General features: G+C 41.6%; 4 protein-coding genes, 2 long non-coding RNA genes, 1 other non-coding gene and 2 pseudogenes across 14 annotated transcripts; 2 read left to right on the forward strand and 7 right to left on the reverse strand.

Moving 5' to 3' along the window:
• Positions 1 to 23,153: 23,153 nt before the first annotated feature.
• Positions 23,154 to 27,071, reverse strand: LOC133710853 (uncharacterized). Of its 7 annotated transcripts, none has more exons than XR_009846911.1 (9): positions 26,716 to 27,071; positions 26,088 to 26,187; positions 25,889 to 26,006; positions 25,196 to 25,763; positions 24,411 to 24,514; positions 24,147 to 24,221; positions 23,871 to 23,938; positions 23,610 to 23,696; positions 23,154 to 23,367 (listed from the first exon to the last, which is right to left on the reverse strand). It is a non-coding gene; the product is annotated as an uncharacterized LOC133710853 (long non-coding RNA). The 7 variants fall into 7 exon arrangements; XR_009846910.1 differs by having other exon boundaries at positions 25,196 to 25,803; XR_009846909.1 differs by having other exon boundaries at positions 26,078 to 26,187.
• A 3,011-nt stretch (positions 27,072 to 30,082) lies between these two features.
• LOC133710348 (protein DEHYDRATION-INDUCED 19 homolog 4-like) lies at positions 30,083 to 32,539 on the forward strand. Its single transcript, XM_062136397.1, has 5 exons — positions 30,083 to 30,372; positions 30,456 to 30,595; positions 31,292 to 31,369; positions 31,783 to 32,033; positions 32,247 to 32,539. Exons 1-5 carry the CDS (start codon positions 30,306 to 30,308, stop codon positions 32,350 to 32,352), a joined length of 642 nt encoding a protein of 213 aa, XP_061992381.1. The 5' UTR covers positions 30,083 to 30,305; the 3' UTR covers positions 32,353 to 32,539.
• A 230-nt stretch (positions 32,540 to 32,769) lies between these two features.
• TRNAT-AGU (transfer RNA threonine (anticodon AGU)) lies at positions 32,770 to 32,843 on the reverse strand. Its single transcript has one exon. It is a non-coding gene; the product is annotated as a tRNA-Thr (tRNA).
• A 657-nt stretch (positions 32,844 to 33,500) lies between these two features.
• Positions 33,501 to 36,929, reverse strand: LOC133711063 (uncharacterized). Of its 2 annotated transcripts, none has more exons than XM_062137240.1 (6): positions 36,500 to 36,929; positions 35,931 to 36,142; positions 34,728 to 34,995; positions 34,551 to 34,636; positions 34,359 to 34,450; positions 33,501 to 34,274 (listed from the first exon to the last, which is right to left on the reverse strand). In XM_062137240.1, exons 1-6 carry the CDS (start codon positions 36,791 to 36,793, stop codon positions 34,021 to 34,023), a joined length of 1,206 nt encoding a protein of 401 aa, XP_061993224.1. In that variant the 5' UTR covers positions 36,794 to 36,929; the 3' UTR covers positions 33,501 to 34,020. The 2 variants fall into 2 exon arrangements, with proteins under 2 accessions (XP_061993224.1, XP_061993223.1); XM_062137239.1 differs by having other exon boundaries at positions 34,728 to 35,013.
• An 849-nt stretch (positions 36,930 to 37,778) lies between these two features.
• On the reverse strand, positions 37,779 to 38,710 carry LOC133710871 (major allergen Pru av 1-like). Its single transcript, XM_062137003.1, has 2 exons — positions 38,361 to 38,710; positions 37,779 to 38,188 (listed from the first exon to the last, which is right to left on the reverse strand). The coding sequence occupies exons 1-2, from the start codon at positions 38,542 to 38,544 to the stop codon at positions 37,899 to 37,901; spliced, it is 474 nt and encodes a 157-aa protein (XP_061992987.1). The 5' UTR covers positions 38,545 to 38,710; the 3' UTR covers positions 37,779 to 37,898.
• A 3,789-nt stretch (positions 38,711 to 42,499) lies between these two features.
• LOC133708690 (uncharacterized) lies at positions 42,500 to 43,878 on the reverse strand. Its single transcript, XR_009845987.1, has 4 exons — positions 43,581 to 43,878; positions 43,081 to 43,171; positions 42,839 to 42,903; positions 42,500 to 42,711 (listed from the first exon to the last, which is right to left on the reverse strand). It is a non-coding gene; the product is annotated as an uncharacterized LOC133708690 (long non-coding RNA).
• A 460-nt stretch (positions 43,879 to 44,338) lies between these two features.
• LOC133710953 (major strawberry allergen Fra a 1-3-like) lies at positions 44,339 to 45,191 on the reverse strand. The gene is made up of 2 exons (XM_062137107.1): positions 44,930 to 45,191; positions 44,339 to 44,751 (listed from the first exon to the last, which is right to left on the reverse strand). The coding sequence occupies exons 1-2, from the start codon at positions 45,111 to 45,113 to the stop codon at positions 44,462 to 44,464; spliced, it is 474 nt and encodes a 157-aa protein (XP_061993091.1). The 5' UTR covers positions 45,114 to 45,191; the 3' UTR covers positions 44,339 to 44,461.
• Positions 45,192 to 55,278: 10,087 nt separating this feature from the next.
• LOC133708833 (major strawberry allergen Fra a 1.08-like) lies at positions 55,279 to 55,932 on the forward strand (annotated as a pseudogene).
• Positions 55,933 to 59,059: 3,127 nt separating this feature from the next.
• On the reverse strand, positions 59,060 to 62,593 carry LOC133712939 (major strawberry allergen Fra a 1.08-like; annotated as a pseudogene).
• Between the last annotated feature and the right edge of the window lie 8,575 nt (positions 62,594 to 71,168).

Consider the following 71,168-nt stretch of genomic DNA (forward strand, 5'->3'; position numbering starts at 1 on the left):
CACTTCTATGAGCTCTATAGCATGTAACCCTCTGCCCAATCTTGTCTATTATCTTTTTAATCCTAGGACCAACTAAATCCTTCCACCTCTCACAAGCAACCCTTCTATTTGCATTCCTAACCATCATGTCTATCCTAATCTTCTCCAACATAGTGATAATAGGCTTATCCCTAGCAAGTAGTATGGCTGAATTAAAGGACTCACACAAGTTGTTTAGTAGGATGTCATACTTGAACTCATCTCTGAAATAGTCCCTACTCCACTGTGCAGGGTTCTTGTCTTCAAACCACCTCCATGCTTGCTCACTCAACACTCTCAACTCCTCCATGTGTCTGTTATACCATACCACAGTACTTGATCTGGCAACATTCCAAACCAGCTGTTTAAGCCTCTCTCTTGGATGCTTTGCCTTGAAGTTATTGTAGAGGTGCCTAACACAGTGCTTGTGCTCTGCATTTGGAAATAAACCTGAAACATGCATAAAGAAATAGTTAGCATTCCATATCTCAAGTGCATTAATAAACAGCAAATTGTTATATCAACACTTAGATGCACAAGTACTAACCTGCAATGGCATTTCCCAGCCTCTTTTGCTTATCAGTCATAAATGTGTAACTGTTGTCCCTTTTTATTCTGAGATCCCACTTCAGATATTCAAGGAACCATGTCCAAGTCTCTTGGTTCTCAACCTCAGCTATGGCAAATGCAATTAAAAACATCCCATTGTTAGCATCTATGCCAATGGCAGTTAAAAGTTGTCCAGGGTGATGCCCCTTTAGGTGAGCTCCATCCAAGCCTATAAGAGGCATGCAACCCTTCATCCAACCCTTCTTGCATGCTGCAAAGCATATGTACATCATGTGAAACCTCCTTACAGGACTGTCCATTTGAGTCTTGATTTCCATAGTGGATCCAGGGTTGCTTCTCAACAGCTCTTTCTTATATGCAGCAAGCTGGTTGTACTGCTCAATATAGTGGCCCTTATTCATCCTTTTGGCAGCTCTTTTTGCTCTGGTTATTGTTTGAACACCCACGTCCAACTTGAACTTCTTCTCAATGTGGTTGTGGATGCCTTTCCTAGACCAATTCTCATCCACCAATAGATCTTCAGCTACCTCTTGAGCTATTCTCCTATAAGTAAAAAAATGACTTGTTTCCACTGGACTGCAGTTATGCTTGTTGTTCAGAGTCTTGACAATCAAGGTCTCACCCTCACATTTAGTTGTGTTAGCATACAACCTAAATGGGCAGTCCCATTGACAATTCACCTTTATCTTCTTCTTTGATTTTTTTTCAAACCATATCCCAAGTTCATTTCTGATAGCACACTCCCTTACAGCTTCCTTCAATTGCTCTAAATTTGGGAATGCTAGACCTAATCTAAACTTAGGATTTTTCAGATCAACAGATCTGATCTTCACTCCCTTAAGTCCTCTCTTTGGAACTGGATTTCCATCTTCATCTTCATCAGTCTCATTTCCACTAAAGCTATCAACTCATCTGAATCATGTGCTTCATCTGAGCAGTAGCCACTGAAACCCATCTCATCAAATTCTGGCACAACCCTTGGTTCAAAACCATTTTCTTGAAACTCCACATCATCAAACTCATCAGCATTAAGATCATAATCTGGGTCAATGTAAAAGTCTGACCCTTCATCACTATCTTCATCTTCATCTACAACTTCATAATGCTTCTGTCATTTGTTCCTTGTGTTGTACCTAGGCTTCCCACTCCTTTTCTTTCCCTTACCTTCCTCAGCAGGTCTCTTCCCTTTCTCATGTGCAGACTATTCTGATTTTTTCCCAGTTCTCTTTTCCTTCCTCTCAGCAGCCTTCTATTTCTTTTTAGCTAGTCTGGCCTCTAACTCAGCAACTAATTGCTGCTTAACAACAAATGTATCTGCTGCCCTCTTTTCAGCAGCCTGCCTTTCTCTAACCTCAGCCTCCTTTCTTGCTCTCAACTCAGCAGCCTCCCTTTCTCTTTCCTCTGCTATCTCAGCAGTCCTCAACTCAACCTCTTCCCCACTCAAACCTACAGAAGCCTGGCTCTCCCTCAACTCAGCAGCTTCTCTTTCAACCTTCTCCAAGTCCTCTTGCAATTTATTCTCGGCTTCCTCCTTTTCTCTCCTCTTTATTGCCTTAAGTTTGCTTCTCAAAGCAGCCCTGGCAGAGGCAGAAAAAAGCCTTCTAACACAATGTTTCACCCTTTTAGGGTTTTACTTCTTAGGTAAGTTACCACAATGCCTCGCCCTTCACCATTATTACCACAATGCCCTACCTCAGGTTGGCCTCCACTAGCTTGTGAACCCATGTTCATATCCTTCACTATATCAGACAAACCAGCAAAAGTTCCCTCACTTGGTATCCTTATTGTTTCTCCCACCATCCACATTAACACCCTCACCCACCCTGTTGCTGCTGCCTTCACCCACATTAACTTCAACATCCTCATCATCTTCCAAGTCAATGACATTTGGGCCTGGTATGGCATTTAAGGGTTCTTCCTTTAACAGTTCTGCATTAAATGGTTCTTCCTCCCCCCTATCTGGTTCACTATAAAGCTGATTGGCCACCAGGTTTGCTTCAAAGAAAGCCTCTCATTCTGTCTTGAAGTCTGGTTGTTTAGTGGATTATCCCAATCTGGGTCTGGTGGCAAATCAAACTCCAATCCAGCCTCCCTTTGCCTCCTTCTCCCACCACCAGTTATGTAAACACTAATCTGCCTCTTCTTCAATGGAATCACATTAACCATCTCCACAACATCTCCATCATTCCTGATTTGAATCCATCCTTCATTAGGGGATGTCCTGGGTAGCTTGAAGTGGTAGGAAATGGGCAACTCCCTGTACCCCAGTGCATGGGCTATGTTATTCATCTCTACCCATGATATCTTCTCAGGATCTAGCCCATCCAAGTATATCTTACCCCCAACTTGTCACACCCCGATTTTTAAACACAAATAAAAATCGATATATAACCCCATAATTATATATGCGTGATGGTTCAGCCATCAATACAGAATACCTGAAAATTTTTTCCCTTTTAAACCAAGTACAACTGATGCCCTGAACCCACTATGTCAATACAAACTCACTCCGCAGGGTCAACTATTACACAAGTTTACGAATTAAATAGCCACAACAAAATAATAAGTAAATGCTCATCAGAGCTACTACAACGGAAGTCTTTCCAACGGTAAAGTCACAAAATTGGTTTCCTACCGTATAGCTGTAAGCACACGATCTCAGCTTCAGCCACGATTGTCCTGACCTGCAGGATTAACCCCTACACAATTGAATAGTGCACCGGATTGCCACATAACAAACCCGGTAAGCTTATGAAACCTCGTATGAGTAAACTCAAAACCACAAAGCAGAAACACATTCTTAAGTCACCTCAACCTAAACAACGATAAGCACATAACTCACAACTACAACCATCTGTTTCATAATCTTCCATAACATGCTTACGTAGGTCAACTCGTGACTAAAACCACATGCTCAGATTCTCAACCTAGCATCCAATTACACAAATTCTAGTCAAACAAAACCTCCTCAAGTAATGTTTGAAACTTTTTTTAACGCACTACGGCGAATTACAAAATCACACTCATTTCCTCCCCACTGGAAGCCGTTGTCATCAACATGACATCAAAGGTGAAAACAATGAATCACTTTCCTATCCTCACACAGAGCACAATCGTCACCACTATGGCCCTTAAGATAAATCAAACCATCCATCAATAAAATCAGGAAGAAAACAAGACAATCACAATTCAAAATAGGCAAAATAGTTCATGGTAACCCCTGCGTATAGTATAGTTTAGGAGGTCACATTAAGACAAGCAATTCAAGCCATAGTAATCATCATAACCCCACACTCTGACATCCATAGGTAGCTCCGACCATCACAGCAGTCATCTCGATCGTTGTTAACTTAATAACAATTCAACTCCTCTACAGAGCAGTCATCACACTGATCATCACACCGATTTCGCCAGTCATCACACAGATAACCATCGTCCTACTGATCATCACACAGATTTCACCAGTCATCACACAGATAGCGATCATCACACAGATTTCGCCGGTCATCACACAGATAGCGATCATCACACAGATTTCGTCGGTCATCACACAGATAGAGATCACACAGATAGCGATCATCCAACTGATCATCACACAGATTTTTCCGGTCATCACACAGATAGCGATCATCACACAGATTTCATCGATTCATTACACAGATATTCCTACACAAGCTTTACATGGCAATCATCACAAAGACTCATCACACTGATGTCATCGATTCATCACACAGATATTCCTACACAAGCTTTACATGACAATCATCACAAAGATTCATCACACTGATGTCATCGATTCATCACACAGATATTCCTACACAAGCTTTACATGACAATCATCACAAAGATTCATCACACTGATGTCATCGATTCATCACACAGAAATTCCTACACAAGCTTTACCATATCTTAAATCTCAATTAAGACGGTCATAATAGACCCATGGTCTCTCAATACATGATATTCTACAATCACAACTCAATACACAATTTCACCATTCTCGAGCAATAATGAACTCATTTCACATATTGTTCACATCACAACGAAGCCACCAATACATATATATTTTACGTAAATATATATATTCGTAGTCATCCACTCAAGAATGCCACTAATACCAACTATAGTCATGGTTAAAATAATAACTCCAAGACAATATGGTAACTATGCTCATAACGAATATCGTGCGATTTACTCACCTCTGAATCCCGCTGCGTCTTCACACGCTAACCCAGACAAGCACAATCGCCGCAATCTGCTCAACACAAGCCTGTCAAGTACCTAAACACATACGGTCTCGATTCAGTGCACAAATCACAAAGTGATTAAAGTCCGAACCCCCGATTTGAACTAAAACCACAAAAGTGACGCCAATTGAGGCGAAACCACATCCGAGACCACCCAAAGTCTCGGGAATACTTTTACGATCGATATGTCAAAACCACAAGTCGATCGGATAATCAGATCCTCATGGATCGTTAACCGAAATTATCGAAATCACAAAAACCCTAGCATGCTCATACGATCTCCAAAAATTACAAACAATATATCAAAATGCTCGTATCGACGAGTAGATCGAAATCAGGAACATACACTATCCCTGAGGTGGCCGGAAACCGCCGGAAAACACCACCACAGTGGCGGCGCCACCGCCGGCCCAAAGTCGGAATTTGACAAAACTTCCAACACCAAAGTTCTTCATCTCAACTCCAATTACAACTTTCATAACTAGCACCAAGTCTCGATCAAAGCCATTTGGCCGGAATTTACCTCGAAAGCTTTGAATTCCGATGAACCCTAGAATCCCAATCTTCAAAATTCGACCTCCACACTTTGAATCGTTGCAAGCCACCTTGGAGAGAAGCATGTACGTCCTCTGGGCTCCAAAAGCCCTTAAGAAACACCGGCTATAGTGGCCGGAATAAGAAGTTCCGATCTGAGCTCGACGTAGCACCGTCGCCCACTTTACGGCCTTGCAGCGCCCACCACAGCCCGACCCACACTCGATGGCTTCCATAGCCCTCTAGAGGAGAGCAAGGCAAGCAAAAACCCCTCAAGAATCTCGTCAATTGGTGGCCGGAAGGTGAAGAAATCGGCCGGCGAAGGGAGAGGGCGAAACCGGGGTCGGGAGAGAGGAGAGAGAAAAGTTTCCGAAAATGGAAACTCTGATATTTTTTTTTGAATTTTTCCTATTTAACCAAAATGGAAACTTTTTCCAATGGCCATTACTTCTTCATACGAACTCCGATTTCCTAGTGTCTCTGAACTCGTATCGACGCGCTCTACGACTTTCGTGAAGGAAGTTTTCAGAGAAACCCAACCAATAAAAAGTCAACCCTTGCGCCCCCCTAAAATGACACTTCCTGAATATTTCTTCGCCCGAAACACTTCCGCTCCATCCACGAGCCATGAAACCGTCAAATAACCAAAAATTAGATTCCGGAAAATCCTCGGAAAATAATAACGAATTTCCGGGGTACTACACAACTTGTTAAACCTAGGAACCTTATACCTCCTCGTCCCATCCAGCTGCTTGTCAAAATAACCTCCATGGAAAATCTCCATTGTAAACAAATGATCGGGAACTGAAATTTAAGGAAAACTAGAGCCAGCTTCTCGTAAACCCTATACCCATCTTTCAATCACCACTAACCTAAACATAAAACTCCATAAAAACTGCACATTGAATATTGAAACCCAACATAAAATCGATTATTTTTCTCATTTCTGGATTGGGGATTTTAAAATTGGAAAACCCTAATTTAAAGTCAACCATGTTCAACTACAATCCAATAGAGAAAACATTAGAAAACCCATAACACACAATCGATTGCCTTTATTCTCTATTGTTTATTATTCAAGCACCACGAAACCAATTTTTAAATCTTCGTCGATGAAACCCAGATTTTTTTAACTGTTGTACGAGGTGCGAATTCACGAGATACGACAAAAGAGATAGAACGATAGCATTTGAGGTAGAGTTATTCAAACACTTGCTGTGTGGTGGTGGTCTAGATTCCCTAAAAATCCCCCACATCTTCGTCTCCTCCATGATCCTCTACTGTCGGAGATTTGCGAATCTCGTCCGTGTCCTGCGGTGATCAAACTGTAAAAGCTGATAGATTCCCTTCCTTCGTCAGTTTCTCACAAAAAAAGTCCAATCTTTATTTGGAAGGGTTTGGGTATGTCTTTGATCAGGTTAGGAGATAATGGATACACAATGGAGGGAAATCAAGTTTTAATTTCGAGGATGGCTCCATTTGGATAAAATGTCCCTTTTGCTCTTTTTTGGGGGCACATGCTTGACACGTCAGCATTTAGACGGAGCCGTCACAGAATTTGGACGGAGGGACCACATTTATACGAAATTGGGACTTCAGGTATCACATTGGTACACTTGAGAGTCTAGGTATCACGTTGGCCTTGACACCTAAGTTAAGGCACTAACAGTGAATTTTTCTTAATAACAAAGTCAGTACTCTTCTCTGTCCCACCAACCATCATTCTTAAAATGTGTCTTACAACATGACAAGTGATAAAGAAAATAAAAATATAAAAAGACAAAAGTACAAGTTCTTTTCTACATTTTTATTAACATTTCCTTGACCGTCCACAATTGTACTCACCCCAGCAAACATTTTACTAAACCCTACTTACCATCTTTTGTCCTTATTGAAAAAACAATAATGAAAAGTGGTGTTATTATTGAAAATCCAGATATTGTCTAAATGAATGTATGAAACTCCAGAGGAATAAAGGGTCGGTAATTTGATTTCGCTGCAATTGTAGTCACTTAAGTTTGATTTTTACGAACAACAAAATGGCTAGTCCTCTCAGCACTAATGGATTTTGGTTGGTAAAATGGTCATTGAGAGGAGCTATAAAAATTAGTCATTAGCTAGTTAAGTTTCCACAGACTTTGCCAACCTTGACTTACACATCGTAGGATAAAAAGAAATATGAGTTAACCAACTATGAAATTGCATTTATAATGACTAATGACTGATTCAATCAGAAACGCTATCAAGAGTTAATCTTGTGTCAAAATTTAAAAAATTTAGTTGAAGAGATGGTGGAACTGTGGAAGGTAAAAAAAATATACATACTATAGTTAAAAATGAATGATGGCAAGAAGGTCAATAACCTAATGGGTGGAGGGAGGGAGAGAGAGAGAGAGAGAGAGAGAGAGAGAGAGAGAGAGAGGATGTTTAGAGTCAGTCGACACCTTCATTCTCCCCATCAACCAACCCCTCTCTTCCTCCATTCTCTTCCACCTACAAAGCTCATTAACTGTCCATTTTTTGTGGTGAATTTGCACCATTCGTGGTGAATAAACACACCTTCATGCTAGCTTATGTTGAGATTGTTCAAATTTAGAGGTTTTCCTACTTAGTTATGCCTTTCACCACCCATTACCTGATATCAGCTTAGCTCTCTCTACCTATGACACCTGTGAAGGTTCTCTCGGCTGCCTCCGTTAAAGGATGTTAGAAAAATAAGGGATTGTTAGTCCTGGATCATCCTTAGTCTTAGGTTAATATATAACCAAAGTATAATGTGTTTGAGCCCAAAAGTAATTTTGGCAAGATCCTTTAGTGGATTTAGCACAGCGGGCCGATACCTGCGGCCCAAAAATAATCCTACTCGGGTTTGGGTTACAGCTTCACCCATTCCGTGATCCATAAGGAAAACGAAACCTTATTGGAGTCGGGTAGCGGGGATTGAATAGGAAACTTCAATCAATATTCCTTCTATGACAAGGAGCAGTCGAAACCCTAGGTATATATACCAGGTTTCAAGGACGAATAGAGGCGGCTCTCAAATCAATCAATCCTAGCGATTACAAAGCCTCCCTGGAGCAAACCTTCAACCTCGTTGAAACCCGGTGACCGCGCGCCAGTCCCAGTCTCTCCAAGAGCCGACTGTCAGCATCACCAGATCAACCCGGCGACCGTACTTCCAGTCCCAGTCTCCTCAGGAGCCGACTGCGAGCGCAACCGCCACCGTTACTACCAGCGAAGCAATGGTAACGCCTTCGCAACCCAGCGAAGCTAAAGTCACGCTTTAGCGCAACCCGTGCTTTCTCCAAACTTCCCAGTGATTGCTCTGCTTAGTCTACAATACTAAGTATCGATTCTGTGACGCAAAGAGATCACACCCAAAGTCCTTATCCGTAAGGCAGAAAGTCCTTTCTCGGAAGGCTAGAGAAGAACCTTGTGGCGAGGTTGGTGCTCTCCTCGTCCACAAACGCTTGAAGAAGAAGTCAGGTCAAGGGACTCCCCCGACGACTGCACCCCACGGTGCTGGCACGCCCGCGCAATCACAGCAGCAAAAGAGACAGTTTGCAGGCCAACTGGTTTCCGTGTCAAACATAATGTATGAATAAAGTTCTGAAGAGGATTGTAGTACTGTTTGCAGTAATGTTTCAATTCTAATATCTGAGTGAAGTAGTGTTTGAATCCTAATATATGAGTGCAATAATGTTTAAATTCTAATGTACGACTGAAATCAAAGTTTACTGATAAACTGATGAAACAAGCAATAAAGCAGAATAGAATTCACTGACTTGATTCTTTAGAGAGGCTTGCAAAAGCAATGTCCTAAGACAGAATTTCGTCTGCATACATGTGCTGTGGTTTGATCGAAGACGTCTGCCTTGCAGGATACATCTCTTTGTTTCAAGGCGTTGCACAAAGGCCTTGTTAATGTCTAAAAGTTCGGCGGTAGCTGAACCTTTGTTAACGCTGATCCGGAGGGCGGATCGATACTTGTGACGTTCTCAAAGCCTCCGCTACCTGTCAAGTAAAATACAAAGGGCGTCAGAGGGAGACCGCGTTGGGTGGTCTTCAACTCTCCGATGCCTAAGTTAGTCAATGTATTTATGTTGACAAAGTAACAGTAGGTAAGTATTGAATGCGTAATTAATGAGGAGAGAGGAGAGAACCTTTTATAGGTGAGGAAGAGGTTGATCTTCTCTTTGTTTTCGATGTGGGACTGATGTGCTTCAGTCCCCAGCTCTGGGAGCTTCTGATGCTACCTTGGCGCGGCGCGTTGGCGGTGATCTGGGGGTGATCCGCCGCCGAGGTTGTAGCCCGCCTGGCGGTGTGTTTGCATGTCATTCCTTTGGTTGGAATTAGTACCTTTGGCGGTCGAATGAGCGTGGCCCATTATAGCTAATTATGCTTGCAAATGTACATGTATGTACAAGTCCCCCAATTCCCCAGTCAAGGAGGGCAATCTTGGTTGGGGAGTTGTTCGGCGGTTCGAAGCGTTTTCTTCCGCTAGGCTTGCAAGAGCATAATTAGCGTCAGTGCGTTGTCAACCATGGATTTTACTGAGCAAACGCTTTATACCCTTTCGGGTGGGCCTCTGCTACGCCCCCCAGGTTGTCCCCCACTCCCCGGCTAAGATAGACCTCCGGATGGTCCGTAAATTGTTTGTTGAGGGGGAGCTGCGCGGAGCAGAGGGTGTTGGGTAGCGAGCCCAATCTTTAGCACCCAAGTGACGGGGGTCAACGTGCCTGATCAGGGACGTCGTAGACTGTTGACACAAGTCCCCGTGTCCCGTAGGGACCGTCTGACGGTAACGCCGCGTGGCGGTCGTTGTCAGAGTGAGGCGTGGCCTCGGGATCCGCCGCTGGCGGAAGTCCCCCCGCTGATTGGAGCAGGAAGCAGCGTCCAGTAGACGTGCCTGGCGGTATTTTATTGAGCGATACTGCGCTGAACAAAGTACGCGGCCTGCAAGATGATAAGGGGCTCCGCTAGAGGTGTGTAGCGGAAGATGCCCCGCTTGCAAGATGTCAAGGGAGAAGTTCCGCTGGCGGGGTTTCGCTCAGCGGAGACTTCGTCACTTGGAAAATGACAAGGGAGAAGTTCCGCTGGCGGGGTTTCGCGCAGCGGAGACTTCGTCACTTAGAAAATGACAAGGGAGAAGTTCCGCTGGCGGGGTGTCGCTCAGCGGAGACTTCGTCACTTGGAAGATGACAAGGGAGAAGTTCTGCTGGCGGGGTTTCGCTCAGCGGAGACTTCGTCACTTGGAAAATGACAAGGGAGAAGTTCCGCTGGCGGGGTTTCGCTCAGCGGAGACTTCGTCACTTGAAAAATGACAAGGGAGAAGTTCCGCTGGCGGGGTTTCGCTCAGCGGAGACTTCGCCACTTGGAAGATGACAAGGGAGAAGTTCCGTTGGCGGGGTTTCGCTCAGCGGAGACCTCGTCACTTGGAAGATGATAAGGGAGAAGTTCCGCTGGCGGGGTTTCGCTCAGCGGAGACTTCGTCACTTGGAAGATGATAAGGGAGAAGTTCCGCTGGCGGGGTTTCGCTCAGCGGAGACTTCGGACGGTTGGGGAATCCATCGCAAGTGGTTACTTCCACCAGACGCTTCGTCTGGTGGTGGTTAACACGTGTCCAACCCGTAGAGGGTTAGCGTGCGGAGGTTTGTCTCCTAAGCCTAGCCGTCTTCTCGCCATTAATGATGGTAATCATGGATTCCGTAACCGAGGCGATGCCTCGGTTAATCCGGAGAGTAAGTGGAAGATCGCGACACGTGTACGGCCGGTGCGTGATGTCGTTTTTAGCGGACGGCTGAGAACGCGCTGATGTTGACATAAAAGGGGGGGAAACTCAGCGAGATTTGACACTTTGGCAAAAGCTTCAAACGCAGTCGTCGTCTTCCTGCCTTGCTCGTGTGATACCGAAGGGAGAGGCTGCCAGAGTTTGGAGGTATCGTTTCCGGAAAAACGAAGATTTTCCCCCCTGAAGGCTCTCGCTCACCACTACTCCGGAGCTTTCGTCACTAAGGTTGGTTTCTTAATTTCTGTCCCTGTTTTATTGAATCTGCTATTTTCTGGGTTTTGGTGTTTGTGGATTTTGGGAGTTTTTCTGTGCTTTTCCGTGTTCTGAGGTGTGGGGTGAGATTTGGGGGGGGGGGGGGGGGGTGGTTTATTGTGGTTGGCAGAGAGTTGGTGTCTAGGGATGTGCTAGATGGTCGAATCTGGGTGGAGTGTGCTTGTTCTTGTTTTGGCATTTTCTGGGTAAATTGCCCTTGATGTTCTTGGCTGTGACTGATGTAAGAATAGGCTAGATCTGTGTTTGTGCTAACTGGTGTGAGTTTTAGGGTTTGGGATGGCTAACGTCATAGAGATTTCGAGCAGTGAGGATTCCTGGTCTGACGTGTCATTCAGCGCGGCGGATAGGGCTTTTATTGACTCGTTGCGTCCGTCTGCCCATGCAGGAACCTCACTGCCAGAACCGCTAGAGGTTGAGCCGCTACAGACCATATTCTGGGAAGTAGCCATGGGTCGTGGTCCACGTCCAGAGAGCTCTAGGGCGGGCGAGGCCGCTGCTGCAAAAGCTAGGTGCGACGAGCGTTTGGCGAGCAATAGCGCCGCCAGCGGCTCCGCTGAGGTAGAAGAAACGGCGGGGGAGCACGTTGAGTCAGCGTGGTTCTTCCCGGATGGCACTGCTGTTGATGAGGCAGGAGGGCGGATGAATGCCGCCGCCGTTACCCGAATGAAGAAGGCCTTTCGGCTGCCGGGATCGGTGAAGCTGCGCCCGCCGACGGTAGATGAGAAGGCGTCGATTCTCCCAGAGGGCGCGGCGGCTGTACATGAGGCGATATTCCGCCAAGGAGTGACACTCCCGCTGGTGCCGAATCTCCAAATCCTGGTGTGCGAGTTTGGCCTTGCTTTTGGTCAGATTTGCCCCAACATGTGGCGGTTGATGTTAGCGATGAACTCGCTGTGGCGGTTGTCCGGGTGCGAGGGGCCTACTGTGGCGGAGGTGCTGCACTTCTTCGAGCTAACCTACGTGAGGCGCCAGGGTTGTAGAGGGCAATTGAATCTGAGCCGCCGCCCGGGAGCGCCCAAGTTGATTGAGAATCTAAGGGATTCCATGTCCTATTGGCGGGGAAGCTTCTGCGTCGCCACAGAAGGGTGGGAGTACCAGGCTGTGGGGAACGAGGGAGGGCCGGCGTTTAGGATTAAGTCGGAGTTCCAACCTATTCGAGGTCGGTAACGAAGTTCCGCTGACTGCATCTGGCGGGTGCCCGTATTGTATGTATTTTGACTAATTGGTTTGTGCTTGTGCAGCGGGATTGCGGTACAACTTAACGCGCGAGGAGGAGTGTCGCGTGGCGCGGATTAGAGGTTGTTGGCGGAACCGCAACTTGCTGGACTTCCGACTTCTGACTGGCTGGGAGTTGCTAGTTGCTCAGAAATTAACTCGGGCCGTTGGTAAGAAATTGCCGTCAGGTTGCCCTAGTTTTTTTTTTTTTTTTTTTTTTGTGCAAAGTAGCCAACTGACTGATTGAGTTTTTTTTTTTTTTAGAAACGCCGCCAGGTAACAAATCGAGCCGGGACGCTTTCGAAAAAGCCATGGACCGCGCGGAGATTGATAATTTCCTGGAGACGATGTACGCCGAGGGGATGGTGGCCCAGCAGACCGTAGTGGACCCCGAGACACTGGCGCTAAGCCAGTCAGAGGTTCCCGTCTTGTTGCAGATGCCGCTTCACTCGTACCTTGGCGATGATGGGCTGCCCGCCGTTCAAGGGGCCGCCACAGCGGCTGCGACGAAGGAGAGGGTACCCGCCAACCGGCGTGGTGCTCAGAAAGAAAAGCCGGTGCAGCCGGCAGGGAATGTGACCGCCCCAAGGGAGGACCCGCCGCCGAGGGTGACGAGGGCTGCTGGCGGAAATACCAGGGTGCTTGAGAGGAAGCGCCGGCAGATAAACTCCCCCAACGAGGAAGAGGATGAAGATGTGGAGACGATTGGGGCTCGGCATCAGAAGAAGGCCCACCAAGCTCCGCTGAAAGCTGCGGTAGTGGAGGGAGAGGTGCCCACCGCCAGCGACCTGGACTCATTTGCCGCCTACGCGGAGTTTATGACAGGTGGCGAGCGGGAATTCCTCTTCCACCTGTGCGAAAGGATAGGGTTTGGCGGCCTAGCGGGGATCTCACGCCCGACAGCGATTGACCAATCGCCCTACAGCTCGGCGTTTGGTCAGGTATCAGCCGGGCTGTACGACATGTTTGAGGCGGCGAAGAAGCAGCCTCTGGTCGAAGGGGAGCTGAGGGAGGAGATTCAAAGTCTCCAGAAGGAGCTGGGGGAGTCGAGGGAGAAGCTGGCGGAGACAGAGAGGCGGCTTGTCAAGGCTGAAAGTGACTTCGCCGACGTCCGCGGTAAGCTCAACGTGGCGATCGAGCGGGACTTGGAGAGAAATGACCGCGTGATTAAGCTGGAGGAGAATAACTCCCTGCTGGAGGAGCGGATAGCTGCCAAGGATAAGAAACTTATTATCGTGCAGCGGGAGTCGGTCGCCAGGGCGACGGAGCTGAAGCGGCTGGAAGGCCAGGTTGCCCGTCTGACGGCTAAAGGGGATGCTGCCGCGGCGCCGCTGTGGAATCGTTCAAGCGGTCGGAGGAATATGCGAAGGCAATGACCGAGTCTGCGAAGGCCGGGGCTTTAGCAAACATAGAAATGCTGAAGCGGAAGGGCGCCATCGACTTCGCCAAAGTGTCAAAGCCTGATGCGCCGCCGGCCAAGAGTGCCCCGCCGGACAAAGAGGTCGTGCCTGGCCCAGCGGGAGGTGCCCGCTCAGGCAGTGGGGAAAGCAGTGCACATCCGATGGAAGGGTCCCAGCAGACCCCCACTCCCACACCGTCGGAGGTGTCGCGTGCCGGATTTCTGGCGGCGCACACCCGGGCGGATGGCACAATAGAGACCCCTAGCCCGACAGCTCGAGGGTCCGATCAAACGAGTCGAGCGATCGTGCCGCCGCCTGCTGCAACAGAAGGTGCCGAGGGCCACCCCTGAAGCCAGCCGGGACCGCCAGAGATTCCCCCCTGAACTTTGTTTTTTTTTTTTATATATATAGCCGTTGAGGTACAATAGCTTGTAACAGAAATTTTGAAATGGAATGAAGTTTCGACGTTTGTTATGATGTGTTTGTACCGCTAGTACCTTGACTTGTACATTTTTTTGTGTCAATGAAACATTAAAGGAATTAAGATTGGTCCAAGTGCACCACGTAGCGGACGAGGTCCGCTGACGATTGCTGGCGTTGCCAGTTGCCCTCAGTGCTAGACTTGGTAACAATGGTTTGAATAATTCCTCGTTTCATTGATAGCTGACTGATCAGCGTGTACAAAAGTGGGGTAGTACCCGTTGGGTAGCTTCCCTTAGCTAAATATTGAGCAAGAATTTAGCTAAGTCAAGATGCTCTTGGGTAGCGGTATGACTATTTGTAGTAATACCGAAGGTGTTCGGTATTCCAAGGGTGGGTCGTCGTGACGCCATCCTTGTCCATTAAGTAGAAGGTGCCTGGGCTAACGACTTCCACAATTTTGTATGGACCTTCCCAAGTTGGGCGGAGTTTTGTTGGCGGTGGAATCACTTCCTTCATTACCCAGTCCCCCAGTTGGAGGTTCCGGGCCTTGACTCTGGCGTTGTAGAAACGCGATACCCGTTGTTTGTTTTGCAAGTTGTGCAAATGGGCTTTGTATCTTTTTTCTTCTAGGAGGTCTCTGTCCAGGTTGATGCCGTCGCTGTTAGTCTCCGGGCAGTAGCCTTCGACCCTAGCGGTGGGCTGAGTTACTTCAACAGGTAGGACAGCCTTTGTTCCGAACATCATACAAAAGGGTGTCTCGCCGGTGGCGGAAGTTGAAGTAGTCCGGATGGCCCATAGAACCTCTGGTAACTTCTCCGCCCACAAACCCTTGGCGTCGTCGAGTTTCTTTTTGAGCAGCTTCTTGATTATCTTGTTGGCCGCTTCGACCTGGCCGTTGGTTTGGGGATGAGCGACTGACGCAAAATTCATCTTGGTGCCAAGGTTGGCGGTGAAAGATATGAGTTCCTTATTGTTGAACTGTGTGCCGTTGTCTGTAATGATTGTATGTGGGACACCATAGCGGCAATAGATGTTCTTCCAGAGGAAGCGAATTACCTTGGCGGTAGTTATTGCCGTGAGTGGTTCCGCCTCTATCCACTTGCTGTTGTAGTCGATGGCGACGATGATGTACTTGAACTGACCCTTGGCGGTTTGGAACTTTCCCATCAAATCGAGGCCCCACGTGGAGTGAATCCATGGGCCGACGATAATTGACAGCGGCTCTGCCGGTGCATGTGGGAGATCTGCAAATTGTTGGCATTTGTGGCAAGATCGCGAAATCCGCCTGGCGTCATCGCCAAGTGTGGGCCAAAAGTAGCCCTGCCGCATTGTGCGGTTGGCCAAGGATCTGGCGCCTGAGTGGTTTCCGCATTCTCCGCCATGGATTTCCGCTAGGACGGCCTTTCCTTCCTCTTGGGTTAGGCAGCGGAGGTTGGGATGAGTGAATCCTTGGCGGTAAAGTTTACCATTCTGGATATTGTAGCGGGTTGCTCTCCGCTTGAGCTGCCGCGCCTGAACCTTGTCCTCCGGCACTGTGCCGTTGCGCTTGTATGCAATGATCTCATCCATCCAGCTGGGGTTGATCTCAATGCTGAAGATCTCCGCCAGGGTCTTTGTGATACTTGGTTTGTCAAGGCATTCCACCCTTGTGTCCGCTGGACTTTGATGTGGTTGGGCGGTTGCCAGTCTCGCCAGTGAATCAGCCTTGGCGTTCTTTTCCCTGGGGATTTGTGTGATGGTGTGAAATTTGAACTTTTTGAGCAACGTTTTGACGTACCCCAAATATGCCGATAACTGCTGGTCCTTGGCCTGGAAGCTGTCGTTGACCTGGTTAACGACTAACTGAGAGTCGCTGAATATGTTGACGCTGTCAGCCCCTGAGTCAATGGCGAGGAGCAAGCCGGCAATGAGGGCCTCGTACTCCGCCATATTGTTTGAAGCTTTGAAGTTGAATTTCAACGCATACTCCGCGTTCAGTCCCCCAGGTCCTGTTAAGATGACTCCGGCGCCGCTGGCCTTGGCGCTGGCGGAGCCGTCCACATGCAGGTTCCAGTCTGAGTGTAGCGGAGCTGCCTCCTCCGCGGTAACCATTTCTGTTCCAGGCTCCGCCCCGGTGCCGGGTTCTGGCTGACGCTCGGTGAGCTCGGCGATAAAGTCCGCCACCGCCTGACCTTTCATGGCGGTCCTTGGCTTGTATTCTATGTCAAACTCGCTGAGCTCAATGGCCCACTTGCTGAGGCGCCCTGAGTGTTCAGGGTTCTGCATAACCTGCCTCAGCGGTTGATTGGTTAACACGTGGATCGTGTGAGCCTGAAAGTATTGGCGGAGGCGTCTGGCGGCAACTATGAGTGCGAGGGCGAGCTGCTCCAAGGGAGGATACCGTGTCTCTGCCCCGTTCATGCCCCTACCGGCGTAGAACACTGGGAGCTCGTCCTGAGCCTCCCGCCTGACAATGGCGCAGCTTATTGCCGATGTTGAGACCGCTAGGTATATGAATAGCGTCTCCCCTTGCACAGGGACAGAAAGGAGAGGGACTGCCGCCAAGTATTCCTTCAGGCCTTGGAACGCCGCCTGACATTCTGGGTTCCAGTTGATGACCTTCTTGTGAGTTGTTTTGAGGAGCTTGAAGAATGGGGCACACTTGTCGGTGAGTCTGGAGATGAATCGAGAAAGGGCGGTTAACTTGCCCTGGAGGCACTGGACGTCTACCTTATATTTGGGGTCCGCCAGACTGAGGATGGCCTGCACCTTGTCTGGGTTAGCCTCGATGCCTCGTTCGCTGACGATGTAACCCAGAAATTTGCTGGCGGTGACCGCAAAGAAACATTTTTCTGGGTTGAGGCGCATACCGTAGGCTAGGAGAATAGTTATTATGATTCTGAGGTTTGCCACATGTCCGCTGGCCTTTATGCTCTTAACTAGCATGTCGTCCACGCAGACCTCGATAATTTTTCCCAGATGTTCGGCGAACATGGCGTTCATCAACCGCTGATAAGTTGCGCCGACATTCTTCAGACCGAAAGGCATGACATTGTAGCAGTAGAGGCCTTTGTCGGTGGTGAAGGTGGTGCATTCTTGATCGCCGGGATGCATCTTGATCTGGTTATATCCGGAGAAAGCGTCCATCATGCTGAGGAGCTCATGTCCGGCGGTTGCATCGACCAGCTGATCAATACGGGGTAGCGGGAAACTATCTTTTGGGCATGCTTTGTTGAGATTTTTGAAGTCGACACACATTCGCCACTTGCCGCTGGGCTTCTTGACCATAACCAGATTGGAGATCCACTGGGGATAGATGACCTGGCGGATGAATCCAATGCCCTGGAGCTTGGCGACCTCCTCTCCTATTGCCCGGTACTTTTCCTCATCAAAGGCTCTCCGCTTCTGCTTGATAGGGTAAAAGGATGGTTTGATGGTCAGCTTATGAGTGATAATTTCAGGGGAGATACCTGGCATGTCTGCATAGGACCATGCAAATACTGCGGCATTATCACGCAGGAACTGGGTGAGCTCTGCCGCCACCTCTGGGTCTAGGTGGGCGCCTATGCGGACTGTCCGCTCAGGGTGCTCGTCCGAGATGCAGACAACTCTCAACGACGTGTCCGAGTTGACCGGCTCTTTCCTTACATATTTTTCCTCCTCGTCTCGAGGATCCTCGAAAATATCCGAGGGCGGTGCGTGGTTGCCCACGGTCAGGATCTCATGGCGGCGCGCCGAGCGCGCAATGGTCGTTGAGTAGCACTCCCGGGCCAACTGTTGACTTCCTCTCACACAGCCCGTGCCGTTGGGTGTGGGGAACTTCATGAGAAGCATGTATCCGGCGATGATGCACTTGAGCTTGTTGAGTGCCGGCCGCCCAATGATGGCGTTATACGAACTGAAGCAATCGACAATGATGAATTCCGTATGCACCTCCGCCATACATGGACTAGTGCCAATAACCAGTCTCATGTAAACAGACCCCAGCGGTTGTGTGACGTCGCCGGAGAAGCTAAGCAGTGGTTCATGATCCTGGAGTAATTTCCTGTTCCGTTTGAGGTTGTTGTAGCAGCCGTTGAAAATGACATTGACAGCGGAGCCGCTGTCCACCAAGATTCTCCCCACTGAGAATTTGCCAAGAATGGCGTCGACCAAGAATGGGTCGTCATGGGGTAAATTGACTCCGCGCTCCTCCTCCTCCGAAAAGGTAATAGGTTCCCAACCTGATTTTGGGAGCTTGGCGGATCTTTCGTAGCGGATGTTGCAGACTTCCTTTGGGTGATTAGCGCGTGCATAGCGCTTCCTTGCCCTGTGAGACATGCTGGTGATTGGAGCACCGCCATCGATGGTGTTGATGCGGCCCAAGGTCTCAACGTTGGCAATTACCGGTGGTGGTTGACGCACCTTGAACTGCTCCAACTTGCCGTCACGGTACAAGGTCTCGATGGCCGTTTTGAGAGCATTGCAGCTATTGGTATTGTGGCCGCTGTCCTCGTGGTATTTGCACCACTTACCGGTGTTCCTGGGTTTGCCTGTTTTTGGGTACTTTGGAGGGGGTGGCGGTGGGATCTGATCCTTGCACTGATTGTAGATGTCTTCATATGAGGCAGTCAGGACCGTGAAAACTGCATACCGCTGCGAGGACTCCGCCTGCTTGTTGCGGTTATCCCCATGGGTTGGGCGGTTGCCCTTATGGTAATGCTGGTCCTTCTGCCGCTTGCTCTGGTGGTGGCCCTGTTGCCACTCCCTTTTCTTGTCAGTTGATGGTGCTGAGGGGGTCTTGCTAGCGGTTTCCTGATGACTGGAAGATGGCTGTGTTGATTTTGGTGTTAGTGGTGGCGGTGGGGTTTCTCCGTATGTGATGAATTCCGCCTGGGCGTGAATGACCGCCTCACTCATGACGTGGTCATACGTCGCATTGGGATGATTGTAGTTGAGGTGATAGAGGAACGGTCCCTTGAGCAGTCCCTTCCTGAAGGCCGCTGACGCCATCGTTTTGTCTAGGTCACGGCACTGAGATGCTGCCGCCCGCCACCTTGTGACAAAGGCCTTCAGTGATTCGTTCTCCCCCTGCTTGACGCTGAACAGTTGACTTGTGTTGTGGTGTCCGGCGGACAATAGGATGAACCGGGAGAGGAAGGCATGTGATAGTGCATGGAATGAGTTGACAGACCCCGGCGGACACTCAAAGAACCAGTTCATTGCCTCACCGTCTAACGTCTCACTGAACAAGTGACACAAGGTGGCGTCATCGAATCCTTTGTTGTTGGTGACTTTCTTGAAGGTGTCCATGTGGACAAAGGGATCGGACAATCCGCCGTAATGCGCCATCTTTGGGGTTTTTGCAGATGCTGGTCTGATAGCTTGCAGAATCTCAGCGGTGAATGGCCCAGGTCTGGAAGCGAAGAGTGGATTCTGGGTTGGCGCTGGGGCGCCCGACTCCGCCCGGATCAGCCTTTGCTCCAGTTGGTGCATCCTTTCCAATATCTGGGCGGTTGCATCGCTGGCGGTGTCAGCCCGGGTACTCCGCTGGACCTGCCTGCGCCTTGGCGCAGGCGGATGGCCCTCAGTCCTTGCCCTAGCCTCCGAACGGTTGGTATGCGGCACTGATTCCGCTTCCTGCTCAATCATTAGTTGGGGGATGGGCGGTGGTCCCATTCCCGACAACTCAGGTGGGTTCAGCGGTACCTGCATCTGTATGACTAGCCCTGGTGCCAATGTGCCAGTGTCGGGTCGACTACGTCTGGTGCTGCGTGACTGCTCGCTCAGTGCTGGGCGGGCGGTAGGCTCCAGGGTCCTCTTTAGCTCTTCAAAACGTGCCAAGAGCGTAGCCACCTGTCCCTGGGCCTCGGCCTTCTCCTTACGCTCTCTGTTTGCCCTATGAAGATCCGCCAGTGCTATCTCGTACATAGCGACGAGATCCTGGCCCGGCGGGCGGCTGCTGCTTGGGTTTGCCTCGCCGCCGGGGTTGACCGGTGTTGTAAATAGTGCGCGGTTAACGCCTATCGTTGGATCGGAAGGTTGGGGGATGGTGGACTGGTCCGCCCGCTCCTCAGCGTTCCCTCCGCTACCGTTAGTCATGGTGGATGTAGTGGGATGACCTTTTGTTCAAGGATTCCCATAGACGGCGCCAATGTTAATGTCTAAAAGTTCGGCGGTAGCTGAACCTTTGTTAACGCTGATCCGGAGGGCGGATCGATACTTGTGCGTTCTCAAAGCCTCCGCTACCTGTCAAGTAAAATACAAAGGGCGTCAGAGGGAGACCGCGTTGGGCGGTCTTCAACTCTCCGATGCCTAAGTTAGTCAATGTATTTATGTTGACAAAGTAACAGTAGGTAAGTATTGAATGCGTAATTAATGAGGAGAGAGGAGAGAACCTTTTATAGGTGAGGAAGAGGTTGATCTTCTCTTTGTTTTCGATGTGGGACTGATGTGCTTCAGTCCCCAGCTCTGGGAGCTTCTGATGCTACCTTGGCGCGGCGCGTTGGCGGTGATCTGGGGGTGATCCGCCGCCGAGGTTGTAGCCCGCCTGGCGGTGTGTTTGCATGTCATTCCTTTGGTTGGAATTAGTACCTTTGGCGGTCGAATGAGCGTGGCCCATTATAGCTAATTATGCTTGCAAATGTACATGTATGTACAGGCCTTGAAACCTGGTGAACCTCACTTGTGTTTCTCTCGAGTTTTTAGAAGAAAGAGATGTCAGAGAACTTATGTACCTATCAATGAACTTTTTCATCCTTTTATAGAGTTCAGACAAGGAAGTTGGACATATGTGACTGTCATTTTGAATTTAAACGGAACAAACAATTGCAACTGTATGGATAAGAGTTATCTTAAACCATCTACGTACCTTTATCCGAATTTACAAAAAGAAAAAAAAATCATTTATTAGAAATTAATTAAGCCTCCAAGAATCCGACCCAGGCTTTAATAGATATATATCTACAAGTCATCCAAGGCAAATTGACCCAATGTGCCTTGCCTTTCAACTAGTCCATTGTAATATGTATATTGTGTAAACACATATAATTGACTTTAACAAAAGACTTGCTTCCAATGTGGGATCACTATTTCAAAAAACGTTCTAACAAGTGAAAGTCACTTACCTAGCTAGGCAAGTATAGGTGCAAGCGCATTAGTTTTTCAACCACCATTCTTCATTGTAATATTTTTTTGCAGTTGTTTATTGCGTAACAGAGTTGGCCGGTTATGGCTTTTTCATGGTTTTGGTCTCTCCAATGAAGTTGGAGGAGTCCCTTTATGGTACAGCTATGTTTAGATATGCAAATTTGGATACTTTTGGCATCTGATTAGTACTGATTCCCCTTATTCTATTGCCTTTGGGCGATGTCATCCTACTTAGGTCTTTATGAGCTGGGTTGCAATGTTTCTGTTGGCATAATACAACAGGAATGCCTAATTATTGTGTATAATTGTTTCTTTAGATTTTTAGGCCTTTCTAGGGCTAGTTTGTTTCTCTCTTTCTTAGCAATCTCTTTTGGAGCATAGGTGCGAATCATATTTTCATATTTATTATAGTTCTTTTTTTTGAATCAAAGGAGGTCAGCCAATTTTATAATTCAACAAGCAGTACCAGAAACGACATACCCCTGAGGGGCCGACAGAAAGAGCCGTCCTTTAGGACATACAAATGACGTATTCTAAAAAAGCAGGATCTTGCAGTCCCGGGTACACCCACCTTTTAAGGAAGTTTACGCACCTTTATTATAACAAAACCTAGAAACTCAGAAGTAAGTTAAAAAAATGTAACAACCGAGCAAACTAGATTTTGCGACCCAAATGAAATTTAAAAATTGCTAGTTGAGGATGCTGCACCTGCATTCCCAACATCGCTACCATCTTTAGGCAACTTCCAAGCCCCAACCAAGGCCCAAAACCCAGAACCTAGGGAAACCCTAGCATGCCTAACGACCGCAGACCTTGCAAAGTCGCTACCACCGGCCTCACCTCCATCGTCCATTCCAGCCACAAATCCGGCATGACAACCGGCAATAGTATCGCCACTACAAAACCCGACCTGAGACTAGTCGTCCTCCACTGCAGCACCGCCACCACCATCACTCGGCTCCAGTAAAACCCCCTGCAAACCCCACCAGTCCTTATCCCAGCCCTCAGCCTCGAAAGCAGCGCCGACCGGACTGCCAATGCTATCACGAGCGTCGACGCCAAGCATGCCAAATCCACTAGCACCCCCTTCAAAGACCGATCAGGACAACCCGCAGCCCCACCATAGAACATAGCCACCACCACCCCCATTAACTGCATCCATCATCACCAGAGGGTAAGAATCCCCGCACTACAAAAAAAAATTGCAATGGCCACGGCGCAATGCCGTCGCAAAAACCTATTTTGCCATCGCAAAATAGCATTGGCGACGGCTCTGCGACGGCAATTCTTCCGACGCCGTTGGTGGCGTCGCCAATGGTATTTGCCACGGCAATTCGCCGTCGCAAGACTATTAGCGACGGCAAAACGTTTGCCGTCGCAAGAATTTTGCTACTGCAAAATGCCGTCGCAAATACCAATGGCGACGCCACCAACCGCTACTGAAGTTTTTTGCCGTCGCCAAAAGTCATTTGCTACGGCAAAAATGCCGTCGCAAAAATATTATTTATGAATAAAAAAAATCGGCATGCAAATGCATGCCGTTTTTTTTTTTTTTTTTAATGAATGAAAACTATACAAAAAGGAATGAAGCTTATATAAAAGGAAATGTTACACTTTAATTTTCCTCATAAATGTTACAAAATGAATGAAGCTTCTACCAAAATTTACAAGATCGATAATTAAGCTTTACAAGTTAGTTATTTTCCTCTAGCTACTTCAAGATGAACTTTGCAGGGATCTTCCTCGATCTACTTCATGTACCAATTACTCTAGTGTTGTTGCAAGCCTCCTATATCAGAAAGTCAGAAATCTTCAAGCATTCATTAAAGAAACAAAAAGCTGGAAAATTAATGGGAGATGTACACATGACATAGATATTGTTCATACCAATACAAACAATTAATATTTCACTTGAACTCTTAATTACTTTTTGACATTTTGAGTCAGCAAGTGTGCTAAATCTAGGTCTTTCTACGATTAAAGCTAGAGTAGTTGATTTGAAGAATGCTAAATCCATAGTTCCATACTTACCTCGAAATATGTCTGAATTTCCATTCATTATATATCATGAAGATCCCTTCCAATTAGTTCCTGAATAGGGGGCTGCTGCGAGTACTCCTGAAGGAACACGAAAAATTATTCAATTCATATGCATAAGTCTAAGTTACATGCACTGTACTTACACTTGAACAATAAGAAAATTACAAGGCTCCACAAAGGGATATAGAACCATAAACTATAACCATAAGTACAGACGTAAACAAAATAACACAAAGGGATTTAAAGCTATACTTGTGCATATCTCCATGAATATCAAAACAGAAAGTAATAGACGGACTTGACGAAATTGTTTTGACAGCCTGCATTGAAGAAACAGAAAGCTAAAAAACCAAACATGAAAATGACAAACAACAGAGCAATGAACAAATACTAAAAAGAACATATAAATATATTAGACTATTAAAAAAAAAAAGACTCACAATGTGCTCCCAAATTACTACTACATCATTCGAAAATATCTATATATCTATATAACACACATATAAGTTGACTACACAAGGAACTTACAAAGTTTCGATATTAGTCCAGCTCTTTATGATGTCAATGGGCAGTGGACCAAAGATATAATTCCCGGATATTAAACTGCATTGAGGAAATAGACTCTTAATTACTCGTAAGAAATCTCAATCAGATTACATATAGAAATTGAAGAGACTTGGAGCAATATCCTAATATACTTAAAATAGGGCACACCTACAAAACAGGGAACACTTGATGTAATAATTGATGTAAAATGAAACAGACAAGAAAGACAGGAAGAGAAGAAAAGACCTAATTCTGCAGCGCTATAACTACAACATCCATGTTCCCTTGGCCGATGCTAACTATGTGTAGCCATTGCAATTCTTTTTTGTAGTGCCGCGTGCATAATCTCACTGAAAAGAAGACAAATTAAAGGCATAATTCACCTAGAATTACAAGTAATGCATTCCAGTTGAGGATGGTAAATAATCATAATAACAATAAAAAAAGTGCTGCTTTGATATTGTAAGAATATAAATGGTTGAAGGCTACTTCATAAACTAACATATTCACGAACATAAGCAAGGGGTCAGTTGTAATGCATGGGGCAGCCTGCAATAATTTTAGATAAGGCAGCAAGAATTAAAACGGTATATAACAACACAACAACAAAACAATACATTCTCAATAATGTCAAAATTTAGGTACTTGCATGCTCTTGAAGACTCTCGAGCACTACTCTAGTCATATTTTTTCAAACACTCTACCTTAGTCTCTGCAAGTATTATATCAAAACCCACATTTAAATTACCAAAACCATCAATGTTATGGACTCAAATTCTTGCCCAACTTAATCCAACAATTGTCAAATAGTGAATACCAAGGTGATAAAGCTCTACTCTTTTTCTTGCATTTTCATTTAACAACTCGTATTAGTAGACATTCTCATTCTCCAAAACTAATCCAATCCATTACAAAGCTATAACTATAGCATTCTCTATCTATCTCAACATAAATTCAAAACACAACATAGCATGTCTACACAACTACTTTAATGTCATTTTTAAGTTACAAGCACAATGCCAAACACTAACCTGTAAACCATACCTCCCTCTCCACATTAAAACCCGCAACCGAAATCGCAGTGAGACTCAAATCAGTTGCAATGACTCTGACACCAGTCCCCAAAAACCTCCCAATCCCAATAGCAATAGCCCCACTCCCAGTCTCCCACAAACCCTCTCTAAAACCCTCCTTATCCTTCACCACATCACCCATCAAATCAACAATGAGCTCAGCCTCCGGCCTCAGAATCAAAACCCCTTCTTGAACATACAGCACCAAGAGATTATGAACAAACAAGTATGTGCTTATAAAAGAAATCAAGAGAATATATATGTTCATATATACTAGCACTCAATCATGACAAATCCCAATGAAACTTGAACCCAAATATTCATGAAGAACAACCTTGCAATATATTGAACTGGTGGATTGCAAGCTAATAGATTCAGTTTGTAACGATTCCCATGTCCAAGTGGATTAGCTATACCAATTACCATTAGCATGAATAGTCCAGTATCTTCCAATGCTCTCCCCATTGAATCATACTTGACCCTTCCCCATGCATGCTTCCCATGTCCAAAGCCAAAGGCTCATCTCCTTCAGGTGCATCAGAATTGGCATGAGGGTTCAAGTATCACTGTTATCCAAAATTGCTTTATGATACTAAAGGAACAAGAATGAAAATGTTTAGTTGGTAAATATTTCTAGTTCTCATTTCATACCTTATACCAAGTCAGTGGCTGTTGATTTTGTGTCCCTATAAACACCCTCCTCCAATTCACTGCAGATAGAGGTGGAAGTTGGAGAACAGAGATTCATGGCTTCTCCTTTTAGCCCAACCTATAAAAAGAAACAAACTGAGTTGTGGCATTCCTCTAGTACACAACTAACTCGGAAAAAACTTCATAGACCTTGTATGACCATTTCTGCCCTGATAATCTCTGCTTCCTTGAGCTAATCATTGTAGAACAACTAGTCCCAGTACTCCCAAGTTCATTTCTGAAAGTGAGGGAGCATTGTTCTGTGATAACATCAACCGGAAGTAGTTCAGTTACCATTGGACTAAAGTCACAAAACACATCAAATATGGCAAAGAATTTGACGACTTAGGAATTTGGGATTGATTGCGAAGATACAATAGCGTAAACAGCAAATCAAAAACTTTTAATCCAATTCGTACTATCCACATTTTCGTATAAATCTCAAAAATTCAAATCGAAATCACAAAAGCTTCTATAGTCTGAGGATATATCTGATCGATCTAGAAGCTCCCTAGTGTATCCTCCACTTTACCTGGAAATTTGGATACGGAGTCCCGACTATCTAATACCCAAATAACCTAACGATATAAATTTATCAAGCAAACTGAAATTGATCGACTACAAAGCCTTAATACCCACTTACCCAGAAGCCCCAACCCTATAATTCAATCAAAATCAAAGAAATTAATTATCTAAAGCTGTCTATTGTAAATGTAACTTCACAACCTTAGCCCAAGAATGACCCAAGTCGCAGAGATAGAAAGAGAGAAAGATGAAGAGGTTTTTACCCGAGAGAAGCTACATTAATCGTCAAGGAGGTGATGAGAGATTCTCCACATAATCGGTTATTTGTCGACGAGATGAAGAGAAGGATAGAAAGTAAATCTGAGGGGGAGAGATCTGTTTTGCTTCTTTTCCCGAAGCAAATGGTTTTCTATTTTTTCAAAACGCATTTCAAGTTTTATTAGCCACCGCGTTTGATTCTCCGTCGCTCTTGATATTAAAAACATGCCACGGACACGCCATGCCGTCGCATCCCATTCCTGTTAGTGCGACGCCGACAATTGCAGTCGCTAAAATGGGACTATTGGCGTCGGCAAATCCATGCCGTTGCAGACTGCCGTAGCCGTTGGAGTTTTTTTTTGTAGTGCCGTTAGGCAGATCCAAACCCGAAACAAATACCCCAGAACCATCACTGAGGACAACAACTAGAGAGAGAAAGAGAGAGCAAATCGAGGCCTGCTATGGTCTCCATTGGCAAGCAACAGAGAAGGTATCAGAGACGGCAAGCCGTGAAGGAGAGATGCTCCTAAACCCTAGCAGAGCTCTAGGTCAGAGAGAATATTTTTAAGAGAAATTTTATTCACACATTGCTAAATGATAGATACACATCTCTTTCTTAATACACAACCTATTAACTTTTTTATTTTAATATTTTACTAGAAACACAACCCCAAACTTCCTAAACTATCCTCATTCACAATACATAATATCTTTTCATTAAATACATATCCTTTTTTTTTTTTTGCTTAAATAAATTAAGATAAATATCTGGTAAGAGACTATCTATTTTTTTTCTTATACAAGAGAGACTACCTATTGCACTCTGATGTTCCCCTGGTCACTAGCTGACCAGGGGAACGGGACTCACCTATTGCATTGCTACAATTGGAAAAAAAAAAAATTGAGACCCAAAGAGTGGCATATTACACTAGAAGACTCGGCATCAATTCCTCAATGGCTCAATGTGAGAGTTTCGGTAAATCACATGGTCATCACTAAAGTTAATACAATAGCACCCAAAGAATGTTTTAATTGCTTTTCACTTGTTGGGTTGATACTCAAATGCCAATGGGGAATTGCTTGTCATTGAGGACTTGACCAAGACAATATTCATATGCCAATTGTTGAGATTTGTGAACTACTGATGATGAAATTGGAGCGAAACAAAACAATATATCACAAGAGTTCTTGAGGAATTTTTCAACGGTTTTCACTTGCTCTTGTTTATCCATATTATTTGGACAATTAATACATTTTTGAAACTAGATTGATAAGAAGGCTCAATTCCCTGCATGCTAAATTATTGAGAATCAAATTCATGATTACCGCAGATGGATGACTTGAAAAAAAAAAAACTGCATATATTTCTTAATTCCAACTATGTTTCTTTATTGTTAATATAAATATCTTTTTTGGTAATTTAACTTACTCATAAAATGTGATGTTGGGTGTGTGAAAAAAGGGATGTGTATTTAGTATTTAGAGGTGTTTTGCGACTAAATTAATGACTTAATGACCTAATACTAGAAATATATTTATTATACTTCTGTCTGGTCTTGTCCATAAGAAATAATGTTTCTATTTCTAATTGGCTTGCCTTAAATGATCTCTTTACCAGAAAAAAGAAAAGAAAAAGAGATCTTCTTTACTTGAGGTTTAAAGAAAGGGAGTGAAATTCACACTTCTAATTTTACAATCCACGCTTCGTGTTTTATTTTTTAGTATATGAAAATTTTGTCTTTTAGCAGTGTGAATTATAAATATTTGATGTTAAGTATTAAAAAATGAAACATGGAGTGTGGGTTATAAAATGTGGAGTTGAATTTTACTTCTCTTAGACATTTATGCCAAAATACTTTAGAGAGCAAAAGAGCTTCATTAAAAGGCACATCATTTGACAGAAATTAATGTAAAACATGTCATAATTTTCAAACTAAATAAAAATTCAAACAACATATATTACCTTTTTATTATCCTTCACATGTGAACACTTCAATAGAACAAATAAGATATATTTTTTTTCTTTTGTTTTTGAAGAACTCTATTAGTGTATAATTGGGAAGTTTATAAGTAAACTATTAGAATTCCTTAGTTGGTGTTGTGGTGGATAAATTTCTATGACACATTCAAAGTCTTTATATTAAGTGCCGTTAACTTTAGATTTTATTTGGCAAACTTTTTTTTTTTTGATTTCCATTAAAATTGAAAAAATTATAGACTAGCTTGAGCTGTCAAGTTGGTTAACCTAGCTCCACTCCTAAGTATTCACACACTTATATTTCTCATGTTGTGTCTCTTTTATAATGTGAGACTTTTGCCCTCCACATCCTTTATGTATATCAAGTGACACAACTCCAACATTCTCATTTATTATCAACAAGACTAGAAACCATCGTATTCATGCTTAAGTGGCCGGTTTATTATTCGTTTGCTTTACCTTAAGATTAGTGTGCTTAATTGTCTTCGAGGAGCATTGTGCAGAGGTGTAGACTGTGTAGTATAAGTGCAGCAGCAAAATTGACATCTTTAAACTGTAACCGAGTTAATTTAAACGGATTGATGAATGTGTTTCTCAACATTAAATGATTCGTTGCTCATCTTTTTCTTTTGCATAGATTTATTTTATAAAAAATGTATAGTTATTTTTGTTGTTGTCGAAAAATAAATAAATTCTATGATTGAAAAATCATATGATCGTGCTGGGTCAATGCTAGAGAACTGACTCCTTCATAGTGTTGAAGTTACAGATGACCTAACTACAAGAGCTCCTAACAAAATAACACTCGTTAGATCTTACATTACAAACTAATTCAAACGACTGGACTCTAAAAACTTATAGGTAAAAGTCGAAAACCCCTAATTTACATCAATAGCATCACCCAAATACCACTCAAAACTGGGTAAGAGATCCTCGTCTCTTTCTTTCGACACATATTGTTGAACTCAAAAATGGGCAAACTTGCCCTATATGTTGTTCTTCCCACGACTTGGACCACCAACCACGGTAAAAACATAATCACCAACAACTTACTGCTACATGTGAAGAACAAAACAAGAATCTTCCACTTGCAGTTTCCCACTCCGCACGTGCGTCAAAAGCCTTGAACCAAAAACCGCGTCTAAGTACAAAAAGCGAAAAATAGAAACTTTTTTTGACAAAAAAAAAAAAAAAAAAATTTAAAAATCAGACACGTGCGAGTGACGTAGGGGAACACGCACGACGCGACAGTCCAATGAAATCCCAGCATATGTAATAAAAATCGTATGGCTCAGGTAGTTAGTGGCAATTACGTAATTACTCGAAAAGGCGATGGGCGTTTGCGCCAAAAAAGTAAGTATAAAGGTTGCTAACCCCTTCCGGAAGTTGGGTAGAGAGTCTCTGCTGTGTTCTCTCTCACAAGCAATTTCTTGGTCGCTTCCTCTCTCTCTCACACACACTCGCACACACTCGCCTTTTAATCTCTCTCTCTCTTTCTTACCTTCTCTCCTTCATCTTCAATCTCTCTCTGTGTGTGTCTATCCAGGGGTTTCAATTTGACCTAATTGAATTCAAGGCTGTTTTTGTAATCCCCCCCCCCCCCCCCCCCCCATCGGAATGGACTCTGATTCGTGGAGCAATCTGTTCTCGTCCTCGAACGCGAGGCGGTGCCAATCTCGATCCGGTTGGTGTTTTTTTGGGTTCTTGGAATTTTTTTGAATTTGGGTTTTTGATGGGTGCTGATTGGGTTTTTGTGGGTGATTGCAGATCTGTTCGGACACGAGGAAATAGAGGGAGACGATGAGATAAAGGCTGAGTTTTTGTGCCCCTTTTGCGCGGAGGATTTCGATGTCGTTGGCCTTTGTTGTCACATCGATGAGGAACATCCCGTCGAGGCTAAGAATGGGGTAGGTTGATTTTAATTTTGCAATTTTTTATTATTATTATTTTTTTTTTAAGAATTTTGAAGCTTTGCGCGTAAATTGGTTTAGCTTGCTTTGTTGTTAGCATTGTGTAAAGATGCCAACTTTCGAGTTTTCCAGTTGTGTTTTGTTCGCTGTGAATGTTACTGTACGTTTTTGGTTGGCTTTTGGTTTCGGTTTAGGTCAGAAAGGAAGGATCTTTGGAGTGTGTGTTTCATTAGTTTGTGATTTGGGAAGTGTTTTTTGTTCGTACAAGTGTTGTTGTATCGTTCTGATGGTAGACAAGGCATGCTAGTGGCTAAAGGCTGGGGTTTTTGTTGGGTTTTGGCTGTGGTGTTTGAATGAGTTTTCTGTCTGTGAAGTGAATGTTTTATTGGGTTTGCTTGAGTAGGTTTCAGTTGCAAGTTAGTGGAGTGGGGTGATGTGTTTGAATCGTTTGATGATGGTGAGACAGGAGAGTTGATCATCAGTAGAATGGCCTTTCTGTTAGATTTTTATGAAGAAGTTTGTGGATTTTCTGTTGGTACTTTTTATGTGGAATGCTCAACACTAGACAAGTATCTGGCACCTGTTTGTTGAGTATGAACTTTTTTGAATGTCCTGAATATCCTTATTTTACTTGTTTATGAACCTGTCTCTTATCGCTAGTGTTTTGAATATTCACTTCTTTCTCTTTTTCAGGTCTGTCCAGTTTGTGCAAAGAGGGTGGGATCAAATCTTGTCACCCATATTACCACACAACATGGGAGTTTGTTAAAGATATCCTTTCGAATTTTAATTTTGGTTTTAATTATTTTTGTGCTTGCTTTGTTTGTGATAACTTAAATACTCAGTGTACCACCAGAAACTTTTATATGTGGTTATTAGGTGTAGTTAGTTAAAGGCGTCTAAACCATGATGTAACATGAATCGTGCATGTTAGACAATACCTTCTCCCCAAATTTCAAGCACAATCATTGAGTACAGAGTTCTAATTCAATGGGAGCTCATGATGTGATGAGTATCATCATCACTCTTGATCGGCATTAGTCACTCATTCTCTTTTCTTTTACAATGATTACTTTCTCCCATCCAAACTGGAGTAGCTTTTCCTTCCATGTGTGTTGATATTCTATACATGTTTTAGTGTTTTAAGTCCAGTATAAGTGATGTATTCCTTGACTATACATTACGTTCAGCGCAAAAGGAAATTTCGCAGGGGATCTAATTCGACATTTTCAATATTAAGGAAAGAGCTGCGAGAAGGAAGTCTACAAGCCCTTCTGGGAGGTTCTTCATTCCCATTTTCTTCAAATACGGAACCTGATCCTTTGTTGTCTTCTTTTATATACAATGCACCTGATGAACATGTGAGTGAACAACCCCATCCTTTAGTCGAAGCACCTTTCATGAAGGAAAGCACAAAAGAAGAGTCCTCAGAAAGGTATGAGCATTACAACGACTTCTTCTTCTTGTTATTTTTTTTTTTTTTTGTTCCTTAACTCCCCAAATGAAAATGACAATTCTCCATATCTCGAGGCATTGGTTTTAGGTCGGGATCAGATCAGCTAGTGATAGTGATTCTACTAGGACTTTTGCATATCCTTTATAGCTATAATGGTATCCTAAAATTTTTAATGCTACTTTATGGTGACAGAATTGCTCAACAACCACCTCTATCAACTAAAGACCAAGAGGAGAAGGCTCGGAAGTGTGAGTTTGTTCAAGGATTGCTGATGTCCACCATTCTTGATGATTTATGAGTTAGAAGCGTCTAGCAGATATATGGCCAATCCTAAATTAGGACCCAGAGCCGTAGTGTCGCATGGATAAAAGATGGTGGTTCTATTTATGTAACAACTGGTAATAGTTAGAACAGAACAACCATGTATTTGTATTGTACTTAGTTTATGTGGATAATGGAAATAACAACTTATCGTTTTGGTGTTAGCTTTCTTTCTACTTGTTCAATGTACAAACTTTCCAAGAACTAACTAAGAACTGGTGTGCCCAAGTGTACTGATTTCGAGACAAAAAAAATCAAATGGAACGAACAAGTTTATTTCCGACTCTGGGTGGAATCTCAGATAGTTTAACCGGATGGGAGGACCAACGTCCATAGCAGGTCACCAAGGGACCAAAAAAAAAAAAAAAAAAACTAAGAAAATAAAGATAAAGTTTGCTCTCGTTGAGAGTCGAACTCAAGACCTCCCGCTTACTAAACGGGTGCTCTAACCAACTGAGCTACGAGAGCTTGTTGACAAAGAATCTGCCCATAAGAAATATAACCAGAATAACGTAAATGCACGATGCTACGGAGTTCAATTTTGCTTTGTTGTCAATGGTAAACCGGTGAACTATTGGGATGAATTTTTGGGTGGCGGAAAAAACTTGATGTTAAAAGCTCAGTGTGTAGGTGGGGGAAAGAGCTGCAGTAAATTCAGTGATCTGTTCAATTTACTACAAAGCCAACACATCCTGACTAGATTTATGCACAGTGGTGTGCAATTATGCTGGAAATGAAAAGGACCAAGCTGGCTTCCCAATCCGGGTTAAACCTAAAATTGTGATGTAGACAAAACCAAGCAAAGCAGGTTTAAATATCGCAATGCATCCACCTCCCTGTCCATCTTAATGGCACGTCTTCCTTTCATGGAATGTCGCAATTCAGAGCTGGAAACGAGTCTTGACAGCAATAGAGTCAGGATGAGTAAATGGTCAATACTCCACAACTGTACCTAGAAGGCTAGAATCCTAGACCAGTAGAGCAACACAGCCTCAACCTGGAAGAGCCTCTGAGATCTAGGGAATGGGCCGTACTACTCCTTTTGGTTGACTTAAGCAGAGCTCTGAGCCTTCTATGCGCGGGCTAGCAGCCACACAAATCATGACATTTATGCAATTCAGCTCATCAGAGGAACATATCATATACATATGATTTTCACGTTGAATTGATCTGTCAATTCATACATAACGTAAGGAAGTAAAGACACCTATAGATACATATACAAAAACTAGCAAACTTTTTTCTCCATCATCTAAATGGTAGTAACAAAAGTCAACAGCAACTGATATGTCCTTGAAAGATCATATCATCTTAAGCTGTGAAATCGCAAACAAAGTTCGAGTAGTCATCAAAATCCCTGATCCAAAATACATGATGCCCATTCTGAAGCACACTCCCAATTAAAGGCCTTTATTAATGATAGTTTCATCTTCTCTCAGCCTATCAAGCCTTCAGAAAAGCCACAATCACACTCAACTCTGCTTTGATGTAACATAAATCTACATAATTTAAGGACAGGAGAGCGCACACTGTTATCCAACCACTAACATGAAAAACGGGCCGGTGAATACGATCCTTAAAAGTAGATTATATCCCGTGTTATGTATTGGGATAATAACTTCAAGCTGACGAGATACAACTCTCCTCACCTCCTTGGTGTATTGTGTGACACAAAGAAGTTGAAATCAGGATGATGAACTTGCAATAGCCTGAGCCAGTTTTCAGCTGCTCGCAATAGAGAATTAGCCTTTTGAGATTCGTAAACTCCATTAGGGTTCCAAAAGGAACCCTTGAACTTGTAGGAAGCCAATCCAAAAGTTGGCAACGAGAGTTTGAAGTCGGCATTTTGAACCTCTCTAGGTCGTGCACCGCTGGGACGAAGCCTATCAGTGCTTGTACCTGCCCCAACCAATGTTATAACCATATCGAAACTTCAAAAACAAGCAAGTGCATACATATAGCAGTTGGGAGAGAAAAATGTACCCTTTAAGGGAGTCGAAAGGGAATGAAAGGTCAAGAAGCAAGCATCCAGGCTCTGTAATGTTGGACCTGTAGGTATCCGATATATGGGATACCTTTATTCAAGAATGCACACAGCAACTACTTTAGATCTGTAATCTCATATGCATCCTTCCTTTATTTGTACTACCAGTGAATACAAAAATAAATGCATACCATGCTACAGAGATCCAACTAGAAGGTGATAAGTCCGAGCTCCTGTAAGTCCTCAGCTCTGGAAATTGGGATGCAAGAACTTGAATCTGTTGAATGCGAATGAACTTTGTGTTACAATAAAATTCAAAAAAGAAAAATCAAGTTCAATTGTGTAAAGTGTTCTGAGACAATACTTGCCTTATCAGCCAAAGGTTCACGGCCAAACGGTTGATCGTGCTCCAAATATTGAAATACAAGCTGACCTGGAGGATTGCAAATCTCACTTTCATCACTTGAGGAACCAGTTAAGGGTTTATCTCTTGGTAAGACTCTATTCCAACCATGGCCATTTACATCAGCAATATTCTGCCGACTCCAAGCATCATCAACAACACCACTGATTCCTCTTTCTGCTCCATAATCACTGCTGCCATCACTACTTGTCTCCCTCGATGACTCTGCATCACTGTCATCACCAGGCTTCCTGTGAGAGGATACACAAAAAAGCAAAATTATGTAACAAAAATGGTTTACTAACAAATACATGATTCATTCCACTATTAACTGATTATCCAAAGAAGATACAGTTCATACTCACTATTAGCATGTAACTTCTGCAATGTGCTACCAAAACCCCACATTTTACCTTCCACCAAAATAACATCTAAACCACTCACCTGTCAAGCTACTACCATGTATTCTATCAAGATCTTGGTTACCACCGCCTATAAGATGCCTCACATGGCAACTAGACCAATCCTAATCCACCACCATAATTCATCTTCACAAGTTATTTTTCTCACTGCCTGTTACAAATTACAATGGCCATTGTTCCCTAAATACCTTGACAGGAATAGTGAAGAACATATTGCAACCTCACCAGCCTAGCAGTATTTAAGTCAACTTGAGCATTCCATTTAAGATTTGGGTGGGTATTGTATAACAGACGTTAAACTACTAAAGGGTATAGTAAATGAAGAAATGAACTTTCTGGTTACAGAAAAATTATGAGTTACCACGATATACTTGGCCCTTCCCAAGCTTATAAGGCTACCTTATAATTGGGAAGTAATCTAATCAATTGATAGAGATGTAACTGAATAACCTCAAGACATATACAAGGAAGCCGTATAAAAGATAAAAAAATGAACAGAGACTACATGGTATCAGAACAAGCACCATAACTGCTTCATTTGCAAAATTTGTAGTTCGTCACTAAGAGATGACACTTATTTCAAAACTCATGTATCTGACTACATCAAACTAAAGTATGAACAGTGGCACCAAGATTGCAGGAACGTAGTGGCTACGAGCATAATTAAAATCCATAGTGCTCAAGTAGCAGAACTCGCACATACTGAGAGAGAGACGGAAAGTAATCTAATTTAACAGACTGCTCACCTTATCCTTGTGGGAGGCTTTGATGGGTCTACATAGAGCTGAATGGCAGACAAGTAAGGTACATAGTACTGTATGACAGAGTCACTCCCATTTAACAAAAGAGGGACACCCGCGCCGTACGCACTCCACTCCTTGAAAGATTCCCACAAATCTCCAAGCACAAAATAGGGATGTAACTCCGGCTCATGAGTCCTCCATCCCCTGCTACTCGTCTATCAATCACAAAACAACACTACCATAAGAATCACATCTTCAATTACAGCAACAGCACCCCAAAATTCAAACCAGTGTATTAAAATTGCAATAAGAAACCCAATGCATATGACTCTTAAGAGTCAGAACCAAGTTAGATAATCATATAATTAGCTCAATTTGGAGCTTTTCTAAGTTGCGAGCATCAGAAACTTCAAAATTCTCAGCAATGCCACATAATTATATATATCTAATATTCCTAAAATTTCCATTATCTGGAGAATGTTCTAGTCTAATTCAACTAACAAAACCAAAACCAAAACCGCCTCAAAGACAAAGACAAGGAAAGTATTTATGATTTTCCAATACATACATACCTTGGGCAAAAAATGAGCTCGAGCCAGGGGCGTTGTGAACTCAAGGAACCGATCTAAATTCGCGGCCTCGCTGAGCGCTTCCCGACCCGACCCGGAACTATGCGACGTAGCACAGTCGTCGGACTCCACCACCGACACCGACACCGGCCGCCTCTGATGATGCTGCTTCTCCTGTTCAAGCTTCTGCTGCCGCTGAAGCTGTTGCTGGTGTTGTCGCTCTCGAATCGGGGGCGGGTTGTAGAACCGGTTCTCGCCCCGAGCCCGACCGATCGAAACTCCGCCGTGACCAGACATTGGACAAAATACGGCGTCGTACTGGGTATTTGACAAAGGTTGGGGGAAGGACTTAAAAAAGGGTACAGACTACAGAGAGAGAGACCCAGTTTGAGGAAAGGGAAGAGTCCAGAAACAGTTCGTGAGTTCTGCTCCAGAGAAGTCTCTATATATATGGTCCAGAAATTACCGTACTGGCCTCCTGTGTTTTATAATGACCTACATGTCCTTTCTTTCTCACACTGGAATCGACGCTTGGCACATTTCAGATGCGTTCTTCTGGGGAATTATTGGGTGGGGGACCGGGAAGTTGGAGGTGGGCTCGGCCCGGCTCAGCTCTGGTGGGCTTTGAACCGGCCCACTGTTTACTGATTGGAATTTTTGTTTTGGTTAGGATTTGATTGAATTTGGAAAGTATAAATCAATTGTGCAAGGTTAAATGTTGGTACAAATGGATTAGAACTTGGAGAAGACATACACGCGAAATTCACTTTTAAGAATAAAAATTCACGTATAATAAACAATATGAGGTTAAAAAACATTAATTAGTTATGAAGTTAAATTTGAGGCTTTGAGCACTCATAGGTGCGTTTATGGCATGATTTGTTTAATGGTTTACAAAAGTGAAATACAAATTCAGAAAAGTTGTTGCGAGTGAGGGGTATATAACAACTTCGTTAATGTGCATATGAGACCCACTTTGGTTGCCAAGTTTGAATGAGTACCCTATGAGCTCAAATTTTCTCAAGCAGTACTCGTGGGTGCATTTTATTTTTAGGGTATGAATTTCCTAATTGCTTACCAGAAGCAAAATTATAAAATTCAAAAGTTATACAATCATGAGACATCTCTTTCACATCTTGAATCAAAGCATAAAGTACAAGCCAAACAGTCTTGAGCCGACACTACCATTACTTATGTACGAAGTCATGGGTTCGAGTCACCATGAGGGCAGGAGTGAAACACTTTAATCATCTTTTTCATAATATAAGGGAAAAAAAAAAGTCTTGAGCCGTCACTAAGCAAAAACAAAACCATAAAAAAAACTATGAAAACCACACCATTATTTGAAGTCACAAGAGAGCGACTTAAACCCATCACAGCAGATCTAGACCACCAACCAAACTTAGTTGTAGGCATCATGGTGCTCCAAGAGGTAGTTCTCAATGGCCTTGTGGAGGTGAGAAGCCTTCTCTTTCCGGGCCTTGATGTGCTCTTCCTTGATCTCAACATCACCCTTGACATGGTATTCACTGGTGCTCTTGATGATGGTACCACTGCCGGATGCCACCAACTTAGTCTCGTAGCAGATCTTCTCAATTGAGTCGGGAGTTCCCTCAATCAGACTGTAGCTGTAGGCAAAGTTCTCCTTGTCCATGCTATCAATTCTTTGCTTCACATAGCTGTAAGTGCTACCTGCAGAGATTTTGAATCTCGGTTAAGTATATATGATGCATTTTTCTGTGTACGTTGTGGCTCGAAATAAGTTTGGGATTTGCTCCAGTATTTAGAATTTGTATTAGACCAACGTAGTTTCACACATAAATATAAGTTGATGATCAATATTAATGTGAGCTAGACTAATTACCTTCGCCGAAGGTGATCTTCTTGATGGTTCCAGCACCACCATCTCCTTCAAGGATCTCAAAGGACTTAACTGCCTGTGGGGCAATCTTGGGGATGAGATTGTCAGCATCGAGAACGAAAGCCTTGAACAACCTAGCTGGGGGGATGACAGAGGTAAACTCGTACTCGTACTTGAAGACACCCATGATTAATTAAGTATTCGGAAACTGAGAAAACGAAGGGGAAGATCACTGAGATTGATGATGTTGCAGTGGGAGATTTTGGGTGTGAAGAAGTGAGGAGTAGCAAATGGGTGTTTATAGGGTTGAGGATGAAGGTTTACATTACAATTTCCAAATTGTTTAATTGGTATGAATAAGAAATATACATTACTTTTGTTCATGGAATATCTTGTAATTTAGTCAAGGAATTGAAGGCATGTACCTTGGTATGAATAAGAAATATCCAATTAATTAGCTCACGAGGTGGATTATAACCTTAATTATTTTCTTCGATTCCCATTGTTTGATAAGGATATTGTACCTGATGTGCAACCAAACAGTGCTTTAATTTTGATGAACCGTGTTCTCTCCCAATTTTAAATTTCTAACATATCACTGTCTGTGTGGTTCCATTTGATAGAATCCAATAGATCAAGGTTCAAAGAACAGTGATTGGTTATTTTCTTCAATTCCCATTGTTTGATAAGGATATTGTACCTGATGTGCAACCAAACAGTGCTTTAATTTTGATGAACCATTTTAAATTTCTAACATATCACTGTCTGTGTGATTCCATTTGATAGAATCCAATAGATCAAGGTTCAAAGAAGTTAGATTTCTTTTAAAGGGGTTGTCTATAGTACTTGGATGTTTATCACCCACTCATTTACATCTAATTGAACAATAATTACAATTTAGTTGAACCAAATTTACAACATTGACAACAAAGTTATCACATTTGTTTTACACATTTACTGATTTACATATAATTGAACCAAGTTACCACATCGACAACAATTTGTTCATAAACTTGTAAAAATATCATAAGTGAAGTAATTACCTCTAATAGAACTAAAATTACCCCAAAAATAACTCTATTTACCACAATGACAACAAAATTGTTATCAAATCTGCAAATGAATGTATTATATATATGCAAGTACTGTAGAATTTCCCTATTTTAAAAAGCAGCTTGAGTTTATTCATTCCCATTAACAAGTCTCCAGTTTTTTCATCTCTATTCACCTTCTCATCTCCACTATTCACCATCCCTATCAGTTGGATTTGTATAAGAAAAGACGATAATCACAGAGCCCACAAAATTAACAATGATTTAGTTCTTTGTTGGCTATCCATCCCACTAGGGTTGCACCAATATCCCATTTATAGTATGAACGATGAGTAAATTGAGAGCACTACAAGAAAAGTAGTCTACTACAACATCACATGCAATAACAGGTTTGAAAGAGTGCCCTATGAGCTCAAATTTGCTCAAGCAGTACTCGTGGGTGCATTTTAGGGTATAAGTTCAAATGGTTTATTAAAAAGTAAAAACAAATTCTAAAATTCAAAAGTTATATAATTATGAGACATCTTTTTGACGCAATACCTTATACATATATGAGACATGTCTTTCACATGCATCAACATGATCATATCAGTAAAGAGAAAGCTATTGTTATGCGATGAAATATATATTGTAAGCGAGGGTTAGTTCACTACTACAAAAAAAGCATTTTAGGACGTTCGAAAAACGTCATCAAAAACTTTAGATGACACGCAAAAAAAACGTCATCTATCAAGGAGTCATTGTAAGTCACTTACGAGGACGTTCAAAAAACGTCCTCTAATGTTTATAAGGACGCCAGAAAAACGTCCTCTAATCCAAAAAAAAAACGTCATCTAAGGTCTTTAAGGACACTAAAAAAGCGTCCTCTAATGTCTTTAAGGACGTTAGAAGAGCGTCCTCTAATGTATATTAGGACATTTTTTAAATGTCCTTAAATCCGAGAAAAGGGTCATCTAATGTATATTAGGACGCTAAAAAAACGTCCTTATATCTATTATAGAACACAAAAAAAAAATGTCCTTGAAACGAAAAGAAGACATTAACATACAAATAATCTTCACAATCCCAAAACAAATGTCATTGTATCTATTACTCGTTACAATATACTTGACTACAAGCACATTCTAGTAACTAATTCCTAGTTATACATTCAAATCTTATCTAATCCTATATGACAATAGACATACATACAAATGTACAGATCTTTATCTAAAGGAAACGAATAGCACAACATTCATTAAGTAATGTATAGGGGAACCCTGCACCTAAAGTAGGACTTCCATGATCGGATAGCACTGGAAGTCTGGAACCACCTTTATCTATAAAACTGAAAAAGTAACCAAAAAGATCAATTACAAAACTCAAATCATTGTCCAGAAAGACAGTTGTAGTAGTAGTTACCTAGAGGAGCATCATGAGCGTGGAACATGTATATAGACTGATGACAGAGGAAACACCTGAAGAAACTCAAGCTGCTGCTTAGCACGTCTTTTTAGTTTTTAATACTCATGAAGCTAAAATTGATGCATAGAAGTACCTACATTACAATAGTTTCAGAAAATCAACAATATGACTAAAGCAGAAAATTCAGTCTTCAATCACAAGACCTACACCAGAAAATCAACAATATTGCTGTAGATAGCTGTCCAATCTTGTCAAGATTGCATAATATCAATTAACAGAGAAGAAATATATGTTTTACCACTCAATTCGACTAAGAAGAGAACTTATATTACTGCATTTTCTTTATGGGGTAGACAAAATCAAATTCCCACATGTATATAAATGAATTTGAATCACGCAGTTGGAGACAGTAAGCAAATTATTAGTGAAAGAGCTTACAAGATCAGTTGTTTGGAAACACAAGCAAAAGTTGGAACGTAATAAGTAGAGGGCATGGCACCCTAAACCTTCTAGCCTTTTCATAGAAAGTCCTCAATTGCATAAATATCATACCACGGTATTATTGATTCCATTTTCTAAGCTATAAACTTATTTGAAACTCAGCCCACATATCACCTATACGTTAATAACTAAGACAGATTTTCTTAAGGCAAATCATGAATTTTGGCAGAGACAAAAGAATTAAAGAAGCAAAACAAAGTTTCATCTGGAACTATGTGATTGCCCTTGTAGAGCAGTCATATTTCGAAATGTAATCTCTATGTCCCAAACTTAGGACATAGGCAAAAGTAATTACCATGTATAATCTCGGTAGTTAATGTACTTTACTGGCCTTTTGAACTTTCTTTTGCTAGTCCTCAACCTGATATAAAAAGTTTTACATTAGTGCAAGTGAGCAATATAACACTACTATTAATTGATTAAATTACAAAACGTACTACATAGCAGCATCTTAATCCAAAACTTAATAGATGCAACCACATATGGATGTCCACAACAAAACACACAAGCATCTAAATCATGCAGAACCACGCAACATTCCTTACTTGTAAAGTACAGAAAAGCATATCAAAATATACAAAGTAAACTTGAAAGAATAATATAAAGATGTATATAAATGAAAGCTACCTTTACTTGGTCTCAAATATTATGGACTATCCTGATCAGAAACATTAGCATATCAAGATGGTTTCTAACTTCCAGCGTACAGGATATTACAGATACTATCCACAATAATTTTTTGAGCTAAGCAACATAGCCTGTAAGGAATGAAGTTAGGTTATAGATTGAAAAATGAGCACTAAAACTTTAAATTATAAGGATACTCAAGATTATACAGTAAAACAAACCTGAGTCTGAAGCCTAATATTGGTACGTAGAATATCTAACAAGTTTCAGCAGCTGGTATTTTAAGTATGGAAGCCAATTACTGAAATAATAAAGGAAGGATTAACATGAAACATTATATGCTTTTCACATCAAATTTTAGTAGCATGATGGAACCAGATTGCAACTAATTAATAAAAAGACCAATGTACAAACAATAATAATTGTATTGACTCACACTTGGATCAAGATCAATCAAGCATATAATCAGATTTTATCAGAGTTGTTTGATTAACTCTTTGGAAGTTTTAATTGGATATTTGAGTATACATACATACGTACCAGAGGAACTGCAGGATATAGCCTCAAAGTCTCAGTTAGAGTAGCGTGAAGATGATGCATTTGTTCGAGAGCTGCATCAGTTATATCTGCCACAAATTCATCAATGTTAGCTTCATGATTTATACCAACGACATCCCTCACTTCTTGTGCAACTTTCTCCTTATTAGAGGGTTCTTACTGAGCATGCAGAAGAACCATGAAAGTGTAGTTGGACTTGTCTCTTTCTGAGCCTGTACAAAACCAATTATCAGCCTTTTTTTGAGGTCTCAATGAAAATTAAATAAGCAGAAGAGTAAACTCACTCTAAAACAGAACTAGAAAAGAAAAGAAAAATTAAACAACAGTGAACTTAAGTACCTTTCCAATTCCAACAGAATTTGCTTCCATGTAAAATTTCTGACAAGTATTTGAAAATGTCAAACCTGTGATTCAATAAAGTCATTCTTATACAAAGATAAGTGACAACTCAACAAAATTGATTCTTAAACTCACAGATAGTAGGTTACTTGATAGTTGCACAATAAAACTAGTTAAAAATTGCTATAACAAAATACTCAAAAACAATACAAATGTACATCGAGGAATAGAGAGAACAATACCTGGTTCTTGCAGAAATATGAATTCTGGATGAGTTGGTGAGGAACAAGTGGTGGTTGTTTTGAAATACGAAAACACTTCATATGATAGACTCTGCAAAACAAAACAGAGCAACAAGAGTAAATAGTGCCTCCTGTTAATTGAAGAACATTGCGAAGAACTGAAGAACAATCAACACCAACACCAATAATCAATAGTTCAACAACCAACACCAATTCATGTATCCAAAATAGATCAGTAGATTCAGTAGTCAGTACCCAACTACCCACTAACCAAAATAGTGAAATACCAATTCAAAGTTCCAATCGTATCTCTCACTCTATCGATTTCAATGGAAATTGTCAGAAAATGAATTAAAGGTAGAATCTTTACAACGAAATTAGTTTCCTGTGTGCAGAAGATCATCATGGTTTCAAAGGATATCAAGCAATGACATGGTTTTGGGATTGATTTTAGCAGACACATGATTCATTGCGGCTGAAGTTTAGAAATTAGAACTTACCGTTTAGAGGCAGAGGCGCGGACCAGAGGGAGTCTGAGGTAGAGACGCGGTGGAGGCGTGGAGCAGAGGCGCGGTGCAGCTGCGGTGGCTTGGGGGGGAGAGCGAAGAGCTGCGGTGGCTTGGGTCTGTTTGTTTTGGGGATCGAATGAATCGATCTACTCTGATACCTGGGTTTGAGTAAATGAACGGGGTGAATTCTAAAGTGAATTTGGCGAGATTCCATGGTGGGAAATTGAAACTCAGAGAGGGAAATTTTGGAGAACCCGGGAAAGTGAAAATTTAGGGTTTTCTCTTTCAATTTTGCTGCAGAGTGTTGTGATTTGGGAGACTGATATATATACTTCTATATTATTGTTCTCTATGTTTTGGTTTCAGCGAATCGAACCTAGGACCTTACCAAACGTAGAGGTGCCTTAGTTTAGCTGAGTGGGTGGCCATGCTCTCCCTCCGTGTTTTCGGAAAAACTAAAACGTCCTAAGAATAATACAAGGACGCATTTTAAAAATGATGTCATTGTATCCAAAATCCATGTGTCCCCAATTTAGTTTTCTGTAGTAGTGGTTATTGGTACATATTTAAGCCAATTACAATATGCATGTTTCATCATGTTGTTATAAGAATGTTGTTCATATAAAACAACAAAAGACAAAACCTTGCAAATATGATCAAATCCATGATTTTCATTTCGTACGTTTATTGCAAATGGAAAAGAAATACAACATTTATTCTTGAATAAAAGCTCAAAGTGCAAGCCAAACATTCTTGAGCCGACATTAAGCAAAAACAAAACCATAAAAAAAAATTATGAAAACCACACCATTATTTGAAGTCACAAGAGAGCGACTTAAACCCATCACAGCAGATCTAGAACCCATGCATACTTAGTTGTAGGCATCATGGTGCTCCAAGAGGTAGTTCTCAATGACCTTGAAGAGGTGAGAAGCCTTCTCTTTCCCGGCCTTGACATGCTCTTCCTTGATCTCAACATCACCCTTGACATGGTATTCACTGGTGCTCTTGATGATGGTACCACTGCCGGATGCCACCAACTTAGTCTCGTAGCAGATTTTCTCAATTGAGTCGGGAGCTCCCTCAATCACACTGTAGCTGTAGGCAAAGTTCTCCTTGTCAATGCTATCAATTCTGTGCTTCACATAGCTGTAAGTGCTACCTGCAGTGATTTTGAGTCTTAATTAGTTGAGTATATATGATGCATCTTTTCTGTGTTGTGGCTCGAAATAAGTTTGGGAGTTGCTTCATTATTTCGAATACAATTAGAACAACGTAGTTTTACACATAAATATAAATATAAGATGATGATCAATATTAATGTGAGCTAGACTAATTACCTTCGCCGAAGGTGATCTTCTTGATGGTTCCAGCACCACCATCTCCTTCAAGAATCTCAGCGGACTTGACTGCTTGTGGGGCAATCTTAGGGATGAGGTTGTCAGCATCGAGAACGAAAGCCTTGAATAACCTAGCTGGGGGGATGACAGAGGTAAACTCGGACTCGTACTTGAAGACACCCATGATTAGGTAAGTACTTGGAAACTGAGAAAATGAAGGGAAAGATCGCTGAGATTGATGATGTTGCAGTGAGAGATTTTGGGTTCTGAAGTAGTGAGGAGTAATTGTAAGTATGAAATCCTTGTACTTTCAGTAACAATGGGTATTTATAGGGTTGAGGATGAAGGTTTATATTACAAGTTCCAAATTGTTTAATTGATTGTGACGTGGTGACCATTACTTTTGTACATGGAATATCTTGTAACTTAGTCAAGGAAGGCACCTTGGCATGAATGTATAAGAAATTGTTGAAGGATATCGACATAATGTGTGCCTCTACAAACTAGGGTTAGAGTTGTAATAGGAATGTGTTCTAGGTATTCAATTGTAATCGGATTCTATTACCTTTTTGGGTACCTTGTAACTCCCTATTTAAAGGGCTCCTATTATCAATAATACACACACAATTCCATTCAATATCGTACTGAAGTCAATGCTGGACGGATCACGAGGTTTCATCAGCTTATCAATATCATATCTGTAGCTGAGAAACATGATAACATACTCGTGAGGAATTATAATTCAAGGCCCATTGGAACTAAGAGCGTTCATGAGGCGAATTATAATGCACCCAAAAGAGGGGGCAATGAGCGGAACCCTAGGAATAAGGGATATGAGGAACGTATGGGTCCATATAACCGCCCTAATCAGGAAGGAAACCGCAAGTTTGGAGCGGATACACGTGGTGGTACTGCCACACGTGGGAGAGGGGGTCGTGGCAACCCTAGCCGTGGTGATGGAGCCATAGCTCGTGGTGGTGGCGCCATGGGTCGTGGTGGTGGCGCCAATCCTCCTAGGGAACGACCACAACGTGCACAACGTGCACCTCAATTAAGGGGAGGTAACCACAATGACATGTGTCATCGATGTGGGTCAAGTGAGCATTGGTTCAAGCAATGCAAGGCAAGCGAGCAACTAGCTTCAAGATACAGGGCATACAGGGACCTGAGGGAGCAAGAAGTGTACCTTGCAGAAGAAGATGGTGGAGATGTCAACCTCACCATAGAGGACTTCAAAGCTGAAGATGAAGTGCACAAGGATGCTGCAGACTTTGATTAGAATAGTCCTTTTTATTTTCCAAGAATTTTTGTAATGGCATAAGCCTTAGTCAATAAATGACAATTGTATCAACTCTTTCTTATGTGGCGCACCCAATAAAATATGATGTCTAGGAAAGTCATTGAGATAATTGGTACTTAAGCGAGCCTCGCTCCACCAACATCTCTCTACTTTCCTGGTCATATTTGATTGGAGTTACCAAACGGATAGAGTGACTACAATGTGTCTCAGTTTGATTTTCTTTATTTTGGATTAGACTTTTGGAACCTTTGATGTAATCATTGGCTATTTTTATTAATAAAGTATCGTATTCAATGTCATGGACATGTTTTTAATTTCGAACTTTATTATTTTTCAGTATGTTTCCTGGAGAGTTGGAATGCCTTGTTGATAGTGGCACCACACATACTATATTGCGACATAGGCAACTATTTCTATGGATGACGCCTAGTCGATCTTCTGTGACTACGATGGCTGGACCATCACAATTGATTCATGGTCGAGGACCAGCTCAATTTATGTTGCCAAATGGCACAAGTATTAATGTCACCGAAGCTCTATATGCTCCTAGGGCTGGAAGGACCCTATTGAGTTTTAAAGATATAAGAGCCAATGGTTTTCATGTGGAAACACATTGTGAGAATGGACAAGAGTTTCTTTGCATCACCTCTAATGACTACGGACATAAACGAGTATTAGAGAAACTTATGTGTCGCTCTAGTGGGTTGTATGCAACCACTATTCGAGTCGTTGAATCTAACCATGTCATGAGAGATGACTTATGGGATTCTGACACATATAGGCTTTGGCACGATCGTCTGGGACACCCAGGTCATGATATGATGATCCGCATACTAAAGACTTCACACGGACATCCATTTTTCAAAACGAAAAGAAGTCAAAACCATAATTTGGTCCAAGGTAGAGCCAAAACCGCCTACCCCCTGCGGCCCAACAGTGGCATTGACACCACTAATGCCTCCTTGGTTCCTTTTTCGACTTCTAAAGTCAATTGTGACTTCGTGGTACAACCAAATTCTTCCTTGGTTGCTTCCAAAGCCCATCATTCGTTTTGCAAAGCCTGCCCATTAGCAAAGTTAGTATCTAAACCATCCTATGCAAAGGACACCAAAGAAAATATACCATTCTTACAAAGAATCCAAGGTGATATTTGTGGACCTATCCAACCAACTTGCGGACCATTTAGATATTTTATGGTGTTGGTTGATGCATCGACACGCTGGTCACATGTCATGCTTTTGTCCACACGAAATGCTGCATTTGCTAAACTCCTAGCACAAATCATTAAGTTAAGGGCTCACCACCCTGATCATCCCATTAAGTCAATTCGTCTTGACAATGCTAGAGAGTTTACATCAAAAACTTTTGATGACTATTGCATGTCCATTGGGATTGAGGTTGAACACCCTGTTCCTCACGTTCACACCCAAAATGGTCTAGCAGAAGCTGCCATTAAAAGACTTCAAATGGTTGCTAGAGCATTGGTTATGCGCACCAATCTCCCTGTTTCTGCTTGGGGATATGCAATATTGCATGCAGCTGTGCTTATTCGTCTGAGGCCTACTGCCACTCAACCATTTTCTGCGTCCCAGTTGGTTACTGGATATGAGCCTAACGTCTCACACTTACGCATATTTGGGTGTGCAGTTTATGTGCCAATTGCGCCGCCACAGCGCACCAAAATGGGTCCTCAAAGACGATTAGGCATTTATGTTGGATATGACTCTCCAACTATTATCCGCTACTTAGAACCCTTGACAGGCGATCTATTTACCGCTAGATTTGCGGATTGTCACTTTGATGAGACAGTCTTCCCGTCGTTAGGGGGAGATAAGAACAATAATGTTCAACAGGAACGTCAGGAATTGTCGTGGTCTGTCCCCACTTTGTCTCATCTTGATCCCCGAACCGCACAGTCCGAAATTGAAGTGCGGAGAATTCTCGATCTTCAGAACGTAGCAGACTCTATGCCTGACACGTTTTCTGATATCTCTAAAGTGACAAGATCACATATACCTGCTGCAAACGTGCCTGCAAGGATTGATGTCCCTAAAAATCATGGACATGGCGCCACCCCTAGGGGTATTGGGCACGGCACCGCCACCACTAATAGTGATGGTAATGTGGCTCAGGCCGGGCTCCCAGCAAGGAAACGTGGGAGGCCCAAAGGTTCGATGGACTCTCGCCCAAGAAAGAAAGCGAGTTTGGCACAAAGAGATCCATTAATCATCGACACAAATAACCCGTCTCATGAAGATATTCCGGATTATGGTTATGTCCAAGAGACATCATTGGGGGACGCTCCAATGGTAGAACCAATTCCAGGGAATAAGGAGATCTCCATGAATTACACTAGTGTACATGAGACGTTGAATCGAGATTCTATTGTCCTTGATGATGTATTTGCATACTCTATCGCTCAAGGAATTATAGAACACGATGATATCGAACCTCGCTCCGTTGAAGAATGTCAACGAAGAGCAGATTGGCCTAAATGGAAAGATGCGATCCAGGTTGAATTGGATTCACTAACAAAGAGACAGGTATTTGGGCCTATAACGCTGACACCCCCAAATATAAAGCCTGTTGGCCATAAATGGGTCTTTGTTAGAAAGCGTAATGAGAAAAATGAGGTTGTTAGATACAAAGCCCGCCTTGTGGTGCAAGGTTTCTCACAACGCCCTGGAATCGACTACGAGGAGACATATTCTCCCGTAATGGACGTTATAACGTTCTGCTACCTTGTCAGTTTGGTAGTTTCCGAAAAACTTGACATGCAGCTTATGGATGTGGTTACTGCATATCTCTATGGGGATCTAGATTCAGAGATATATATGAAGGTTCCAGATGGACTTCAATTACCCAAATCAAGTGGCTCTAAACCACGGAGCGCGTTTTCAATAAGATTGAGACGCTCACTATATGGATTGAAGCAATCCGGACGGATGTGGTATAACCGTCTAAGTGACTACTTGATTGGGAAGGGATATGTCAACAATGAAATATGCCCATGCGTGTTTATAAAAAGGACAAGTTCCGGATTTGCAATTGTAGCAGTTTATGTCGACGACATGAACCTAATTGGAACTCTAGATGAGTTAAAGGAAACTGCTCAATACTTGAAATCCGAATTTGAGATGAAAGATCTTGGGAAAACACGGTTTTGTCTCGGACTAGAGCTCGAGCACCGTAGTGATGGGATTATGATCCATCAGTCAGCATATACTCAAAAATTACTAAGGCGCTTTAATGAGGATAAAGCAAAGCCTGTGAGTACTCCCATGATCGGCCGCAGTCTTGAGCCCGGAAAAGATCCATTCCGTCCAAGGGATGAGGACGAAGACTTATTAGAGGCTGAAGTGCCCTATCTAAGTGCAATAGGCGCATTATTGTACTTAGCTCAATGCACAAGACCGGATATCTCATTCGCAGTGAACTTGTTAGCTTGACACAGTTCTGCGCCAACACGCCGCCATTGGATTGGTGTAAAGACAATCTTTCGATACTTAAGAGGTACGATTGATATGGGCTTGTTTTATCCCTACAGAGAGAGAAGAAATAATGGAAGTGTGGGATCGGACTCCACAAGGCAAAACGCCACCTTCCGTACTCCTCCTCCCCTCCATCAAAATGACAACGATGTCTTGATGAGTTTTGCTGATGCAGGGTATCTCTCTGACCCTCACAAAGGTCGCTCCCAAACGGGTTATGTCTTTACCATGGGAAGCACTGCGATATCTTGGAGGTCTACAAAACAGACCCTTGTTGCTACTTCCTCAAATCATGCAGAGATCATTGCTCTACATGAAGCTGTGCGAGAATGCATATGGCTAAGGTCTATAGTTAGACATATTCGAGGAACTTGTGGTTTGAAGTCTACCACAGATGAACCTACATGCATTTATGAAGATAATGCAGCTTGTATTGAACAAATGAAATTAGGTTTCATCAAGGGCGACAACACCAAGCATATATCGCCTAAGTTCTTTTACAATCAGCAACAACAGACACTTCTAAATATTGAAGTGAACCAAATTCGATCTGAGGATAATGTAGCGGACTTATTTACTAAGTCGTTACCAAAATCCACCTTCGAGAAACATGTGAAGAGCATCGGATTAAGGAAGTTATCCGAACTCCCATGATTGTAGCAATCAGGGGGAGATATGGACATCAGGGGGAGGTATGATGTCTACATGTTAGATCTCGAAGAGTGAAGGACGTGTTGTGCTCTTTTTGTCCTTCGACCAGGGTTATTTTTGTCCCACATGGTTTTTGTTACCTGGCAAGGTTTTTAACGAGGCAACAATTAAAGCGTCATCACCAAGTTTGAGCGGCACAAGGGGGAGTGTTGAAGGATATCGACATAATGTGTGCCTCTACAAACTAGGGTTAGAGTTGTAATAGGAATGTGTTCTAGGTATTCAATTGTAATTGGATTCTATTACCTTTTTGGTTACCTTGTAACTCCCTATTTAAAGGGCTCCTATTATCAATAATACACACACAATTCCATTCTCCTACAACAGAAATATCCAATTAATTAAGCTCACGAGGTGGGCTATGACCTTAATTATTTTCTTCGATTCCCAACAGGTACAATATCCATGTGCAACTAACCAGTGCTTTTTTATGAACCATGTTCTCTCCCAATTTTAAATTTCTAACAGATTGATCACTGTCTGTGGTTCCATTTGATAGAATCCAATAGATCAAGGTTCAAAGAAATTAGACTTCTTATTGAGTTTATTCATTCTCATTAACTGTTGAGAATATATACATCCCACATGGAAAAAATGAGACTTTGCTTATGAGTTTATAAGAGTTTGGGCCAGTTCATTTATTACCAATTGGTTTTGAATGTGAACCTCAAATTTGGCTATCGATCGCGATCCCACTTAGGGATGACAAAAATCCCCAGCGGGGTTGAGCTCCATTGGATATCCGAGAATTCTGGGACAAATGGGGATGGGGATCCCCAATCCCTGCTATATAAGATTGGGGATGGGGAGGGGATCGTATTGTGATCTCCATCCCCAAACCCGCCCCAATAATATATACATATATTTAACTTATATATATTTTAACTTTTTTGTTTATAATATAAATCACAAATATATACATTTACTACTTTACTTTAATGGCTACATTTTTACTTTAATGGTGTTTTGACTTTTGCACTCAATGAATTATGATTTATGAATTTAATTATGTTTTAAATTTATTTGTTGTAGATAGGGCTGTCAATTCTAGGGGTGGGCATTTTGTACCGAAAATGCGGTTACCGACCCGAACTGCACCGAACTAAAATGGTTTCGTTTTATGATCACACCGCACCGAACCGTATAAAAGCGGTTCGGTTGCGGTTTCGGGTCATAAACCGACCGATTTAAACCGAACCGCACCGAATTTATTTTAATTACATTTTATTTATTTATTATTTTTCTATTGATGGAAATGTTGGTTTTCAATATATAAGAAATCCATTTTTGATTAGGTTTTCAGTTTGTAATAAGTTGCTATGTTTGTTTGATCATTGATATATACATATATATATATATATATATATGTGTGTGTGTGTGTGTGTGTCCCTGCAATACCATGTGACAATTGATGTGACGAAGATATAGGAATGTTATTGTAATTTTGGAAAATTGCAAAAAAAAAGAAAAGGGGACACTACATTCATTCAGTTTTATTAATTTCAGCACATTTTACTAAGCCAAGTCAGCAGATCCGGGGGGTTTGAGGCTGAGCTCAAGGGAAATAGGAGAGCCACCGTTGTAGCCGCCCCAGCCACCAGAATAGCGGACATCGCCGCTGCCTCCCTCGGAAGTAGTCTTCATGTTGCCCATGATGTTTTCACTGTGCATGGGAAACAGTGGAAGGGTTTTGATCTCCTGGTGATCTTCTCCTCGCTGTTCCATGACAGTAGAACTAGTTGATCCAAAATTGAGATTAATGGATCTACCAACAAGCCCTAATCTTTGCTTGGGCACAGGAAAATTCGAAGTGGAACTCTTCTTCTGTTTCTCCCGAGCCTTGTGGTTCTGGAACCAATAAAAGACATTCTTGGCCTCGATCTGTCCGTACCGTCTCAGCTGGAAACAGATCCGCTGAACCTGCTCTATGGTTGAGGACCTAACTCCCTTGCTATAGAAAAGCTCATTGAGGATTCTTATCTGATCTGGAGTGGGAGTCCATCGGGTGCTACTCCTCCCTGCTTGTTGCAGGATTTGTGGTTCCATTTGTTGCTGGATTTGAGGTTCCATTAATTGCAGAGTTTGTGGGTTCATTGGTTGCCGGGTTTGTAGTTCGATTGATTGTTGGGTTTGTGGTTCCATTAGTGATGGGTTGAGAGAATGTGAGAATTGAAGAACGATGATGATGAGTGTTTGAGAGAGATTGCTGTTAGAAGGATTGAAGTTGATGAAATGGTGTTGGGGATTTGAGTGTGGAGGAAATAGTCGAAGAGAAAAGTCAAAAGTAGTGTCAGAAAAGTAGAGTAAATCGGGGAAAAGAAAGGTAAATTGTCGCGTGTGGAGCGCGTGGGGGAAACGAACGGTGTTCGAGGAGGTGAGTCAGACAAGCAATAGCCGAAAGCAGATCTGCTTTCACAAATTTCCAGGTTTTGGTTGCATGTTTTAATATGCGGTTTTGGGTGCAAACCGCACCGCACCGCACCGAAAAATGGTGTAACCGAAATAATCGGTTCAACCCTTTTGTAATGCGGTTGCGGTTTGATATATAGGCCAACCGAAAAAAGCGGTTTGGTTGCGGTTTGGACCTCAAACCGAACCGAACCGCACCGTGCCTACCCCTAGTCAATTCCAACACGACCTGATAACACGACTCGAAACCCGCACGAAATAAAGCGGGTTGAACCCACACGATTAATAAGCAGGTCGGCCATGAGTCAACCCACCATGACCCATTTAATAATTGGGTCGGCCATGGGTCAACCCGCCAACACGAAGTGAACCTGTATAACCCGATTATGTTATACTTCTTCTTGAAATATTGGACGTTAGGAGTATTTGATCATAAGATTAGATAATATGAAATATTTTGCTTTATAATTTTTGGATTTAATTAGTTATGAATTACATGTAATTATTTATATTCTCGTCTTGTAGAGTTTTTAGTGAATTTAATCAATTTATGCATTTTTTTTAGTTAAATGGGTCGCATTGTTAACCCTTAAATGGGTCATTTTGTCTAACACGACATGACTTATTTATTAAATGGGTTATGTAAGTTGGAAATGGGTAACCCGTTTAATAAATATGTTGGGTTTGAGTTTAAATTTTTGACATGATTATTAAATGGGTTGGGTTTGGGTTTGTATCTTGCGACACGACAAATTTCTTGACCCGACACGAACCAACCCAACACGACCCATTGACAGCCCTACTTGTAGATTTTGATTTTAAAAAAGACAATATGAGAAAAAAAAATATTTTATTTATTAAATTCTTATTGGGGATGTGAGGCGGTTTAGAGACTTAGTCCCCAGTGGGGATGGGGACAGGGAATCCCTAATATATTTTTTATTAGGGATTGGGGCGGGGATGATGGTAGATAATGACCCCGGAGATGGAGATAGTATTGTGATCCTCATCCCCAACCCGCCCCATTGCCATCCCTAATCCCACTAGGGTTACACCATGTACAGTATGAACAAATCATTTAAGCAAGTTGAGAGAAAAAAACTTTATCCTATGAAACAATAATATAAAAATATATGGAGTCTAAATAATATTATCCTATGAAACAATAATATATATAGCTATATGGAGTCTAATTGCAAGTACACTTCTGTTTTATTAAGAGGGACTTGGAATTATCTAAATTTTGTTGGTCTAGATAAAAGTATATACATGCAGCGTACCGACATGAATGAAAAATTAAGAACGTGAACCTGAATTATTGGATATTGGATAAGAGCATAAGAGTTGTTAGAAATGGGAGTTTTGGAGCTACCCATGCCATTAGAACAAATAGCAGCCGATGTTGAGATGCAGGTCGTTGAAGTCGAGTCATTCTAATTCGAAATGTCTGTGAAATTTAGAACTTTACCCATTTGATTCCAAGTAATTAATGCATGCATGTAATAATACATAAACTTCAGTAATCTATCTTCTCACCGTGTCATAAAGTCATAATTTGATAGTCCTACAGTAAAAGCTAGAGTGCTTTACTCTTGGTAAAGTTAAAAGTTTTTGCACCTAGCTAGCTGCTTTATTTGCAGCTGACCACACCATTATCGCACATGTTAGAAACCAGCTGGGTATACAGAAGTACTTTTTTTTTTTTTTTTTGGTTACAGGTATACAGAAGTACTTTGTCATGGGTTAATCAGAGCACAAGTAGCTGAAAAGGAAGAAAGAAAACATACAAAATGACTACGTACAGGAATCGATTCTGATTAGAAGCTTCGTTATACGTACGTTCAAGACTTGAAAAGCTCGAGTCATTCAACAATGGCAACCACCGTCAACAGTTGTTATTGGTATTCTGTCAAGTCCAGTTATATTTCATTAATGAATGCATGAGTTTGAATCCCCTTTCTCCCAAGATAAAGAAAAATGAGTAGAAAGTAGAAAAATGATCAGTTCCTTCAATTTCATGATCATCCTACTGGATCCAACACACACTCATTTCTAATCTACTTTGTGTACATGCTTCTGAGAACTATATTTATTCACGATCTAATTTGTGTACATGTCTGATTTTCTGAACGCCTCCTTTGACTGAAATAAATGTATACAAAATTTTTTTGACCTCCTTTTCATATACTAGTAGTAGTCTAGTACTGAAATACTAAAAACGTACCTGAACTGTTTTGTCATCAACATGGTGAGAGACACTTCAGTCTTCACAGAGAGTAAATAACCAAACCACCAGATCACTCACCCTATGAATACAGACTCCTATATATTCCCATTTCTTCATCTCGCAATAAATATTCTCACCTTCTTAATTACTACATCCCTTTCATCCCTTTCATTTTAAAATCTTTGATCATTTTCTCAACTCTTAGATCATAATGGATGTCTTCACTTACGAAACCGAGTTCACTTCCGTCATCCCACTAGATTGTTCAAGGCTTTTGTTCTTGATGCTGACAACCTTATTCCCAAGATTGCACCACAAGCAGTTAAAAGTGCTGAGATTGTTGAAGGAGCGGAGGGGTTGGAACCATCAAGAAGATTAACCTTGGTGAAGGTACTTGATTAAATTCATACATTATCCGTAATTTGTATCTGAAAATACTTGTCCTTTCTTAAGAGAGAGTTCGTATGATACTTTAAAAATCACTTGAGAAAAGTATAGCATGTACTAAGTATATTAATATTACTCAATTTCATGACACAGGAAGTGAACACAGCTGTGTAAAGCAGAAGATTGACAGCCTTGACAAAGATAACTTTGTTTACGGCTACAGTTTGATTGAAGGTGATGCTATCGGAGACAAATTTGAGAAGATCTCTTATGAGATTAAGTTGGTTGCATAACTGCATGATGGAGGAGCACCAGCAAATACCATTGCAAAGGTATCATAAAGAGCACCAGTAATTACCATTGCAAAGGTGAGGTTGAGATCAAGGAAGAGCATGTTAAGGCCGGAAAAGAAAGAGCTGCTGGTTTGTTCAAGATCATTGAGAGCCACCTTTTGGCCAACCCCGAGGCCTACAACTAAGCTCTTCATGTCATCAATGAGTCTCGCATCCTTAATTAAATTAGTGACTTGGTTTTGTTTGTTACTTACATTTTCCCTTTCCTGCCTTGTAATATTTGTGTATGGCCAGAAACAGTATTTGGCTAGCTTGCTTTTTTGGAGGTCTTTGTTTGAGCGACGGTGTGAATGTTGTGCTTGTTTGCATTCTAAAAAAAATAAAGAGGTATGAACCGTATGATTATCGATCATGTTAATTGTTAAGTACTTCGCAAGTTTTGTGTATATATAGTGATGGTCCACATGATCGACCAGTTGAGCACGCATTTATTGGAGTTCATAAATTTCTATTTTCTTGAGAGATTTAGGATTACGGAAACATTAAAGGTTTCTCATGCATTCACAATTAGGTACCAAACTTATATATATGGAGTCAAAATCGCAAATATGAACAAATTAGCCAAATATAGAAACGCATATACAGACTGACGCGGGGGGGGGGGGGGGGGGGGTGGGTTGTTACTCTCTCCAAACTGGTGATTTAATATAAAAGTTTCTACACTACTTATAATTTCTAAGTGACAGATAATGTACTTGCTCAATAGGTTGAGATTCCACAATGGCTTCAGAGACCTAAATTAATGTGGGTATATATCTACTTATCCAGTAATTATATAGTGGCTATGCAAGATATTATCAAGTTAGAAATACTTTTCCATTATATTTTTGTTTAAGATAACAATTTAATTTCAACCAATATTCTAAAGTAAAATCATAGAGACAGAAAAGCCATTATTCTATTCGAAGGGAAAACTACAAGAACTTGCAAACATGGCATTTCTCCATGTATATATAGACCTATAAATTGATTGGATTTGGAGCAGATCGACCTAAATCCAAATCCGTTTAGTAATAAAAAATTTCAACTCAATTCCGTTAACTCTGCGGATTGTTGATAGCTCAATCCAAATCCGTATCCACCGGATTAACGAATACTTGATTTGCTAATCCGATCCATTTATAATAATGAATATTTTTAAATTTTAATAATAATATTAAACTTTTATCATGATACTTCATGACATATTAATAAAATATTGTATATCTATTATTTTATATTTAAAAATAATTAGTATTCTTAATACTTTATAATTAATATTTTGAAAAATATGGATCAACCTAAATCCATGTTTGATCCGTTAAATAAATGGATTAACGGATCTGGACCATTAACGGACTTATGATCAAATTTTCAATCCAAACTCGTTCAATAACCACGGATCCGGAGTAGATTTGACTCACAATCTGGTTCATTTACAAGTCTGTGTGTGTGTATTTATTTATTTAAGTACACCAACTCATATGAAAATGACACCAGCAAGAAAAATGAAATGAAAATGAGAAGGATAGTAATGTAAGTTCTGTGACTGTACAGAATAATCTAGAATGTATATATCATGGGTCCGGATCAAGGGACACATAAATTTACACAATTTTTGACACTTCTTATAGACCGTTGGATTTTAAATCTTTTAATGGCTAAGATTAATTGTGTGAATGATGTCAACATATCAGAAAATAACAGGGCATATGATCGACATGGCATCAATTTAATTTCACAATAATGAAATTGGATTAGATTAACCTTTCAGAAAAAAAAAAAAGATTAGATTGAATTTTTTTTTTAAAAAGAAAAAAAATGCAATTAGATGATTATCTCCCAGAAAAAAAAAAAACATAAACAATAAACAAAGAACCCTAGCTCTTGTACAATGGCGACCAGTGGGCTTTGAGGAGGAAAATGTCGTCTCTCAGGTAGCTTCCTGATGTTCTTAGCAGCTGTTCAGAACCCTTTCCCACCACCCCTTTCATGATTATGGTCTTGTGAGTCCCTGCTATCATTTCTTCATAATTGGTGTTCTTGTTCATAAACAAACACCTTCATCTGGGCGTTCTTGCTCATGTTTTTTTTTTTTTGGGAGATAATCATCTAATTGCATTTTTTTTCTTTAAAAAAAAAATTCAATCTAATCTAATTTTTTTTTTCTGAAAGGTTAATCTAATCCAATTTCGTTATTGTGAAATTAAATTGATGCCACGTCATATGCCCTGTCATTTTCTGATATGTTGACATCATTCACACAATTAATCTTAGCCATTAAAAGATTTAAAATCCAATGGTCTATAAGAAGTGTCAAAAATTGTGTAAATTTATGTGTCCTTTGATCCGGACCATATATCATATGAACAGTGAAAACTTGTCATCTTGAACAAATTTATGAACATGAAACTTACAAGTAGGAAAAGAACATTGGATTACAATAAAACTTCTTTTAGACGTTTGACAATACAAAATTATAAAGGCTAATCAACTGAATCCAAGCTATGAATTTAGGATAGAATTATATATGCATGCACCATCCAGCTTGCAAATAGACCTGTAAATGGACCGGATTTAGGTCGGATCGACCTAAATCAAAATACGTTTACTTCAAAACAAATTCGATCCAAACCGGCTCCGTTAATCCGGCGGATCATTGATAGCTCGATCCAAATCTGTATCCGCAGGATTAACGGATACCCGATCCGCTAATCCGACTCGTTTATAATTTCAAATATTTTAAAATTTTAAATAGTAATATTAAATTTATATCATGATACCTTATAAGATATTAATAAAATATGAAAACAATATGAAAAGTATCACCAAAAGTAGAATTACATTATCAAAATTCTTAATGCTTCTTGGAGTCTTGGGTGATGGACTGTCCCTTAGATTTTTGCAAAAAATTTGTATTAGAAATTCTTCATATTTTATATCTTATATTTTTAAAAATAATAATATATTAATAAAAAATAATATTTTATTATTACAAAAACAAGTCGAATCATTAACGGATAGGATCGACCTAAATCCGGTCCATTTACAAGTCTACTTGCAAAGACTATAAAATGATTACTAATTGCTTTCTTTATTGAGATTTAAATCAATTACATAGGTATGTAGATTCCTGTCTCGTTGATCAGAACTCATTGAAAGTAACTTGACAGAAACGATAAACAAAAATGAAAGCCACACAAACATAGAAATGAGGCCAAACACATAGTTTTGCCTCCACCCTCCGGCGTCAAGTATTATAGAGAGAGAGGTTTAGTTGTTGGCATCAGGGTTGGCGAGAAGGTGGCTTTCAATTATCTTGAACAAACTAGCAGCCCTTTCTTTACCGGCCTTAACATGCTCTTCCTTGATCTCGACGTCACCCTTGGTGTGGTAGTAGCTGGTGCTCTTGATGATGGAGCCTCCATCAGAAGATGCCACCAACTTAGTCTCGTAGGAGATCTTCTCAATTTTGTCTGAGATAGCATCTCCTTCAATCATGCTGTACTTGTACACGAAGTTGTCTTTGTCAATTCCGTCAATCTGGTGCTTCACATAGTTGTATTCACTTCATTCGCCGAGGTTGATTTTCTTGATGGTTCCAACACCTCCATCTCCTCCAAGAATCTCGGCACTCTTAACTGCTTGGGGAGCAATCTTGGGGATGAGATTGTCGGCGTCAAGGACAAAGGCCTTGACACTACTAGAAATTTCCCCATTCCACACTGATCTGAATTAGTCCCCATTGTCCCAATACACACTGATAAGAGTGGGTAATCTCATTAGCCACTATGCAGCCACTAATGAAGAATCAGTCCCCTCTATTGCAGGTGCTATTGGGACAATACACACTGATAAAACAACAGTGGAATAACTTCATCCAATGCAAAGTCAGAATCTAAATCCACACTGATATTAGTGGCTTTGGAATGCCACTGTTATCAGTGGCAAATTTATGAGGTTGGATTAAAAAAATAAGTTGCCAATTGGCACCTCTACATTCTTGTATTGTACCCTGTATTATATTTTAAAATGTATCATACAATAAATATACTAACTAAGAATTTACAGTTGCACCCATCAAAATACAAACATCAAGACTATTCATCCCACAGCTGCAACTCCTTTGATACGGACAGCCTGCACATTATATCAGGCAGTTAGTTCTTATTTTGACAATTAAACAGACCAACATCTCAACATATAAAAGACATTACAGTGAAGCTAGAGGTGTCTCTTTGGTTCTGAACATGTAGCATGCAAGGATATAATATATCACTTATATATTACAGAAATTTAGTATTCGAATAAACATAACTACGTTGAAAAAAGAGGTATAAAAAACTGATGAGGGATAGCAGTGCATATCTACATACACACTTCCAATTTCGATCCCTTCTGGTCATGAAAACAATTTGTAGAAAACATAGGAAAATACCTCAGAGCCACACGATATTTCTGACCCAACTTCTCAAGCTCTGCCATTACAATCTGATACAAGGAGTGCCTGTATATTTAAAAGACAGATAAACTTAGAGAAAAATAAACCCCAAAAAAAAATGTAACATTCCCATGCAATTTGTATCAAAACTGACATTCCCATGCATTATCTATCAAAACTAACATTGCCAATTTCTCTGAATCATTCTTGTTATAAAGCTATACATTCATAACCAATTCCTAAGAAACACTAAACATTAATACAAGTAACTCTAAGACTCACACTTTGCATGTGGGCAGTCCATCATTCCCTTCTCTAAATGCAACTGCAGAAAGTGAACAAAAAACAATTATATTGCCCAATACAGAAAATTGTAACGAGCTATCGCTTACACATGAAACAATCTGCACGCACCTCTTCTTTGAATAAAGCCTTCAGCAAGAAGGATATGACTTGAAGCTGGATATCTATGAGAAAGAGTTAGAGATCGTTGAGCTCAATAAGAAGTAGTGCTACTTGCTAAGAAAAAAAAAATGAACAATAAATTTACCAAATAACAGTTGAAGTTGAAGTTGAAGTCCAAGCTATCTCCAAGAGAATTTGTTTTGCGACAAAAACAACCCTATAAATAAGCACTCACAAGGAATATCAATGCAATCCTGCAAAATCCAAAGCATTTGGTAAATAAATTACACACGCAATGCACAAACAGTACTAGTTCAGATCCATTCACAGTTCTAAAACAGCAACAAAGCTCAAAGCTCTACCTTACTATATAAAAAACACTATCCATAGTACTCCAAGGTATAACTTTAGCAAACTACGGTTTCATATTGGAATAGCAAGCACAAATAATTAGTTCATTTTTTTTTTATAACATATAATTATATAGATAAAAATATAAAATGTATTAGAAAGCTAAAATACTCAAAATATAGATAAAATGTTCAACAAGAAAACAAAAATGAGTTCTTCGAAAGCTGAAAAACAACCAAACTGCAAAACAGCAACAGTCAACCACATATTCAAACTCACTGCCATTAAGTAACCAAAACTGCAATTCAAACAATCAAACCCAAACTGCAATTCAGAGTCAAAAGACTCAAAACACAAACCCAAACTACAAAACTCAGCCAAACTACAAGTCTGCAATTTAGAGTCAAAACACACATACATGACAGCAATTCATGAATCACAAACCCAGAAGCATCAAAACAACCAAACTCAATACATCAAAACTGCCTAATTCATGAATGACAAACCCAGAAGCATCAAGCATATTCATTATTCATTAAATCCAACACGCCTAATCAACCAAACTCAATATATCTAATTCAAGGCAGTAACTTACCCAGTTCAATTTCTGAATCGCACCAAGAACTCGAAGGCAACCAGTTGAAGACTTGAAGGTGAGGCTGACGAGCTCGATACTTCAAAATGAAAACCCAGAAATTCATGAAAGAGTGAGAAATCATGGAGGGAATTAAAACCCACAACAAATCGATTCAAAAATCAAGACCAAGAAATTCAACTTACCCAGAAATTGAAGACTTCTCAATCGGACGAAGGCGAGGCTGGAGCTGGAGCTAGAGAGGAGTCAGAGGACAGAGGAGAGCCAGATGGGACAAAACAGAGCCAGAGAGCGGCGACTTCGTCGTTTTAAAATTTGAACTCAGACGTCGTTTAAATAATTTGATAAATAGAATAAGAGAGTACCTTTCTATGAAGATATTCATCGGGGATGTCGAACTCTTCCGATCTCGTCGGCCCTATACCCGACCTAAGCTTCGGCCGAGAATGGTCTGGATCCAGAAGACGGTGTTGACGAACCCATCACTTGTTGATAGCGCCGGTGATGACGACTTCCATATCGAACCGTTTGGTGTCTTGATCGGTGTCTGATCTGGTCATATCGGAGTTCTATCTATGTGCGATGTGCCTGTGTGATGGAGGAAGAGAGGCGGAAGAGAGAGAAAGAGGAACTGACGAAGGGAAAAGTGAGGGCGTGAGGCTATCAGAAAGTGTTTATATCGCGTTAGGGTTCCTGACTTATAGCCAAAACGACGTCGCACTTACCTCTTCGGTTTTTGACACCGATGATATTTGGAATAATAATATGTTAGGGTCACTATTGTCATTAAAATAATAATATGTTACATGTACTGTATACATTAGACACTGATGATCAGTGACATTAAAAAAAAAACCCACTGACTGTTTATATCAGTGTGAAACTATTCATTTATCACACTGAAGATTTTTAGTGGCAAAAAAAGAGGTGCTAATGGGGAAATTTCTAGTAGTGTGAATAACCTAGATGGTGGAATAACAGAGCTGAACTCAGATTCATAAGTGAAGACACCCATGATGATGACTTAAGTTAATAGTTGAATGGAACAAATCGTCAACAAGTAAAATGTGGAGGTATAATGGAGAAGGTATTAGATGTGGGAAAGTATGAGCACTATCAGTTATTTAACTATTTATAGCCTTGGAGGAAGGAGAATGACCAAGGTTTTTAATTTTTCAATTGCTGTTGAATGTTGATTATATCCATGTGAAAATGGGGGATATAATTTTCAATTCAGGGCGTTCAATGCAAAATTATTTAATTTGATCAGGTCTTCAAGTCATCCAAGTTTGAACTTTGAAGTTCTGGAAGTACAATTAGTCGTGAGGTACGGACAGGCAGGCCGGAACTGTGAAAATACTTGTATTGTGATTCCCAGTACGTAGTCTCAGTAACAAGCAGGTAGAATTTCTATTCGCAGTAACGTTTGGTTGGGCGTCCTCGCTCAACCCATCACAAATGAGGATTATCAGTTGGAATGTCCGAGGTCTTGCTAGATTTCGGGCTCGTCGGTCCCTCAGTAAAACTACTGAGGGATCATAAACCGGATGTTTTATTTTTGATGGAGACCAATTTAACGAAACGTCAGATGGAGAATTTGAGTGATGATCTTTGTATGTCCTGCTTTGCGGTGGGTAGAATAGATACGGGAGGTGGGGGCTTGTTACTTTTATGGAGATTGGACTGGAAGATTGATATATTCACTTCCTCTTTGGGTCATATTGATGGGGTGGTTTACACGGATGATTTAATCTCTTTCCATTTTACCGGGCTTTATGGCAATCTAGATTCCCATCTGCGTCACTTCTCTTGGGAATTGCTTCAGCGTCTCTCTTCCTCTGTTCCAATTGGATGGGTTTTAGTGGGAGATTTTAATGAGATTTTGGATGTCTCGGAGAAGAAGGGGATGAGATTACGGTCAATGGGTCAGATTATGAGGTTTCGTGCAGTGGTGGAGGATTGTGGTCTGTCTGATATTCCATTCCAGGGTTATCCTTTTACTTGGAGTGACGAGACTCTCGTCACGAGAAGGGGGTGAACTTGTGGAGGAGCGAATTGATCGGGGTTTTGTGAATTATGTCTTACTAGCTGAATACCCCCATATTCTTTGTCACCACCTTGCTGGTAGAGTTTCAGACCATCGGCCTCTACTCTTTGAGATTTTCAATGAAGTCCAGTGGGTCGAACAACGATATCGAAAGAGAAGGAGATTTCAATTTGAAGAGGTTTGGGTAGCAGATGAGAGATGTTTGGCTGTGGTTGAAGATAGCTGGTGGAGTACATTAGTGCCGAATGCTCCTCTATCAGAGAAGATTTCTTTGTGTGGCTCTACTCTGACTCATTGGGGCATTACGAGTTTTGGAAATATTGGTTTTCAAATACGGCAGGTACGCCGGCGACTTACCAATCAGTACATTAATGAATGTTTCTTCTGATTTCAAGCAGGGTGAGATCATCAATTTGGAGAGACAACTACTGGATTTGCAAGACAAGGAAGAAGTATTGTGGAGGCAACGATCGAGGGTCGATTGGCTAAAATCTGGTGATCGCAATACAAGGTTCTTTCATCAAAGAGCTTCGGGACGGAAAAGAAATAGCACTGTTTATGGAATTTTTGATTCGCAGGGAGTATGGCAAGTGGATCCTGATATTATTAGTCATATGTTCTGTGACTACTTCTCTAATCTTTTTTCAACATCTGGCGGCGTGAATATGAATAGAGTTATTGATGGTATTCGACTTCTGGTTACTACTATGATGAATAATCAACTTCTTGCTGAGTTCCACAGAGAGGATTTAGAATTCACTCTCTTTCATATGGCTCCTTCCAAAACACCAGGTGATGATGGACTTTCTGCACTCTTTTTTCAGAAATATTGGTCTATAGTTGGAAATGATGTCTCAGCTGTTTGCCTGGGAATACTAAATGGAGTGGAATCATTTCGAGCCTTCAATCACACTCTTATAGCCTTGATCCCAAAGGTCTTGTCTCCAACTTCAGTGGCTGATTTCCGCCCAATCAGCCTTTGTAGTGTCATTTACAAGCTAGTTGCAAAGACTTTTGCCAACAGGATGAAAAAGATATTGTCTAAAGTAATTTCCCCGACTCAGGGCGCTTTTGTTCCTAAGCGAAATATTTTAGACAATGTTATGATCAACTTTGAATTGATGGACGCCAAAAATTTAAAGAAAAAATAAAATTTATTAAATAATTCGGTTAACACTTGAAATTATGACCGAACAAATTTAGTCGGCATGTGGGTCCCATAAAATGTGCACGTGGCTTGTGAGTGAGCAAAACCAAGCAGACTCAGGAATGACACGTGGCGGCGTACGAAAAGCCCGACGGCAATAAATAAATTTGTTCTGACTTAATCAATTGATATCGAAGTGGATCAATCAAATTAAATCAATTGATTCCGAGTCAAGTCAAGTATTAAATTTTATCTGTTGATTAGATCTCAATTTACTTCAATTGATAATCAAGATGAAAATCAGCCATCAAATTAATTGGCTAAATTTCTTCGTGATTAAATCAATTAATTAAAGCTGATTGATTTGATTATGCTGTTAATGGAAAAACAATTAAAATCAGCCATCAAGTTGATTGGCTAATTCCTTAATATTCATGATTAAATCCGTTAATTACGGCTGATTGATTTGATTATGTTATTAAGGAAAATGCAATTAATTACGTGTCATCAAGGCATTCCAAATTGAGAGAGACGCCGACACTATAAATACCCATTCTCAAATCAAGAGAAGGACTTGAGCCAAAAAAAGAGAAGAAAATACTCTCGAAATTTCTGAAGCCTCCCAAGCTTGTGTGAAGAACCCTCAAGTTGCAAAATAGCTGGTTCCTCATCAACCTCAAGTCAAGACGTTCGTCACGTATCAACTCTCGTGACCATCGTACAACTCAAGATCAAGCGTCAAGCCCTTGAGTGAAATTCATCATCGGAGATAGAATCAGAGGATCACCAAAGATTGTAACCCACACAAATTCTTAATAAAATTATTATTTATTTTGTACACGTGTCTGCATTCTGTTTGTTTTCAGATTCCCGTGTTTACAAATTGGCACGCCCAGTGGGACCTCTTTGCCTCTCATCTCCTTCTCCGTAAGACGATTCCAAACAAATCTGTTCGAGCAATAGCTTCCAAGAACACTCAAGTCATCCCGAAGAACAAGTCCAAGACAATGACCTCAAAATCGAGCAGCAGCTCATCTGGTCACGTCACTCGAAGCATGGCAAAGGTTCAGCCAACAACATTTGTGGCTTTGCCTTCTAAGCCTCACCAACCAATCATCACCCTGGAAAGTTTAGGGGCAGGGAAGCATGTCCCTCGAAGTGAAGCAAACACAAAACCAAGGGAACGGTCGTTCTCACCTGCCTTAGATGGTCACTCAAGCCCGGGATCATACAAGGGGAGTTCTGATGCTGAAGAAGATAACACTTTTGGAATGCAATCAGACGGTACGTCTCACCCCTCAGCAATGCAAGTCATGATGATTGGGGCAGCCACGCTCGAGGAGCAGGTAGCTAATCTGATGGAGGCGGTTCAAAAGCTCACCAATACCGTCGAAGAAAAAGATATAAAATGATGAGGATTCTGCTAGGATTACAAGGATGACAAAGACAAACAAGAAGAAACTTCAAAGGCAAATGACAAGGACAATGAAGGCCAACTTGGTTCTTTGTCCGTCTAACAGCTGCAATACATGATCAACAACTCCATTAGAGCTCAATATGGAGGTACCTCTCGTGATTCTCTCTCATATTCCAAGCCATACACAAAAAGAGTGGATAGCCTGAGGATGCCATATGGGTACCAGCCACCCAAGTTTCAGCAATTCGAGGGGAAGGGCAATCCAAAACAACATATTGCTCATTTTGTCGAGACTTGCAATAATGCTGGAACAGAGGGAGATCATCTTGTTAAGCAGTTTGTACGTTCATTAAAAGGCAACGCCTTTGAATGGTACACTGATCTGGAACCTGAGTCAATCGACAGTTGGGATCAGATGGAGCGTGAGTTCTTGAATCGTTTCTATAGCACGAGACGCACAGTGAGCATGATGGAACTTACTAGCGCCAAGCAATGGAAGGATGAACGCGCAGTTGATTACATCAATAGGTGGCGTTCGTTGTGTCTCGATTGCAAAGATCAACTGTCAGAAGTATCTGCAGTGGAAATGTGCATCCAAGGCATGCACTTTGATTTGTTATACATCTTACAGGGGATCAAGCCCCGTAGGTTTGAAGAGATGGCTATGCGAGCACATGACATGGAGTTGAGTATAGCTAGCCACAAAGGGAAGAAAGAGTCAATTGTTGACCAAAGGAAAGACAACGTCTTCGGAAGCAAGTTTGACAAGGCACCGAAGAAATCTACAAAAGAATCGATGGTCGTCAACATTGCCCCTGTCAAAATCTCTACACGAGATAAGGAGGTTAAGAAAGCAGGTCAAAATCTCTACACGACAGAACAAAGCGTTCGTTGAAGGAATGGCAACAGAAGACATATCCCTTCCCAGATTCTGACGTGGCAGGCATGTTGGAAGATTTACTTGAGAAGAAGGTGATAGAGCTCCCAGAATGCAAGCGGCCCTAGGAAATGCATCGTGTCAAGGACCCGAAATACTACAAGTACCACCGGATCGTCAGTCACCCAGTGGAGAAGTGCTTCGTTCTGAAAGATTTAATAATGAATCTTGCCAAGCAAGGAAGGATTGAGCTGGATGTCGATGATGTTGTTGAGGTAAACTTCACTACCATCGTGTTTGGGTCATTCGAGCCTGCCCCGTTGCCTTCTCTTCCAATGAAAGCACCATATCAGCTTTCGAGAAAGCCATGCATAAAGTTAGAGAAAGTCAAGCCAATCCAGAAAGCAAGTCTCGCACCTGTTGCTACTCCTAACGTTGACTCAGTTGTTGATGACGAGGGATGGATACTTGTCACTCGAATGAAGGCACGCAAGAGCCCATCGCCATGTTTGCCTATCACTCAAGCAAAATGCAAGCAATCACAAGAAAGTCGTCAGCGTCCCGAGAAAGAAGGGACAAGATTTTTCAAGGAGAAGGGCGATCCTTCCGTTCGAAAACCCCATAGTGTGGTTTCATCAACAAAAGTCTTGCCCAAGAGAGGCAATGAACAAGAAAAGGTGAGAGCTGCCCACATGACAACAAGCTACGAAATGGGTTCGAAGGATTCTGCCAAGGCTGAGTCAAGCACAGTCAATACGAACCAAACGTCAGAGGAGAATGAGGCGTTGAAGCAGCTTGAAGATCTACCATTGCATTTTAGCATTTCTGATCTACTACAATTGCCAAAATCGGCGAGATGTGCTTTGGTACAAATGCTGATCGACGTAGGCAAGTACTCCACAAAAATTAGCAAGGTGAAACCGAAGGAATACGTCACGTATGTTGCAGATTGTGACGCCATTCACTTCACGGATGAAGACATTCAGTTAGGCTCTAAGCCGCATAATAGACCTCTCTTCGTGACGGGGTATGTGCGAGATCAAAAGCTAAACTGTATGCTTGTAGATGGAGGGTCTGCTTTAAACATCATGCCTAGATCAACTATGAAGCAGCTTGGCATCAATGTGAAAGAGTTGTCTCGAAGCCGTCTCATGATTCAAGGCTTCAACCAAGTGGGGCAAAGAGCCATAGGGATGATCAGAGTAGATATGACAATTGGAGAAATGAAGTTGAACACTCTAATCCAAGTGATCGATGCAAAAACCTTATACAATTTATTGTTTGGACGACCGTGGGTTCATGAAAATGGTGTCGTCCCCTCCACTCTTCATCATGCTTCAGGTTCTACGATGGCGGAGTAAAAACAGTAGCAGGTGATACTAAACCATTCACTGAAGCTGAATCTTTCTTTGTGGATTCCAAGTTTTACATGGATGATGAAATAGTAAGGGAAGTTCTCCTAGTTGGAGTACCCTCTACAGGGAAGATTACAGAAGTACGTAATAAAGAAGTGGAATCCAGCATGGCAAGAAATCGCAATGAGGAACCACATAAAGTTTCATTGGAAACTAAAGTGGCAGCTTCAAAGAACAAAATCAACTCCTCCGGTCCAGTCCTTCGTTATGTGCCAAAGTCTAGGTGAAAATAAGGGGAATCTCCTTTTGTGGAGCCAAATGAGCAAGAACGTCCGCGAAAACTAGATGAGAAGGACGTAGAATTTCTAAAAGAAACATCAACCATACCGTTGACGAAGTTGAGCAACGCAACTCCAACCAAGCAGCCGCTAAAGGGGTTTGTCAAACCAATTCAAGGCAAGACAGAGCATGGGACACTTCCTGACAAAAGGACAAAGGAAGGATTCGACCCTAACGCTTACAAGCTGCTAGCAAAGGCTGGATATGACTTTGGTTCGTCGAGCAAGGAAGGTGACCAAGTGATCCCTGGTAAAAAGGTGCATGAGCTTAATGAATCTCAAAGGAGGTTGAGAGAGCAAGGATGCACAACTGACCCTGCTAAAGTAGGTCTTGGTTTTGTACCAGGCAAACCAATCAAAATATCAGGAAGAAGAAAAGTTGCAAAGGCAAGCACTCAACACATTAGTATCGAAGTAATAGAAGAAGAGACTCAGGAATCTAAATCTGCCCCTCGCGTTTCTGCACTTGATCGCATTGGTCCTAATTCTCAAGCTGCGATGCCTAAACAAGTTAATGAGTTGGCACCTCGAGTCTCTGTATTTGATCGTGTCAATACTTCAACAAGCCGAGTTTCAGTTTTCAATCGCATCACCCAAACGACCACTCGAGCTTCCGTGTTCAATAGGTTGTCATCTTCCGGTGAAGGAAATAAGAAATCTGAGTCAGCCCCTCGAAAGTCAGCACTTGAGAGGATACAAGCACCCAAAGAGCAACAAAGGCGAAAGAGAAAGGGGATCGACGACCAAGGCAACGACAAAGAGATCCGAAGTCTCATCCCGTCACGCATGAAGCGACGCTCTGTGTTAGAGGTGAGCTCAAGTGAACAACTCAAAGTGAAGGAGCACACCATCATACTCACTGGCCAAGTCGGAACGGGTAATGTTGATGGCAATGGCGAAGATGAGATTGTTCAGTCTGCCTATCATATCACGGTAGTAGAAGCAGAGGCTTTTGAAGAAGATGACCATGATCATTCCCAGGATGAAGTAGATGAAGCTCCTCCAGAACTTGAAGACCGGGGGCAAAGCTACTGTCGACGAGCTTAAAGAGCTCAATTTGGGAACTGAGGAAGATCCAACACCTATCTTCGTGAGTGCTTCGCTGAGTCCCGAAGAAGAAAAGGAATACTATGATCTGCTGCTTGAATATAAGGACGTCTTTGCATGGACGTACAAAGAAATGCCTGGCCTTGACCCAAAGGTAGCAGTCATCGTCTCGTAGTTAAACCTGAGGCTCGACCGATCAAGCAAACGCAACGACGTTTTTGGACAGAACTTCTTCCTTAAATTGAAGCTGAAGTTGATAAGTTGATTGCTGCAGGTTTCATCAGAGAGGTTCAATATACTAAGTGGATTGCAAACATTGTTCCTGTCAAGAAGAAGAATGGACAACTCCGTGTATGTGTGGACTTCCGCGACTTAAATGACGCATTGTTGTGAAATTTTAATTAAAACTCGCAAGCGCACGAATCGTCGTTAGTATAGTGTGCAAGTACGAGGTCGTTCCAACTGAAGATTGATAATCAATTTAAACCCTAACTCAATTAATCCAAACACAAAATCACAAAAACACAATGAACAATTAAGATAAAGAAAGTATTGTTTTTAGATTTTTCGAATAAAGAAACAATGTGAAACAAACAAAATAAAGTTTATAAGTTGAAAAGCAAAGATGATAAAACCTAGGGCTTCAGAATCAACCACTAACAATCCTATTTATGTTTCAATGCAATTAACAAATTCTTTTGTTTCTCTAGATGATAATTTATGTATCTAAGTCCTTCTCAGGTACTCTAGACCATAGTTTTCCTTAAGTGTATGATGCTCTCCCTCTCGGGTAAAGATCTTATATCCTAACTATGCAGTTTATCCTTCTCAGGTACAAATTTAACATGCAAGACTCATTACGCTTTAGAAAACAAGGGAATCAAGCAAACCATTAGTCTTTCTCAAGTAATAATGTAATTTACCACACTTAATCACAAGAAGCTAATCAAATTATATTGCATCTCTGCTTCAAATTTGTCTTCCAATTACTATATGCAAAGCCCTAAGGTGATCAATCAAAGAACTTAAACATAAAGCATCAATTCAAATAGTGATTAAGCATTCATCATAAAGAAACTATAAATCCATCAATAAAACATCAAAATACATAAACAATCATGATAGAGCATCATCCTAACCCTAGAAAAGGTTTAACAAAAGATAACTAAGTAAAACATAGAAAAAAACATAAAAAGAATGGAAGGGAAAAAGAAAGGGAAGATGGATGATGTCGTCTCCGCTCCTTAGGCAGAACATTGTGCTCCGAGACTTTCCCCTCATGTAAATTTGTGCTCCCTTATATAGGGAAGATTTCTGCTCATCTTTGACTTCATGTTTCCTTGTAAGACTTGGGAATAGATT

This window comes from Rosa rugosa, chromosome 5 (assembly GCF_958449725.1).
Source record: "Rosa rugosa chromosome 5, drRosRugo1.1, whole genome shotgun sequence".
NCBI classification, from domain to species: Eukaryota; Viridiplantae; Streptophyta; class Magnoliopsida; order Rosales; family Rosaceae; genus Rosa; species Rosa rugosa.

Bases quoted from the DNA above. Each gene is read 5' to 3' on its own strand.
- LOC133710348 (XM_062136397.1), top strand. From the start codon at position 30,306: ATGGACTCTGATTCGTGGAGCAATCTGTTCTCGTCCTCGAACGCGAGG. The intron at 30,373-30,455 runs GTTGGTGTTTTT...GGGTGATTGCAG, and splicing joins GCGGTGCCAATCTCGATCCG to ATCTGTTCGGACACGAGGAA. The intron at 30,596-31,291 runs GTAGGTTGATTT...TCTCTTTTTCAG, and splicing joins CCGTCGAGGCTAAGAATGGG to GTCTGTCCAGTTTGTGCAAA.
- LOC133711063 (XM_062137239.1), bottom strand. From the start codon at position 36,793: ATGTCTGGTCACGGCGGAGTTTCGATCGGTCGGGCTCGGGGCGAGAAC. The intron at 34,451-34,550 runs GTATGCATTTAT...TCTTGAATAAAG, and splicing joins AGTTGGATCTCTGTAGCATG to GTATCCCATATATCGGATAC. The intron at 34,275-34,358 runs GTACATTTTTCT...TGGTTGGGGCAG, and splicing joins CCTTTCGACTCCCTTAAAGG to GTACAAGCACTGATAGGCTT.
- LOC133710871 (XM_062137003.1), bottom strand. From the start codon at position 38,544: ATGGGTGTCTTCAAGTACGAGTACGAGTTTACCTCTGTCATCCCCCCA. The intron at 38,189-38,360 runs GTAATTAGTCTA...AAATCTCTGCAG, and splicing joins GAAGATCACCTTCGGCGAAG to GTAGCACTTACAGCTATGTG.
- LOC133710953 (XM_062137107.1), bottom strand. From the start codon at position 45,113: ATGGGTGTCTTCAAGTACGAGTCCGAGTTTACCTCTGTCATCCCCCCA. The intron at 44,752-44,929 runs GTAATTAGTCTA...AAATCACTGCAG, and splicing joins GAAGATCACCTTCGGCGAAG to GTAGCACTTACAGCTATGTG.